General features: G+C 47.6%; 1 protein-coding gene across 2 annotated transcripts; it reads left to right on the forward strand.

The window, feature by feature from the left end:
* Positions 1-11,104: 11,104 nt before the first annotated feature.
* LOC133344669 (neuropilin-2-like) lies at positions 11,105-56,040 on the forward strand. Of its 2 annotated transcripts, XM_061554722.1 has the most exons (14): positions 11,543-12,542; positions 12,804-12,974; positions 16,027-16,255; positions 20,610-20,791; positions 23,616-23,861; positions 26,340-26,498; positions 28,456-28,640; positions 36,174-36,332; positions 38,497-38,641; positions 44,311-44,480; positions 46,586-46,783; positions 48,212-48,356; positions 51,708-51,782; positions 53,558-56,040. In XM_061554722.1, exons 2-14 carry the CDS (start codon positions 12,905-12,907, stop codon positions 54,190-54,192), a joined length of 2,598 nt encoding a protein of 865 aa, XP_061410706.1. In that variant the 5' UTR covers positions 11,543-12,542; positions 12,804-12,904; the 3' UTR covers positions 54,193-56,040. The 2 variants fall into 2 exon arrangements, with proteins under 2 accessions (XP_061410707.1, XP_061410706.1); XM_061554723.1 differs by lacking the exons at positions 11,543-12,542; positions 12,804-12,974 and adding an exon at positions 11,105-11,452.
* Positions 56,041-72,089: the final 16,049 nt, after the last annotated feature.

A 72,089-nucleotide genomic window follows, 5' to 3' on the forward strand; every position in this document is an offset into this window, starting at 1 on the left:
ACTGGTCAGTGCTGGTTCGTGAAAGGAGGGAGGCTATGATCGTTTCAAATATCACTCGCCATTGATTTATGTTATCAGACTCACGGCCAGGCTGGGCTAGGTCGCTAAGTTTATAGTGCAGTGCGTTACCCACCGTGCCACCCCTCCACCCTACAGCTTGGTATGTATACACCGCAATTTACGATCTCCAATCAAACCCAAGTACCTACCACATTTCAGATGCCTGCATGGAGATGTGAAATGACGACTGTAGTATCGATAGCGATAACTGATAAGACGTCACCTCCTGAAGATGAATGTGATATCCTTGCTATGGAATCCTATTCCCAAGTCACGCAACGCGTATTCGAAGTATGTAAACGCGTGAAAAATGCTTACTGTACTGATCCAATGCTAATTAACAATGGACACGAACATTAATTGTTTAATGAGATAATTAATCCGAGCGTGCGCGCGCGTGTGTGTGTGTTTTAATATATCTGCGTAATTACACGCTTCGCATGCGCGCGCGCGCGTGTATTTTGGCTACTGTAATCCGAGAGGTTTAGGTGGGGCAGGGCGGCAGTGAGTGAGTGGCTGGAACGCACGTGTGTGCCACGGCTTGCGGATGGGAGCGTTTTCGGAGTCGGAGGAGAAGGGCAATGCTCTCTGCATTCCCTTTGGCAGCCCTTCCACTTGCAGGGCGCAGGAAACGACTGTGGCGCATGCGCGCATGGCTTTCGTTAAAATGCGACGCAGACAAAACTTTACACAGATTTAAAAAAAAGAGAGAGAAAAAAACCCTGCCAAGATAATTTTGGAATTATTTTTGTTGCGATTATTTTATTCTCGTTTGGATTCGGAGCTTTATTCGCAAAGTATACATTATTAATTCCACAGACATTAGTTTATAATAATTTACAGCTTGTGTTTGCATTTTTGTTGTAAGCTATTGGGTGTTGTTTATAAAATTCCATAGTTTTTGTTTAGTTTGAGGTTTATTTTGAACAGAATATGTAAAACTGTCACCTGTCGGTGGTGGCTGGTACAAACATATTATTATTTTCATACGGCAAGTGCCAACATTAGCACCAAATGTGTTTAACGAATTCAAAAGTGGTTGCTTAAATACATCCGAATGCCCCCCCTCCCCTACAGCACCCTGAAAATGCACGATAGGGAGGGGGGTGTAGGGTTGCAATGTGGTGTGAGCACATTTAAGAGGCGGTGAGAACGTCCTAAGTGTTTGCTCCCCCGCGGTTTTATCACAGCACGCAAATAACAGCACACACACACACAACACGGCACGGCCATCACAGCACACACCACACACACACAGTACGCGCACGTGACAGCACGCGACATCACAGAAACACACATCACGGAAAATGTAGCACGGACGTGACTCATGGTGCGTGTGGATTCCTGCCACTTAAATGTGTCGTTTGCACCCTGCGAAAGTTGTTTACTTTCATTAATCTAGTCATTCATTAGCCTTAAGTGATACGGTATGCTTGCCAGAGTGTTATTTATAGATGCTATAGGCTTACAATGTGTACGGATGTACAGGCGTACAATATATGTGTGTGCAGTGGTTAGCGCACTGCGACCCTGAGCTTACAGTCGGAACATCCTTCAGTTTCACATCCACCGCAATGCTCTCCTCCTCTCTTGCCCACGCGTCCCACCCGTCCCAGCCTCCTCCGTCTGATAACATCAACAACCCTTTCCTGCCAGTGCCGCATAAAGCTAGTGCGGGGTCTGTAGCATACGTTATAAAGGGGCCCTAAATGAAAATAAAATAAAAACACAAATTTATAACTTGCAGAGTAAAGTGATTGTATTTTTTCATTTGCTATAAAGCCAGATAATACGAGACATCGCTAACTTTAAACACCCAGTCGTTCATAAAAGTGTAAGGCAGTATAGTACTATAGTAATAGAGCAAGTGCAGAATCACTGAACCGGAATTGATAGCTTGAAAGCATTTCACGCGGGGCCCTTGAAAGTGCGTGGCCCGTAGCTACATATGTAGCTACTTTTGCTACTAGGATCATCCGGCACTGATTCCTGCCACGTTCTTTTCCTAACCTCCAAGTTGCGTGCACGATGTCGCCATGCCATTCCTGGCCTCATTCACTTGCACCTACACGCACAGGCTATATGTGTGTATGTACCTGTGTACGCGTTTATTTTGCGAAACACTATATGGCATTTTTCGATTTAAAGCTTTCGTGACTGCAGGGATTCATCTTCTTGGTTCTTTCGGTAAAGTCACGTAGAAGGGAAGTAATAAAATAAAAATAATAATTATATTATATTATTATATTATATTATTTTATTATATACATATATTATAATATATTATTTTATTATATTATTATATTATATTACTTTATTATGTTTTATTTTTATTATTTTATTACTTCTCTTCTACGTGACTTTACCGAAAGAACCAAGAAGACTATATGGCATATTCTTGGTTCTTTCAGTAAAGTCACATAGATAGAAAAAAAATATATAAAAATAATAAATAAAACAATTTCAACAAAAAATAATGCATTGAAAATAATAAACGCAACTATAAAGCGATGGAGTGTCTCACACACTCCCACTTTCTACCCAATGACCTGAGTTGATTTCCCAGCCACAGCTACTAACGTGGGTGGCTAATGACATCTGAACAGCTCCTGGGCCCCGTTCCTACCTTCATTAGCCCGCGCTCACCAGCGTGGTGAAGTATGGTCAAACAACTCCCACGAGAAGTACAGCCTGAGGGTGGGAAGACAGTTTATTGACAACGGGCTGCCAATTATACGCTGAAATGTAGTGTATCGGCTTATTATAATTTTGTAGTCCGTAATCTATCGCAATGTGTTACTATGCAGAATGCATATTCTTGGAGTTAATCAATCATTTTAACTTTTGCATTTATAACTATTGATTTATCTGCTGCAGCTAATGACAGTCCCAATTCCCCGCTGTTACAAGGCAAATAACAGGCCCTGTGTGCATTTCAGCATTGGTATTTACCGTGTTGATTGTTTCACATTGAAGGGTTGCGCAATCGATTGTCGACAGAGGTTCACTTAGTCACTGCTTGGGAATCGCTTGCATCAATGACCAGTGCTCGCTGATGGTTGGGCTACTGATTAATTGCCACGGAAAACAATGCACGTTTCTACATGGGCTGGTAATTCATTAATTTCAGCAACGTGAGTGCACTTTCATTAAGCTCCGTGAGACGTGTAACTCTTGCGCTCAAGAATTATCCGTGCAGCTCAGAATATTTGTCTTGCAAATTCATATTCGTAGAAGGAAAGGACTATCCGGAGCTCTGGTCCCCATTACTCGCCACGCGATTCCTTGCCACGTTTACCAGTTATGTCCGTTAACATTCAAAGCCACATTGTTATACACTGCACCGATCTGAACAATAACTGAACGTGATGTATGTGACCCTACTTGAGTCCAGATTCAAATTAAGAGTGGGTCTCTGCGTGGCATTGGAGAAGATCTGACGGAAGGAGAGGTGTGGTGGATATTGGACGTGATGACCTCTTTAACTTGAACTTGAGTGGCTCTCCAGTAATGCTAAGTGATGTGTGGTCACTCAGTGGGAGGCCGGAGGGGGGGGGGGGTGGTGCCCTTCATTTGAGGGGTGGGGTGCAGGGCATGGCCCCATGTATATAATTGTCATTGATAGAGGTCGACAGTATGTGTACCAGCGCATGTTGCTCATCTGTGCATTCCTGTCCTATTACACAGCCAGCAAGCCCCTGCATATGCGTTTCAAAACTCGACCGGGCAGCACGGTGTCTCGACACCGAGGTTTACACGGGGATTGTTTACCGTGACCTCGCCGCAGCTCCCCCCTGCCTCTCCATCCATCCTTGCCCTCTCTATCTCGGCCACTGCACGTTACCCCGGGTTCCTCCCCTTCATTCTCACAAGCCGGGAAGACAGACGCGACCCGACACGGAGCTGCAGGAAGCAGCTGAAGAAACAGCCGCGAGAAGAGAATAAAACAGGCAGCGTGCCCCCTCCCTGCCCTCCCACGGCTCCCCTGGGACACCTTCCCCAGTCACCCCGTACTCCCAGGGGAAGTATCCTTCTCCTCCTTAAAAATCTTCCTACACCCCCCCCCCCAAACCCTTCTCTCTTCCATCACTCCCTCCCGTCTGAACAGACCAGGCATTTTCCATTCTCATTGTAGGCTCTCGTCCGTCAGGAAAATGCCCGAACGTGCCCTTCTGTGAATGTTTTAGTGTCACTGCAAGCTGTTTGCTTTGAGAGCCAAATAAACAACCATGCGCCTGAACACAACATTTAATATTTGGGTCGATAGTGAAGAGCTGAACTATAACCTCTTGCCCTTTTCATCACTGCCAAATCACCTTAAATACCCTCCAATTCTGCAGCTCTCAGAAGCTAAGCTAGGTGAGCCTGATTACTGCTTTGAATTCTGAAATGTAAGCTGCATATGACTCAATTTGGCTCAAATATAGCAAGCATTGCCTATTAAAGTGAAAGCTTATGAAGACCCTCTAAAAAAAGAGTTATTGATGCTTATTGCAGTTTCCTGCGTCAATAATGAACTGTAAATTTGATTTGATTTGAATAAATAAAATATAAGATCGTTTTGTAACCATCATTTCTTCAAAATCTCCAAGATCTGCATGCCACCCCTATTTTGTACCGCATGATGAGATGCAGTTACAACGTTATACACTACTAGTGGGAAGTCCATTGAGATGTAATGGCTTTCACTCAACAAGATATACTCATGATTTTATGTCAATGAATGAGGTGTAATTTGAATGCTGATGACATATACTGTAGTTTATTATTTTTTTCATGTCACCATTGATCTTAGAATTCAGAGAATTATTGGAATTACTCATTGAAAGTGGTGGAGCGCCATTGGAACCTCCTTTGCCAGTTACAAAATATGATAATTGATTTTTTACCCTTTTATCTGGCAACAAAACTGACACCTTTTTTATCAGTGGTAGCGTGGTTAAGATGTCCTCTGGACATGCATATATATTTTCTGCTTACGAATATATAAGTGAGACGAATATAAGTGAGACATTATTACGTAAGTTAGGGGTTGTTAAACAATAACCACTAAACGGGTAACCATTGTCATACTCCATTTCCGTTTCTAAAAGTTGGAGAACCGGAAACCGTTTCCAGTCGAACTTTTGAAACGAATCTGCTGATTTGGCGCCCAAATGTACTCACACAGCATGGCGGCTTAAGTCGCCGTGTCGTCCATGTGACTTCTCGTTTCTCGCTCGGGCGGCCACGTGGCCTCGTGATAGGACGTCACGGTTCTGATCCGGCGGCCGCGCTGAGCTATCGTTGGTGGTCACAGGTAGAGTCTAAAAAATAAGTTAATACCTCAATGGGATTTGCCCGGTAGGGTGGGGATGGTTTAGGTTTATTTGTGGGTTTTTGTTGGTGTGATTTGTTTTCCGTTCTTGTACTTTGCACGACTATCGTGTTTTTTTTATTGTTTGTTCTTGTAACGTTCGTTCCCGCCCCTACTGGTCATCTGTGAAAAGAGCTTTATAGCTCATCGGATTCCTCCAGTATGAACAAATATTCTGATTAGTGATGTGGGTATAATCACCTTCATGATTTGTGTTTCTATTTTATTTATACCTGATGATGATTGCTTGTGTTGCAATCGAAACGTCGTATGCTAGTATTTAATTTAATTTATTATTTTATCTTTATACGTGACTTTACCGAAAGAACCAAAGAATAATTCATGATATGTGCCGTCTTCTTCACAGTGGACGGTCAAGATCCCCTGACGTCATTCACAAAATGAGGCCATTGTGTTCCGGGCATAAGGATCCAAATTTGCCAAGTTTGTAAATTACCCGAAATTATTCAATTGAGATTATACACAGCAATATTCGCCCCTTTCTGACAGACTAATGCTCCAAGTCACTCTTGCAAATGAAAATAATAATAATACTAAACTAGTTTGTATTGTACTAGGTAAGGCTCACTTCGCTATATAGTTCTTTTCAGAAGGGAGTTGGCTACAAATGATAGTTCAACGAAGTGGCTTATCACGTGGAAATGTATAGCAGCCAAATACTCTAGACTCGTGTTTCTAAATGTGGAGGTGAAAAACCCTAAAGATCCGGAGAAAAATCCACACGGCCACGAGGAGAAAATACAATCTAAAAATGAGACTATGCTGGTCCCTTGAGTTCTCACCTGGTTACACAAGATGATACACTTGACATTTGCCAACTCGCTTGCTTGTTTCACACCAGAGGTAGCTCTATAGGGAGCTGTGAGAGGTGTGTGTACCCACACTTTACCCACCGCACACGACCTGCCCATTGACGATCGATCGAGGACCATTAATACTGCCGGGGGGACAGAAGCGGGGAAGGGAATTAAAAAAAAAAACCTCCACAATATTTTCTCAACTGCAATGCTGGGAGATGGAAAACAATTGTCAACCTCTGGATTGCAAGTCCATTGTGCTAGCGGTGACACCAGGCAAACATGTTAAGCACGTTACGTTTGTTACTATAGACATTATTACACGTGCGGCGAACTGGAGACCGTTTTCACCATTTTCTTTCAATTCGGTTAAGGAACCCACTATTAACCGTGATGCAAATTCCAGGTGTTTTCACTGCCAGTTGTTTGTGTGGCTAGCGCGGCCATGGTGGTGAATCACCAACTCGTCCCTTTGTGTGGCGCCCACGTTAAGCCTCCCCCGCCCCACCCCTCCTGAAGGATTTTTTTTATATTTTTTTTGCTGATGGAAGTTTCATGGGATGCTTGCCTCCAGCAAGGCAATCTATTTGCTGCGCGTTCTATAGCCCAGCGGCCAGCAATGTTTCTGAAGTGTTTTTTTTTTATAACCTGACCCCTGCTCTTTGTAGGGGTCATGTCATTGTTCGCTCGTTGTTTGTGGTGCCTTATTGACAATCACGGACATTGGAAACGCTTGGTAATTAAAGACATTTCGATTTAAAGCTTTCGTGACTGCAAGGATTCATCTTCTTGGTTCTTTCGGTAAAGTCACGTAGAATGGACAGACCTGTTCTCCACCTGAGGACGGCTACTTGCGTTGTGGCCGAAACGTCGTGAGAATTATTTTGTTATGTTTTATTTGTATTATTTTATTATTTCCATTCTACGTGGCTTTACCGAAAGAACCAAGAAAATTAAAGACATGGCAACTAAGCGCGTGTGGCAGTCGTCGATGGACATTCTGCATTTCCTCGACTGCACGGACGACGTTTAATGTGTGGCGTCAGTCGCGAGGTTTGGGCACTTATTCAAGGCAGGTGTCCATTTGTTCCGCCACGCCTGCAAGGAAATGTGGTTTATTAGGGCGATTTTTTTTTTGTATAAGCGATGTAGTTATTACCCCCCGGCGATTCCATCAATCGCCGCGCGTCCGTGTCAGGAAATGCAAACCTTGAAATGATCGTTAATGTAGCGGCCACCAGTGGCTGTGGCTGTAGGGGGGGGTGATGTGAACGCATCACAAACGACAATTACGAAGTTTAAAACATCGATTCTTACACGCGTGACTTATGTGGGCATATCGTGAGCTTGCTTAATCGATATTAATTTACGAATTAGTACGCCTCATTATGTATGTTTGGTATGCATTCTATGTGTGCTTTGCCTGTCGCAGAGGCGAAGCTATCGAGGGTGCAGGCGGTGCAACTGCGCTGGGGCCCATGGGCTGGAGAGGCCCATTTGCCGGGCTATGCAGATTGGGAGCGGCATTGAATCGGGGTCTCACATTGTATTCCTTGCACCAGGGCCAATGTCAATCATGCCACGCCAACTGTCCTGGAGTGCATATACACAAATCAAACATTACATACCGTGTATGCAAAATGTAGCGTGTTTGCTAAGATAGTGCAGACTGAAACTATATAAATTGACATTTCAAAGTAGAAATGACATAAACGGGGCTGTGTTATGTGTGCAGATTCTGGCTCATCCGGAAGGTCTGCTGCACAGATTTTTAATGTTTCCCGTTTGAGTTTCTTGGGAGAGAAAGGCAGTTTAAGTTGACGTTTGAGATCGCTCTCGTTGATGTGTGTCTGTGAAGCCCACTCCTGCCTCGCCACTCCTGGGATGCACCGCTATGAACTTTTATTTTTATCTTCAAGCCGGGCTGCATAACGCAAATCTGTGACTCGTTGGTAAGGATTCTCTCCAAGTGGTCCAGGATCATTTATCATCTGATGCATTGCGGGGTTTTATTTTACATATTATTCATTGTCTTTTGTGGTAAACAGTGCGTGTTGCATAATTGGCGTGGGCCCCGGTGCAATTAATTAGAAGGTCACACTCATTGCACACAAAGTGCTTGCCACAAATGAACCACAATGCCTTGTTGATCTCGTCAAGGAGCATAAACCATCACGCGAGCTCTGGTCATCTTCGCAGTGGCTTTTGGCGAACCATCTATCAAAGACGGTCACTGCATCGCGTGGCGCTTTCAGATGCGATTCTGCGGCCGTCTGGAACGCTCTTCCTGCCCATATTAGGAAGCCACTGGAGCTATGCACTTGTAAATCTGGATTGAAAACTAATTTCTTTGGAACAGGTTTTTTTTGTTTTGTTTGTTGTCCTTTCCCGTACCTCCAATTAGTTATGTTGAACCTGTGAAACAAGTTCAACGTGCATACATACAACATACATGCTAATTCCCCCCCCCCTCTCTCTTTGTATCCTGATGCCTGGGCCCCTTTGGCCCGTGAGCCCTGGTGCAGTGGAATCGACTGCACACTCGATAGCTACACCACTGATGCTAGAAAGCACCAAAGCGTGTCAAAAATGGTATCGTCCATTATTAAAACAATTACAGCGGTTTGAACTGTGTGGTTCAAATATTGGCAACGTATTTATTACACACTTGAGTTTTCTAAGTGGAAAATATTGAGTGGACTTTACAAGCACATCGCAGGAGCATTCAAAACAATCTCACCCAAGATGTTGGCAAAGACCTGGGTCTCGATGTGTGAAACCAACACTGCGGAGGAGACATGGAGATTTTCGAGGAATATTACTATCTTACGATAAAATCTTCACCCTACCAAGTGTATATATTTTGTATAGATCTGCCTCAAGCTGCTGTCTAACTGCAATTATTTAAGAGTCGATAATACCTTCATGTTGCACCCTGAATTCTACATTTATAATAAATAGCGTCTGAGATGGATGTGACAGTTGCAATATTTTAATTGAGTAAATCTTCGAATCATGTCTTTTTGTACTCAAAGCTTAACCTTAATTCCTGCATTAAATTGCTCGAGCATTAGCTGAAACACAAGATGGGGGTATGCCCACTTCACTTTTTTTCTACGTAGCAGATGTTGCAATGATGGAGCCTGCGCACAGCTCCACCGCAGATTGATGATGCTATTCTGTTCCATTACAGGACAGTAATGCGTTTCTTGCAGCAAAGTTTGAGACGGCCTTTGAGCTGAACAGCTAAGGTCTGGGTTAAGTGCTGCACAATGTGTTTTGTAAGCCTACATTTCTATGTGTGGTTATATATAGAACATATGTAATGCCTTTAGGTTGGTGAAGCGGTGGAGCGGTGGTGCGGTGATTAGCGCACTGCACTACGAACCGAGCGACCTGAGTTCGATTCCCAGCCACGGCTAACATTCATGGCGAGTGATATCTGAACTGATTTGGGGCTCCAACTTCACCAGCCTTGCACTAACCAGCATGGCAAAGTATGGTCTAACGAGGCACATTGCCGACACTGTGTGGGGAGGCTATCAAAAAGCTGCGGATTGACAAAGCCCTGAACTCGTAATCATAATGAGCATTACGCAACGCATTCGCCGTGTCAAACTTAAACCTAGAGAAAACTATACGTGCATATTGCTGCTCGTTTCACTGCAGCAGATATGCCCATTTTTGGATGTAAAAAAGTCCCAACATATCACCTATCGTCTGCACGATCCCTTTGGCATTTAAACAATGTCCTATCGGCTCACTCATCAATTTTAAAATTGTAATGAAAGCCCCTTCGGCATTCCTTCAGGGCAAGCTGTGTAAGACAAATTAAAAAGTGACCCCACACGCACACACCATATACACGAAACCTCGTGCATCCGCTTAGATGAATTTGACAGCTGTGAAGTGTATTTTCTGGTCAGTGTTGAGACTGCTGAGGCCACAGTCACGTTGCTGTCTGCTCGTTGTTGAGGCCTTGGCGTGGGGCTAATACTCGTGTCTGGTTGGCTAGCTGGTTAGATATTCTTAGGTTTTTTCGGTAAAGTCACGTAGGTAAAAAATAAAAATTAATAAAAGTAAAATAAAAATAAAATAAAAATCACGACGTTTCGGAGGCAACACAAGCTTCCGTCTTCAGGTGGCACTGTCACAGCACGATAGCTGTATCAAGTGAGAGCTCACTACGTGACTTTACCAAAAAAAACCCTAAGAATATGAATCATTGCAGTCACAAAAGCTTCAAATCTAGAATTCGCTGGTTAGAGTTGAACTCAGGTTAGGAATAGTGTCTGGTTGGGATGGGTTCAGGCTAGTACCAGGGGCTAGTTAGTTGGAGTTGGGGTAAGGCTCGTACTAGTGGCTAGTTGGTTAGCGTTGGTGTAGGGATAGTCTCGTGGCTGATTGGCTAGTTATGGTATTGGCTCGTACTAGTGGCTGGTTGGTTAGAGTTGGTGAAGGGCTAGTACTAGTGGCTGGTTGGTTTGCGTTGGTGAAGGGCTAGTACTAGTGGCTGTTTATCTTCTTGGTTCTTTCAGTAAAGTCACGTAGAATGGAAATAATACAATAATTCTCACGACGTTTCGGCCACAACGCAAGCAGCCGTCCTCAGGTGAAGAACAGGTCTGTCACCTGAGGACGGCTGCTTGTGTTGTGGCCGAAACGTCGTGAAAATTATTTTATTATGTTTTATTTTTATTATTTTATTATTTCCATTCTACGTGACTTTACCGAAAGAAACAAGAAGATGAATCCCTGCAGTCACGAAAGCTTTAAATCGAAATTTAGTGGCTGTTTGTTTAGCTGGTCAGGTTTAGAGCTCGTCCAAGTGGTTAGTTAGTTGGGGTCGGGCGAATACCGGTTGGATAGTCGGTTCGTGTGAGGGCTTGTACTTGTGTCTTTAGCTATTTGGCTCAGAATTGGGCCAGAGGTTGACTCGGGCTAGCGGAGAACGAGTGCTCGTGTCGTGTTTGTCTGCCCGGTCTGGCTGTGGGTACCGAGCGCGCACCACAACCTCGCACACTCCTATCGCCTCTCTCCCTCCCTCCCGTGTCTCTCTGTCCCTCTCTCTCTCTGCGCCCTTCCTGCACCGCGAGTCCAAAACGCAAAGGCGCCCGCCCGCCCACGTTCCGTTGGGCCGCTGGGCCGGCGGGAGGGGGCGCTCCAACGAAAGCTCCTCTCGGCACAGAGGAGGAAGAGGAGTAGGCGGCTATACAAGGTATGCCGGGGGGTGCCGGGGGGGGGGTGCGGAGGGAGGGGCCGAGGTGCTGCGCTGTAAAGGCGAGGAGGGTCTGCCAGGAGTGCCGAGTCTGAAGGAGGCAACGGGAACGCAGCGTGGGGCTGAGACAGCACGAGACGCGAGCGGAGGGTGGTGGATTTTTGTTCTTTCTTTTTCCGCGCGTTTGTTTTCAATGCGCGTTTGTTTTACATCGTGCAGATAACGAGACGGTGCCGTGCGAGTGGCACACGCGCCCGAGACGAGGAGGGCTGGAGTTGTGAGTAGTTTTAGTCGGGTTGCATGAATTAGCGCAGGCTGTTCAAGTGAGACGGGGGGGTGTGGGGTGGGAGGACCTTTTTGGAGGTCGTACGCGAAACGTCTCAGTCCCGTAACGCGGCACATCTTGTGAGCGACGTGGGACAAGCGACAACAAACAAACAAAAAACGCCAAAACCAGACACGATGATGTGTTCGCGATAAAACGTATCGGCAGTGGGGCTGTTCAAATCGAATACGCGTGTGTGTGTGTTTTAGTTGGGGCAATTCAGCCAGCAGCAGCAGGGGCACCATTTGGTCCCGGAGTCAACTGGAGTTGATTTTCTTTAAAGGAGGGGGGCAAAGACGGAGGGGAGAGACGTCGGCGACTTGAGAAACGCGAGTCAACACCGGCAGCGACAAACACAACACAGACGCGTAAATGTTTTGGTTTCCAGCCACACGGGAGTCGCTGGCGCGGCGGGAGGGTGCTCGCTTCGTGTCGCCTCTGCTGTTTGCTCGGGGAGGGTCCTTGTCGACCACTGGGATCCCAGACCCCACAGACGAATAGGAGAGAGAGAGGGAGAAGAGAACGAGCTCCCCCCCACAACCTCAGTTGCCAGCGGTGGCGGCAGCGACTGCAGTGCAACCACGGGATCGGCGTTCATGTTGCGTTGCATATCGTGCTGTGTCTAGAACAACAGCACAAGTTTGAAAAGCCCACGCGTTGAGACTTCCACACATCGGCAGCTCTTGATTGAAGCCACCAAGTTTGCTTCTTGAACCTACGAGAGCCTCCTCGACCGAGTCTACAAGCGGCCTCTTGATTGAACCTGTAAGTTCATCCTTGATCCCGACAAGCTGCTGCTTGAGTGCTCACAAGTGTTTTTTTTGGATTGAGCCTTCAAGTTCATCATTGACTGGATCTCCAGGCTCCACATTGAGCGAACCAACAAACTGCCTCTTGAACCTACCTACTAGTTCCTACGTGACTTGAGTCTCCAAGGTTACCCTTGACTGAACCTGCAAGTTCCTCTATCATTGCACCTACAAGCTGCTCATTTATTAAGCCTATAGTTACGCTGCTCTCCTACAGAACAACCTGGAGGAGAAGAACCTGAAGAACCTGCAGAACCTGTAGGAGAAGAACCAGTAGGATCTGCGAACCCAGCGAGTTCTTTGACCACGCTCTTTGAGATGATTGCGCGTGTTATCTTGCAAGCCATTGCGCTGGGCCACGTGCTCGCAGCGTTCGAACTCCTGGATGGTGAGTGCTCAAATAGTTGCATCACGGTACCATTTACTTTTTACAGTTCATTTTTCAATCCACTGTTTGAGAATGTGGGTTGTTTGACCATACTTCACCGAAGGGGTCTGGATACCACGACTAGTGCAGATGTAACTCGTCACTGATGTTAGCCGTGGCGGTGAATCGAACTCCGGTGTCTGGGTTTATAGCGTGGCACGCTAACCACTGTGTCACCGTTCCTCCATTCAGTAACGTTGTGCTTTTTCAACGCAGATCAATGTCTCGATCGTGTATTGTCGATAATTGCTGCGCTACTGTTTCAATTTCACGCCGCATTTTCAATGAATCAATGATGCAGTCTCATCATCAACCTTGATCCACTGCTGGATTAAGGCGTCGCGATCATGCTATGCAACAATCCATCTAGCTCGTGCACACTAGTCGATTTAATTTAATCGCTCCGTCTCCGCGATGGACGTACTTTTGTGCGTGTTCTATCCTTTGGCTGCTAGTCCATTGTGAGTCTCGACCACTGGCCATCATTCCATCGAGAAACGCGTCCAGTTCAAGCCCTGTCATGTTTCTTTACAGACCACATGATGCATCTCTCTCTCTCGATGTATACACATTTGGACGCCACGTGACAAAAGTGAAGAACGTTTTGTTATTACACACTTAAGATTAATAGTTGTGTTTTAAAAATAGGCCGAATAATGTACGGCTATTTGTCAGTCCATTACTGGATGAAAGCCTCCTCAAACCATGTCAGTCGATCCCTAGGTAATGTTTGAGCATACTTCACCGCGCTGGTCAATCATGGGTTGAAGTGGGAGGGACTCCGACTGATGTATCCAGTTTCAAAGTGCAGTGGTGATCCACCGATCCACCCCGGTTGTTATACTTTGTATAGATACAGCACGTCATTTGGTGTGTGTATGTTGAACTTCTCGCTGTGCTAATCGGAGGTGTTCATGTGAGGCTCTATGAATCTCTGCTTCTTTCTATAGTTGAGTGCAGCACGAGTGGCCCTACGAGAGCCCCCGGGCTTCGCCCGCTAAGTTATTCGGACAGGAAATCCCATACATCAAATGCCAAGATTTAAATTCGCCAGATCCCAGTGCTCGTTTACAGGAATTCCTGTCATATACGGAGACAACGACGGAAATAGGAGCGGGCGATGGGCAATATATTCCTCTGCTTGCGCATCCTTTTTCCTTATGTAAGCTGTCAAACACGGTGAGCCTGGGGATGCAGTATTCATGATGCGCATCGCAGTCTGGACTTGGGTAAAGGCTATGGAACACGGTATCTTGGAATATGTTAGACTTGGACGGGAGATGGAATGAATGCAATGGAATTGAACATTCATTTTACGGCTCTCCCCTGCCACTTGTCTGTTCAGGTTCACACCTGGTAAAATAAATGTGAACGAGTTCAAATTGGAATGTTCTAAGCCAAACAAAAATATCGGATGTGTTTTGAACTTTCATTCACGGGCTAGATGAATTAATGGTTATAGCGTCACTGAAATCAAAATAAAGGAAACTCAAAGCACAGAACCTTCATTCTGTGGCGCTGCAGGAATGTGGTAATTTAAAGAGAGGGAGTGCTGAAACGGTCTGTGGAAATATGAGGAACGTTTCGAGAGGTAGACAGGAAAAGTGTGTTTATGCAAGAGCAGAGCTTTGTATATGTGTGCAGTGCACGGCCACAGACTCGTGCTTTGAGTCCAGCGTGTGTCGGTGCTGGGTTCAATAAGCACGCGCAGTCGTCCACTGCAGCTGGCACACGTGCGGTTTAATCCGGACGGTGTGTATAGTTCTGTGCGTCCGCCAGCATCCTCATCATCATCGGCCGTGGTAATCCCACTGCTGGACGAAAGCCTCCCAAAGTCGCCGCCTATTTTCGTGATCCTGAGATCTAATAATGCAGCTTAATCCTTCTGCACACAAGCTAATTTCCATCTCCTCAGTGGGTTTCCTTTAAGATGCTTTCCGTTCCTCGGCTGCCACTTCGTGATTTCCCAAATCCCACTTACTTTCCTTACGGTTTAAATTGTGTCTTTCGTGTGGGTATGATTTTTTTTTAATCCATGCATTCCTCTATCTGCCTTAATGTAATTTCCAATCATGCACCTTACTACGTTAATATGAAGGACCTTGATTGAATGTGCAGGCATGAGCCGTGGCAGTCTGTCCCTGCGGACATACTCTTCCATATTCTAAATAGAATTACCCCATGCAGAGTTGGGGAATGCACAACGTGCAGCAAACATTTCTTGGTATTCTTATCGTTGGTGATCTATCCATAAACACACAGTGGTCTACGACTTTTAGATCATGAACTGGTTTTTCCTAACCTTAATCATACAAAAAATCACCATAACCTTGACTCTAACCCTAGCTCTGGTATGTCACCAGTAGATCTCTATCGAGATAGACCCTGTTCCTGCTACACATACAACTCGATAGCCGAGCTATTAACACTTGCTGTTCTAAGGATTTATTGACAGGAACGAGGGGTTTATTGTTTTCATCCTCATGCGAAATGATGGTAATTCATATTTTGTTGCCCATATTGAAGATGATATTTGAAGCAAACTAGCCACCTTCATCGTGAACACTGCCTTATAACAGAAATCAATTATGTAGCAGACTGATGTTTCAGGGAGTGGCACTTTTTTGAGAGCAGACCAAGAGTAGAGAGATTGGGCGACTGCCTTATAGTTGAGATCACACTTCACACTCTGGGATGCCCTGAAAGAAAGAAACATTTGATGAACATTGCCTTATGGACATTTAAGCATTTACAAAAACGCTTTTCATTCAGGTAATCGTTCGATGATGACTTGCGAAAACAATGATGACATAATCATGATTACCTCAACACACCCAACACTTTACATATAGATAAATACATCAATCTGCAGCAATGATAACAATGGCAGTGAGGACGACGATAATGATGGTAGCAACACAATACTATTCACTTGAACGTACCAAGGTGTTGCATTGCTACACGCTGGCCTCACCACCATCAGCTGACCTGTGCCCTCCCCTTCCTCCTGCAGGCCGCCACCCTCCACCGCCTGGCAGGGCGCAAGGCGAGGAGGCACAAGCGGGCCCGGCGTGCGGGGGCGAGCTGGTGGTGCAGGGACCCGGCTACCTGGCCTCCACCGGTTTCCCCGAGGACTACCCGCCCATGCAGCGCTGCGAGTGGCTGCTGCGGGCAGCCGGGCCCGGCCAGCGCCTCGCCCTGGCGTTCAACCCGCACTTCGACATCGAGAAGCACGACTGCAGGTGCAGGAACCTCCCCCCCCCCCCTCCTCTCACCCGCCGAAGGCGACAGTCGTTTAGAGGCATTACGGGGGGCTGCGCGTTGTTTGGGGCGTGTAATTGTTCATTTACCCAGCGGATCAATCAATTGCTGGGCAGGTACCGTTTTGTCCGAGGCGACGGGGAGAGATGTTGTGAAGCGCTCCTGGGGAACCGTGGTCGCGTGGAATTAGAGGCGGGGGCGATTTTATTGGGCCCATTAGTTCCTCTCGACGATTCGCTGAATTGATGGGCAGTGGCGCGCTCTTCAGAGTAGAGAGAGTGGATGTTGAGAAGCGTGACTGCAGGTGCAGAGCTTATGTCAGCGATGATGGTTGTTTAGCGAAATTGCAAGGGACTGCATTTTGTTGGAGCCTGTAATGATCTGTTCTCCCAGTCATTATATTTATTTCCAGGCCTCTCCACCGTCAGGGTCAAAATTCCATCAGAGAAATGCGTTCTTATTTTTTTGTCTCTCTTCATACCATCTGCTTTGTGACGTTTCCCATTTTTGCGTCTCATTTCTACATCTTGACGATTGCATATGATGTACACACATAGTAAATAATCGATTGGTCCACAGACACATTTTGTATTGTGAGTGCAAGTTTCGCTGCTAACCTCTGTCGTGACATGTGCTGTCAGTACTTCTTTTCCGTCGCCACTTCATGGCGATCACGAATGTGGATGTTTCCTGAATTTATAATGCAGGCAAACGGTCGTCACAGCAGGTGGCATTGTTAGGCCCCCTTTTTTACATGTATAAAATTTGAACAGTTTCATGTACTCTTCTTGGTTCTTTCGGTAAAGTCACGTAGAAGGGAAGTAATAAAATAATAAAAATAAAACATATTATTTTATTACTTCCCTTCTACGTAACTTTACCGAAAGAACCAAGAAGATGAATCCCTGCAGTCACGAAAGCTTTAAATCGAAGTTTCATGTAAGTTGAAATTATTATTGGTCAGAATATTTTCGGTAGCAGTGAATAATATCAAATTTTAAAATGGTCATAATGTATTTATTATTGTAGGTGGCATGGAGTAGACAGCTGGTGCGAAAACACTAAAACATTTCAAATTTATGTTAAAAGTATGGCTGTACCAGAGTTTTTAGGTTTTTGGACATATTCGTCAACAGTTTGTTGATTCGTTTGTGTTAAAGTTTTATTTTAATCTGTGCTCAGATATTTTTAGATATTTAGAACTTGCTTTGCATTCCACGTGTTCACTTTCCCTCGCCTCCGATTAGCGTGGTTGCCTACATATGGTACGAAAGAAGTTCAACATACATATGTACAAGTATAACCCGTAAAAACAAAGTTTTTCACTATAAATCCTTTATATGCGTGGCGGCTAGAGTCCTCTCGTCCTCAGGCTTGAGATGGCTGCCACCTATGGGTCAGATGATTGCATGGCAGCATTAAGCAATTGGTAATTAAATATAATATTTTTGTCCTAAAAAGTGTAAAATTTTGGAAAAAAATTTTCACGAACATTAATTGTCACGCACAACGAGTCTGTGTGGAAAATGTCAGCTCGATTGGATCACGGGAAGTGGGTTAAAAAACGACCGAAAGATTTGCACGGTCCTAAGCAAGCAAGTGAACTTAATATAAAGGATTAAAAAATACATGTATCTCATTGGACTCTCACCTGGTTTTAAAAGCGAGTTCATTGTGATGATGATGTTGATGATTAAACATTCATGCCCTCGTCACGAGAAATTCAACATTGTATAGACACGTGGACCCTTTAGTGGATCGTAAGAGGTCCCATTGCCTGAAACTTTACCGGATGATACCGACCAACGGGTCACCGTGCTGCCTGTCAGTGAGTCAGCTACGGAGGGCTCAACTTTTCAGTCCCTGGAACTTTCGTAAAAAAACGTCGGAGTGAGGATCGCAATCGCAGCTGTTACACTTGTGAATGGTACACAGCCTGAACCGTCGCTCATGATGGCACGTTAGTTGTACGCACAGATGCCAACTTTTAAATCTACGTTTTGAAATGTTGTGTCAAACCACTACTGGATGAGGGACACTCCCCACGCCGTGTGGGTCATGGCGGTTATTTTACCGTATTTCACCGTGCTCGTTCGTGCAGGTTACTGAGAACGGGGAGGATAGCCGTAGCACCATAGAAGTGCAGTACGTCAATGGATATTGGAAGATTGTGGGTAATGCATAAACAAACAGACTACGATCTGTTTTTCTGCGTGAAAACTAAATCATTTAATACATCAGTCCAAGCTCTATGACCCGATCCTTTCTTGCAGGATTTGTTTGAGCAGGCAACTCTGAACTGGTGTTGACTTTCAGCAGATTAGGGCGGGCCCATTAAACAAAGGCAGCTGCTGATGGACTGAATCGTTTCTGTTATTTTCACGTGGACAGACAGATGCTCGTGGGTTGTCAACATTTTAAAACCACCCACACGCCACTCAAAGCGCATGCCACATCAATAACCGTCCGCCATGTGACTGCAGTAAACGCATGTTCCCCTTGCGAAAGGGAGAATGCATCGGGACGCGGCTTGCACTCCGTTTCAACAACGGGGGTGCGCTCGACCGCGTAGCATCGGCCCCTTGTAAATAACTTCGCGCACACAGCTCGCTTCGCCGCCGCCACCGCCGCCGCTGCTGTTTAATACGCGCGGGGCAGCCGAGAGAGATTTGCGAAGCGGGGGGACACTTTGTTCCTGTGGGTCGCCTCGCTGGGGTTGAATAGGGGGGGTGGGGGGTTGCTGCGTCTTGGTGTGAAAAAGCAGTCGGGGCCACGCGTCAACATCTGGATTAGCCCCGTGCTGCGGGGCCCTTCCCACTCGCTCCCCGCAGCCCTGCTGCCCCCTCCCTCGCAGTTGTCCCACATGCGAGCGGTCGCTCAGAGAAAAGTTGATTTTTGTACCACCACCACCACTACTACTGTGGTTCTGTGTAGTTTTATAGACTTAGTCCAAAAACACATTTCGTCTTAATTCGATTAGTCGATTTTTTGTATCTGTGTGTGTTGTGTGTTCGAAACAATACGTTTGTTTAATTGATATCGTTATTATTATCGTCGGCAGCCGTGGTCTACCCACTGCTGGATGCAGGCGCTCCTTCCCCACATCTTTGCCATCGCTCACGATCGTGAGCTGCCAAAATCCATCCCACCCCTCCACTTGAGCTGATCTTAAATCTTCTCTTTCCACGGCAGTTGTCTCCTCCGGCACGTTCTCTCGTTTGGGCTCGACAATTTATTTCTTCCAATTCCGTCTCCTCTTCAACAAGCCTTCATTTGCCAAACGGAATCCAGAAGGCATCCTGATAGTAGCCAGTGATCTACCGCCCGTCATGGTGCTACTCGCTTGCAACATTCGTCACCCCAACAGGCTGAGCGCTACATCGGGGATCTTTATTTATTTTATATGTGTATGTGTGTACTATAAGTATATGTAGGGAGTTGGGGAGCAGTAGCGTAGTGGTTAACGCGCTGCGCTACGAACCCGGCGACCCGAGTTCGATTCTCACACGCAAGATTCGATGTCCGTGTGTGTCGTGATCTTAAAGCATCGATTTACGAATCGATGCGTCACCGCACTCGTACAAAATGAGCAGCTGCTATAGTTGTGGACACCAACACCATGGGAGCCTTGCTTGGCAGCTGGGCACGTGTGATGCTGGTCACGTATGCTGCCCTGTGCACCGAGCTGCCCTTAATAGGTGCTCACGAACAGCTTGCGACTCTATAGTCTATAGGGATAAACAGGATAGATCTTATTTCTTTCCATACCGATGTATATACAATGCTTGCCGTTCCAAGGAATTCAAAGCGCGAGCGCTTGCATGCACACTTGTATACCAGCCCCGGGGCCACGTGAATCTTCCAAGTACGCTGCACCCGGTCTCCGTTGCATGGTCGACGCTTGTGGGATAGCATTGGCACTCGCTTTATTGTGAGTTCCGCCAGGAGCATGTTCGTGAATCTGTGCGCGCAGAGTTGGCCGTTACTGCCCTTGGGTTCTCTCCAGGTGGCAATCAGCGCATGAAGGCATTGGCCAAATATCAGAGTCGATGGACACGGTTGAGGCCTTCCTGTGTAATCAGAGGGTATTTTTGCTTGGATATTACAGGTGCTATAGGCTGTGTTTGGGATATAATTACGGGCAGCAGAGGGCATTGCGTCAAAATCCATTGTTGTATTGGACTCGTATGCTCTCGTGTCTATGCTCTGGAAAGGTGGGGGTCAAAAAGCATGGCGAGGGGAGGCTGTCATGCAGCAGTGGATGGACAAATGGGCTATAAATGGGCACATGCACATCATTACTGATTACCACTGTGTGCGCGCGACCACGTACAGGTTTGACTACGTGGAGGTTCGGGACGGCGAGGGAGACGCGGCCGAAGCGATGGGCCGCTTCTGCGGCAGCGTGGCGCCCGCGCCCATTGTGTCGTCGGGGCCGACCCTGCTCATCCGCTTCGTCTCGGACTACACCAACCAGGGCGCCGGATTCTCCCTGCGCTACGAGATACACAAGTCGGGTGAGCAGTCTCGCTGTCTGTCTGTCTGTCTCTCTGTCTCTGTGGACTCAGCCCGCTTGCCTGACCCTAACGCTCTCATCCGACTGTACGACCCTCCATGCTCTCTCCTCCTACCTCTCGCATCTCATCTCATTCTGCTCTCGCGGTGAAATGTCGTCACGCAGCACCCACGGCGGCCGACGCGAGATGGGGAGGCCTTCATCGAGCAGTACATTGACAAAGGGCTGTTGTACATTGTTGATGTTATAAAAAAAAAACGAGCACGACGTACATTTAAAAAAAATACACACAGGACCACGTGGTGGTGCGGTGCAGTTGAATTGTTGTCTCTACTCAAAGCTGCACTGCTGGTAAAGTGGCTAAAATATGCGATCGCACGACCACCTATGAAGTCTGGCACCTTGCCCACGTCCACTTCCCAATTTTTGAGATTTCCCTGTGATCTCCGCATTCAAAGCTTGGAACAGCAGAGAGAACTGGGGACCAAAGGTCCTGCATCATCCGTCACCCCATCACACCGTGCCGTCAAACTGCCCAATATATATTTTGGCAGAGAATCACAAAGCGATGCTTACAGCAAGAGCAACTCACAGGATGCGTGTGTGTATGCGAGGAGCGGTGGCGCAGCGGTTAGCGTGCTGCGCTATAAACCTAGCGACCCAAGTTCGATTCCCGCTCACGGGCCAACACCAGTGATGTATATCTGAACCGGTCCTTGGCCTCCCCTAGGTTCACTCAGCCGCACATGAGTACCTGGTGCAGTGTGTAAATCATCGCCACTGGGGAGACAAAGGCGGCCGGGTATGGTTGCTGGCCACCCACCCCTCGTGTACCGCGCAGGCCTTCGTAGGTGCTCGCTTAACAGCACTTGGCCCAAAAGTCTGATGAGCCTTTAAGGGGGATCTTTGTCTTTGTATGTGCGCCGCACCGATTCGAAACGTGGAGCTCTCGACAGCTGCCGTTTGCAATCTTTCATTTTTAGATTGGGCAGTACAACTTTAATTGGCTCCCAGGATGTCGTCGTCGGCGGGTAAATGCAGGGTACTGGTAAATGTGTAATTAGCAGTGTTTCTTGCATCCTGCGAACAGCGTGGTACATCGACTGTGGCTGGGTTCATGCGCCGTGCCCAGCAGGTGTTTTTTTTACAGGTGTTAATGCTTTTTTGCGCGGCCGGTAACTCTGCGAAAAATACGAAAATATGTAAAAATAAAATGCCGATGTCCTTGGATTATGCGACACAAAAGTTTGGGGTGCGTCTTGCAATAAGGAAACGACGTTGTTTTCCGGAAGACTTATTTTTAATCTAGTCGTTGAGAATTAACTTTCGGAAGATGGTCTTCCACTGCAATGCTCGACCACCCAGAGGACGGAAGACACCAGCCATTCAAATTTATTTTCGTGAAGACATCTTTCGACAATTTAAAGCTGCATGTTTATATTTATTGTCTGGAAAACGACTCTCCATCGTACTGTTTTCTCCCAATTATAAGTTGCAATTTGTTAATATTACATCAGTTTGGAGTGCATCTCACTTTCCAAAGTATCTTATCTGTATTCTTTGGGTCTTTCGGTAAAGCCACGTAGATAGATCAAATATTAAAAAAGAATAAAAATAATAACAATATCACGACGTTTCGATCGCAACACAAGCAATCGTCATCAGGTGAGAAATATCGCGGGAGAGCTGCTGAGAATATATGGTGGGAGCGCTGCTAAGGCAGGAAGTTATAAAGGTATGAGATGGATGTAGCCCAAGGGTCCGTGGGAGGGGCTAGAGATGAAATTTGCATGTAAATGTAAGATCGGGTAAATCTTGACAAACGAAGCTGTGGGGGTGGCCATTGTATTGTGAGATATTAGTATGTCAATGTAAGAAGAACACAGCAAATCTGGACATTTCCAACTATAAAATACAGCACATGTGTTGTTCTAAATCTTAGCTTTAGCCTGTGAACAGTAAATTATTACGTATTCATGTCGGAAAAATAAGTGTAACACATTATAGGCAATGGGTTTTCAACAGAGTACATTAACACATGTATTCCGAATAAGGGACACTGTTTGAAATTTTCTGTAAGTGTGATTGTATTTTTTCCATGAAATGTAATATTACTATTGTTTAGTTTTAGAGTGGGTTCGTAATAAAGGCACGTGGGACTTGCACATCTTCCGCCATCGACCACTCTCATGGTGTCAGTGGCCACCCCTGGACATGAGCAAGTCATGAGCCTCAAGTCATGAGCCTCAAGTCATGAGCCTCAAGTCATGAGCCTCAAGTCATGAGCCTCAAGTCATGAGCCTCAAGTCATGAGCCTCAAGTCATGAGCCTCAAGTCATGAGATGTGAGGCGGTGGAACCAGGCTCCTGCTTTGACGTTTTATGTAATTCACAGTTTACGTCACGTTCTCACATGCCACATTCTCCAGAAAGCAAATGTTTGTCGGAATGTAGCAAGGAAAAAGTGAAAAGCGCAGTCGGTCTCCCGCCCAACTGCGAACTACGCCCCAAGCACCACTTAGCTTGCCAGCCGTGACGAGACCGGGTCACGTTCATTCACAATGGCGAGCCATCGAACAACAAAGACGGTCGCTCGCTGCACGGCACGCTTTCGGATACGCTTCTGCGGCCGTCTGGAACGCCCTTCCTGCTGATATTAGGAAGCCACTGGAGCTATGCACTTTTTAATCTAGATAGGAAACTAATTTCTTAAAAAAATATTTTTGTCTTTTAGTTTGTTGTCCCCCCCCCCCCTTCAATTAGCACAGTTGGTAACGTGTCTCGTTGTGCTCGGGGTTTTTTTTTACTTTTGTGAACCGGGCGCAGGCTCGGACGCGTGCTCGCGCAACCTGTCGGGCCCCGCGGGCGTCGTGTCGTCTCCCGGCTTCCCGGACAAGTACCCGCCGTTCCTGGCGTGCACCTACGTGATCCGCGCAGCTCGGGGCGGCGTGGAACTGTCGCTCCGCTTCACGCACTTCCACCTGGAGGGCGCGACGAGGGCCCCGGGGGCCGTGGAGCCCGCGTTGGCGTGCCAGTACGACCGGCTCGAGGTGTGGGACGGCCTGCCGCACGGTGAGGGGGCACGCGGCCGCTTCGCACATCGTCGTCGTGAAGTTCGCGGCGGAATTCTGTGTGTGTGTGCGTGCGTGCAGAAACTTGTGTGTGTGCGTGCGTGCGTGCAGAAGCTTGTGTGTGTGTGGGAAGCGGTAGTGTAACGGTTATCGCGCTGCGCTATAGAACCTGGTGAGTTCGATTCCCACTCACGGCCAACACCGGTGACAATTATCTAAACCGGTCCTGGGCCTCCCCTAGGTCGAGTCGGCCTCAAATGAGGACCTGGTGCGGTGTGTAAACATCATCACTGGGCAGACAAAGGCGGCCAGGCGTGGTGCTGGCCGCCCACCCCCGCGTGTGCCATGCCGGCTTTCATAGGTGCTCGCTAACAGCACTTGCCCCAACAGTCTGTTAAGGCTATATGGGGGATCTTTGTCTTTGTGTATGTGTATGTGTTGAACCTCTTTTGCACCGTACGTAGCCAGCCATGCTAATGAGAGGTGTGGGGGAAAGTGGATTGTACAGCTCCACATCTGTTAGTTAGATTATTGAGATTTTCTTTTGGCTCTCATAAATGTTCACGTGATGAGCCACTTCTTTGAGCTATCATTTGCTGCCAGGTCGCTTCTGAAAAAAAAAGCTCGTAGCTCAGTGGGCTTTTCCTGGTAAAATAAAAAAAACTGTTTAGCTTTTTTTGTGATTTTCTTACCTTTCCTGTTGTCTTTTTAGCGTAACTTTCTGACCCGCCCCGGTTGGACATCTGTGAAAAAGAGGTTTATAGCTCACCGGATTCCTCCACTATAAATACAGATTCTGTTTTGGTGGAACCCAAATGTCACGCTCTTTCTCTCTCTCTCTCCCTTCCTCCTCCCTCTCGTCCCCCACCTCCCATGTGTTTCTGCTATAACCACCCCACCCCCTCCCCATTGCATTCTGCTTCCCTAAAGTTGCCTCTCAATTAAGCCCGGCGCTTTGAGCTGCGGTTATTTAAATCGAGACATTTGTTGTCGTGATTGCTTGTAAATGTGTCGTTTAGCGTGATGTTCGCGTAGGCTTGAGTCTGTGCGGTCTCTAATGTGGGGATGGAATTTCATAGGACCGTAGATGTACTTCTGTTGAGCCACATGTTTTTAATTTGGCTGTATAGCAGCACATCTTGATATAGCCCGAGGGTCTGTACAGATATACAGCCCCACGTCGTATATCTTCTCACACACCTGTGCAGCTCCACATCTGTAATACCCCCACATCGTTATACTGTTGTAGGGGTGTTAAAGAGAGGGCCCGTTATGCATGGCAGCCTATGGAAAACAAACACAGTGGGCGGGGCTACATAAGTGCACGAGGAGGTGCCCTCTACGACGTCCGAGCCAGACACCCTGGGGGGGGCTGGTTCGAACGTTATGATCCCCTGGGGCCCCACCCCTCAGGGAGGGGTTGGGTATAAAAGGGGATGTTCAAAGGGCTCGAGGCAGTTATGTTTAAGCTAAGGGAAGAAGACTGAAGACGTCTTAGATAGAGCCCTGGACTCCCCTAGTTCGATGTCCTTTTCAGGGCCGGACAGGACTGAGCCAGCGGCGTGGTCCCGAAAGCCAGAGCCGGTGCTCTTGTAAGAGCTGGTCTGGAACTCCGGGTACCGGGCCCGACTTGCCAGTGTCGGGCCAGTTAGCCTCCCCTAGCCCATTAGTGGAGGATTCGGGGCTAGGACAGAGTTAGCTAGGGGTGTATCCCGAGTTATACGGGTGAGGGGGCCGATACCCCCTCGAGTGTGTATATGCCCACTGTCGTATTGTGAAATAAATATACGTGTGCCTCAACCTCGGCGTCAAGCGTCTTCACCGGTACTTCACTGTTATACCTGCACGACGCGACACCTCCTCTACAGGCCTGCAGCTTTACTTACGTCTGTACAGCCGTATACCTGTATGGAAAATCCAGTCCATGACGTTAAGCATGAGTCCTCGCAAAAATAATTGGAATTCAGCATGTGTTTGTTAGTAGGGATGCAGGGAGGGACATTGGTGTTTGTTTATGTGTCTCGCTGAGGAGCCCAGTCTTTAAATGCCCCTCCTATAACCCCACCCTGATCCCCCCCACCCTGATCCCCCCACCCTGATCCCCCATGTATGGTGTGGACCCTGGTGTAGCCGGTGGTGCTGCTGCTTGTGTGCCGAATGTTGTGGCCGGGGATGTGGTTGGGAGTTGTGGTTAATGGTGTGGCTGGTGGTGTGGCCGGTGGTGTGGCCGCTGGTGTGGTTAATGGTGTGGCTGGTAATGTGGCTAGAATGGTATTGTGGTTTGATGTTGTTGTGGTCTGATGTTGTGGCCAGTAGTGTGGCTGATGTTGTGGCCGGGGATGTGGTTGGGAGGTGTGGTTAATGGTGTAGATGGTAATGTGGCGAGAATGGTATTGTGGTCTGATGTTGTTGTAGTTGATGTTATGGCCAGTAGTGTGGCTGATGTTGTGGCCGGGGGGGCTGTGGTTGCGGCGTGCAGTGGGGCTGCTGGTGGGGCGCTTCTGTGGGACGCGCTCCCCGGGGCTCGTGCGCTCCTCCACGGGGATCCTCTCGCTCTCCTTCTACACGGACGCCGAGGTGGCGCGCGACGGCTTCTCCGCCTCCTACACCACCTCCCGCCGCAACGTCACCCGCCAGGGTATGGCGCGCGACGGGATCGAGCCGATGTAAAACCGAAACGCGTGCGCGCGCGCGCGACGGAAACGTGTCAACGAAACTCAAACTAAAAAAAGTGCCGTCCGCGGTATGGTAGGACCAGACGGGAAGACGCAGGACCAAGGACGCGCAATGTCACCCACGGCGGTACAGCGCTCAACGAGACAGGATGGCACGGCTGTAACGTACCACACCACTCCGCGAAGCGGCGGACAGGGAAACCGATCCGACACTAACCTAGAAACAAAGCGAGTGTGCGGCGCTATCATATTATTTTAAAGAACCACTATCAAACAGTTCAGCGGCTCACGATTTTTAATATTTCCCACCTAAAACAATGGTAAACACGTGTAGCAATAAAACAAAACAATGAAAACTAACACGATAAGAGTGCAAAGCGCTCGTCCCGGGGAATATTCAAATCTAAGATCTCTCACCCGGAAATCTCCGAAAAGCTGTGCTATCACTGCCCAAACATCTGCACAAATACACCTTTAACCCGTTTGCAGGGCTGTGAGGGGAGGGGCGATTCTTTGGAACGAGAGAAGAAAAAAAACAAATATCCCAGCCAAATTCAGGAGAGTTAAGGGGGGGTGGGGAAGGGTCACGATTAGCTGGGGGTGGGGGCTGGGGGGGTGGGGGGTTGAGGTGCGAATGCAGCGGTAAGCTCGGCCTCACCGCACCGTCCTCGGCAGCATTGAGGTTAGTCGGCACAATAACAAATCATCGTGCAGACACAGACGGAGCCGGGGTCGCCGCGTGCGCACGCGCGGTCTACCCACTCGAGCGCGGTCTCCAGCAGCCGCAGGCCAAGCACGCGCGAAACGCAGACGGTCAGATCCGCTCATTGATTCCATTTGGCTCACTCTGGGTCATTATTCACATCCCATTTGCCTCGATCCTTTGTTTTACCGAGTTTCCGAATTCACTTCTTTTTTTATTTTAAAAACGGTAGCCATTTGTTTGAATTAAAAATTACTTGCAAGATTGATGGGATGGATATCAATGTTTTATGTCTTTCCAAAATTTTTATTCTGCTCTCAAACAGGATGAAAATCCATGTACCCTTTATATTTTGTCAGATAAATGCATTTAGGACCCAGTGAATACGTTTCAAGGCTAAATAGGCTTACACTTGATGTTCCATATAATCACAGGCTGTTATGATCAGGATGCTACAGTAAAAACAATGTATAAACTACATCCCACAAAAGCCAGTTGTGACCGATAAAGAGCAACAAACAAATTCAGGGCAATTCTGTTTCAAATACGTTTCATTGTTGCTCCGACTTTTCAGTGTAAACGTAGCGGGGTTACAGTACAAAAAAGGCCTGTTATTACAATTGTAGAATTCCAGGTTAGGCCACATATTGAGAATATATCTTCTCACTATTGGATCCTCATTTGCCAGTAAAAAATATAATTGGTAAATACTCTGATGGTGCATTGTCTTTGAGTTGTGCGCCTTTTGGCGTCATCTGGTCCAACACCATGTGAGACTAGGCTCTAAGGAAAGCTGTCTCGCGTGTGGACCAATCAACTTCAAGGACAGTGCATACATTATCAGTTCTGTTTTTTGTTTGCATTATGACTGCAGGTATTGTGGTCTATGCAAACATGACTCCTTGTAAAAAAAGGTGTCAGTTTGGTTGCCAGATAAAAGGGTAAAAAACCAATAATAATTGATCATCTCTCAAGGTTTATCATGAACTCTTTTTCTTGATGCCAGCAGTAAAGCGTGGTGAAAGCTTGAGAGAAGAATCGCTCGACACGTGGCCTCAGACGGAAGACCACACTTGGGATTTGCATGCGGCTGCATAAGCCTTCGTGCCAAGAGCCTTCCATAGTTATGATTACGTTTAATGAGTGTTATATTTTCTTTACTCGCAAGTTCTTAGAAGCGTGTGGCTACTTCATTATCCTCCGTCGATCGCATCCAGGCCGCCACGGGGAGGAGGCGTGCATGCGGCCGCTGGGCATGGAGTCTGGCGAGATCCTCGACGAGCAGATTTCGGCGTCGCCGGGTTTCTACGGGGAGCGGTGGCGCGCCGAGCAAACGCGGCTGCACCACGCCGGTGCCGCGTGCTTCCACGCCCCCACGGAATCCGCGCGAGAGTGGCTCCAGGTAACGCGAACCGGGCTGCGTTGCAGATGTGTCCGTACGAGTTAACGACCCGGAAACTATTTTCGCTCCTGGCACACCGCGTCGGGGACACTCATGGCTGTGGCTACTAGGGGTGCCGCGGTAAGGCGAGATGTTAACTACCTCACCTGGTATGCAGGAGGTCGTAGGTTCAATCCAGAACCCGACGCCTGTATATATTTGGAGTTTGCATGTTCTCCCCGTGGTCATGTGGATCTTTCTCTGGGTCCTCCGGTTTTCCCCCTACACATTTAGAAACATGCGTTTAGAGTATTAGACTGCTGTAAATATCCACATGATCCACCACTTTGTTGAGCTATCATTTGTGGCCAGGTGGCTTCTGAAAAAGAGCTATATAGCTCAGTGGGCCTTGACCTTTTAAAGAAAAGAAATGTTTTATATATTTTTTTAGTTTAGTTCTTCACATGCCTACTTCAGCCGACTGATAATTTCCTCACCCGACACAACACACCAAAATTGATCTGAATGCATCCAATGCCATCTGATGTCAGAAGCTAAGCAGGATTGGGCGCAGTTAGTGCCGGTGATGGGAGACTGCCGCTGCATACTTGGGAGCAGGGCAGCCGATAGAATACGCGCTGTCTGCTTCACGGTAGACGGTAGAGATCCTGTGACGCCATTCGCAAGAGTAGGCCATTGTCTGTCTGCATTTTTTTGTTGCAAAGTTGGCAACAATGTAAAAATTGACCCGTAAATTATTCCATTGGAATATACATAGCCAATAATCGCCCCCTGCTGAGGAAAACTTGGCAGGACCCTCCTCACCGAGTCCTGAGACTCAGTGAGATTTTCCATGGGTTAATCAAGCGTGATAATAATGATAGATGGCAGTGCAGCAGTGGATTCTATATAACTCACCCGCATGTGCGGTGGGTTTTCTCAGGGTGCTCCAGTTTCCTTCCACTTGAAGCCAAATATCTACTCATTTCACTGGCCAAACATCCCAATGCAGGATCCTCCTGATAAAGTCATTAGGCTTTCCTTAGTAAATAAAGGCCATTGTTATTATTATTGACGACTTCCCTTTGCCATGTTTATCTTACGTGTATATAATTATATCATTGCTGACTGCTCTTTTCCCCATCTATATATTCCTCTCTTCTTTTTACCGCCATTAATTGGTGATGACACCTTCCCGCATCGTCGGTTGCACTTGGAGACAAATCATCGCTGTGGGTGATCTCGCGATACAAACAGATGCACAGACGTAACCCGGGCCTCTGGAGGCAGCAACACATTATTTCGTTGCTTGGTTTTTACTCAGGTTGTAAATAGAAGGGAAAAAATGGCGTTACCGGTAATTGCATGAAAGAAAACGGAAAAAATAACTGCTCACCGGTTTGTCGATCATCCACGAAATGTCTAGAAATGAACGTTACATGTTTATCTGCCATGGTGTAATGGTTGGCACACTTCTGGATTTCTGGACTTGTAATCCAGAAAGGCAGTTGAAACAATGGGGCGAGTTTCTTAATTCCGCACCCCCCCCCCCTTCTGTCCACCCACCCTTATAAATGGGCGCACCACATTTTTTGAGTTTCAGTTTTCAGTTTCCAGTTTCATTAGGTATAGCTCTGTGCAACCGCAATAAACAAAAACATGAACAAAGAACATCTTAAAGTGACTATGCGCAACAGAAAAATCCAGGAAAGAACAGCAAAGTCTTCCAGAAAAAAACACCGTATATCAACGCTGTGTGCAAAAATCCCAGTGGGATGCAAGCCAAACAATAACTGAGACAATTTTGAATTAAGTCATCACGCTGTACTTGAACAAACAAACACGGCTAAACCATACGTTTAGCCATGTTTAATCGTTAATTGATCGGCAGCCCGCGTGCGGTGGGGTAAAGTGTTGGGACCGCCGATCTCTTCCCAGACACCTGTTCCGTGTGGAAGAGTAGACACTGCCGGCAGTGGTTTGAGAAAAGCATTTTCAGCGTTGCGCCTTGACATTTTAACTGAGAATCGAGGGCAAACATATCACGCGGTGATCTTAGGCCGCCGTGCTGTTTGTACATTCGCGTGAGCCGATCGGTACATTTGTTACAAAAACTTCACTCAACACGATTACCGGTTCCTGCCTTTCGGAACTGGTAACTGATTCGGGAAACGGTTACTGTTTTACTCATTAACCAGTTTGTCATCAAACAAGCAAAGTGAATGAGGTGTGTATAGCATATTTACGAAAAATCTCTGAGAACAATGGAACATTCAGGGTCCACTAATCCCACGATCACACTCATGACTTTGTGTTTGAGCATTAGCTGCAGAGATTTTCTATTCTCTCCAGGGGTTGGAGATGAAAATGCTTGCTGCGCCGATTACTTTTTCCGTCCCTTTCATTGTAAAGCAGAACTATTTATACTTGGTATACATACTGTCCTAGTTGCATTGCATTGGGGGGGGGGGGGAACAGTGGCGCAGTGGGGAGTGCACGCCATTATAAACCTGGCGACATGAGTTTCATTTCCAGCCACGGTTATTAGCACCAGCGGCGAGTGATATGTCAACTGAACCTGGGCCGCCACCCCCTTCATCAACCACACTGACCAGAATGGTCAAATATGGTCAAACGACTCCCGTGACCAACGCGATGTGGGGTACTTTTCATCCACAGCGGACTGACAAAAAGTCTGCATGAAAATCTCATTTACCTAAATTTTTCTTCACATCGCCACGTACAAACAAACAGGGTAATCATTGCTTAATGCTCGGCACACTAACACAATTGCAATGGCAATTGGAAAGTTACTGTCATACATTTGGAGCCATTTCCTTCAGCCTAAAAGGCAGGCATTTTTTTTATTGAAGCATTTTTCGTTTCTTTAACGGGAATTTTTTTTTTTTGCCCACGTCTGTGTCAGATTGTGAATGGCAGCGTAAGCCCAAGGCACACACGTGTACGCTACTACACACACCGCAAGCCCCCTTCCAACAATCTGAACTTCACAAGAGAGGTGAAACCTGAGCCCGACTGCCGGGCGTGCGTGCGTGTGCCGTGACTCTCGGCCGTGACGGGAGCTCCGTGCTCGCTTACACAAGCGAAGGCGCCTCGCATGTGGAAAAGCCGAACTGGAGTGTCGAGTTTCTGTAAGAAAGTTTGCACGTTTTAAAAAAAATAATAGTTTTATTATTTGACAAATTTTTTTTCTCTCTTTTTTTTTTTGTACGGCACAATGCCAGACATGTAACAAAAGAGTCTCAAACGGCAAAGGGTTTTGATGCACGCATTCTGGGTTTATAAAATTAGCGTCGCCGACACCTGACGTAGAGAAATGAAAGGAATAAAAAAAATTGGGCCCTGCAAGGCCGGGCTTGGACAGCGCAACACGCGCTCCTGAAAATCACTCGTCAGCCAAAAGAATTGGACGTTCTGGTTTCGGCCAACAATATATTAATAATTAACATTACTGTATTACAACTTGGATAACATCATTATTACCGAGGGGTGGCGGGGAGGGAGAAATGAGGTTTAAACAAAAAAACTATAAAAACCTGCTGACCTCTGTCAAGAAACGGTCCGTTGTAATTCGAAGGGGGAGAAGCTTGGGGAACAAAAGGGCGACGAGTTAAGGGAGAGCAACGTTTATGCTGTTGAACTACGGAAACCCACGAGCCGTGCTGTAAACGTCCGGGGCAGAGGCGTCAAGCTTGGAATGAAATCCCTCAGTGGGTGAGGGCGGGGGGGGGGAGCATGGGCCGGGTGGAGCGGTGCTAAGTTTTCCAGCGAGTCCGAGAAAACGCGGCGTAAAACCAGAAAATGTGTCGGCGTGCCTCGCGCGTCCTCCTGGGAGGAGGTCTTATTTTTCTTGGGGTCTCAACGGAGCGGTCGTGATGGGACCTGAGCCCTCATTCCCGATTCTTTCCGCCGAGCTTGAGCAAATTCACAAAGCGCTTTTGTGCGCCACGGCGCCGCTTCTGAAGTCTGGCCGATCGGCGAGCGCACGCCGGTCGTGGTCGGTGGTGCCGGTTTCGGTGTCTGCATGGCGCTCGCGCATCCCCTGGCTTCACGTTCGCTATATTTTGAGCCTGAGGGCACGTCCAAATTTAAAATGATGCCGAGGAAGGGGAAAGGGAAGAAAAAAACACGGCCGAGTGTTGGCAGACAAGTGTAAACTGCGGTTAGTGTGAGCGTGTGATTAGAGTTATACTTGCCAGCGCCACTGCAAAGCATTTCAAATTGCTAGAGTTGCCCTAAAAAAAGAATTAACATTTGTATAACTTGCATATTTAAATTAGATTCTGGGTTAAGGTCTGCCCAAGCCGTAGCCATCGCTTACAGTTCTTAAGAAATAAAAGTGACCTGAATTAATTGTTCAGTCTCCGTGTGAGACTTGCTCTCAGGTGTGTTCCCTCCTTTGGCTACTACTGCATCATTAGTCTTGTCCACAGTCCTTCATCCGTTGGCCAAGGCCCTGCCCAACCCCACAACGACTTAAAAATCAATATCATGACTCTTTAATATTAATATAGTCGGGTTAGGGGAAAGTGATGGAACAGTGGTCAAGATACTATGTCACAAACCTGGCTACCAAAGTTTGTTTCCTGACCTATGGCTAACATCAATGACAAGCCCGCCTTCACCAACCTCCATTGACGAGCATTGCGAAGTATGGGGGAATGCCTGCATTGTTTTATTTTACTTTTATTAATTTAAATTTTTTACCTACGTGACTTTACCGAAAAAAACTAAGAATATGAATGCCTGCATCTCGCATGGAAATGCCTTAAACAAAGCGCAAAGTGTACACCACACCAAGAGAGAGCAGCACAGTTGACGTTTTACCTCGAGGGATACACCCGTGAGGCAATTCGTCCTCGTGTTGGTGTTTTTCTCCAGCGAATCGGAACTCAAAAAATGTAAACACCAGCAAGGATGTGAATGAGCAGAGCTTCAGGTCCCGCACACTGCGAGGGCACTAAGTGCGCTGAGCTTGCCAATGCGGAGCCGCGGACCCTCGTGGCCCCATGCTCAGATGATGAGCGACCGCAGACTATTTCTGTCTCCGCACAGCGTCCATTATTCTTTTATGGCCTTAACCCATTAACGAGCATTCGTAAGTCTTTCATTCTTAAGACTAAATACGACACTGTTTTAAAAGTACACAAGTCATTAAAGTGCATATTCTTATTATTATTTTTTTAGACCTCAGGTATGTAAAATAATTAAATGTCCTCTTAAAATTTAAATCGAAATACTTTTCAGCAATTCACGAAAAATGTCCATCTTTTTTCAATCTTGAGCGTGCTTGCTTTGGTAGTAAGTAGCCGCATCAAGGTGATCTTTGCACCGTGGCGCCACTTTGGAGAGGCTGCTACGAAGGACCACAGGGAGCATCGCCGCTTGATTTAGCCAATTATAATCAAGAAGCACTCATTGTTGTCAAACCCAGTTAAAGAAGAAACCGCCATCGGAGTCTCTAATTACCGGCATAGCTTTTCGCAGTTGTGCTGTACAGCTTCCTGATGTGTGTCGGGCCATAATGCGTGCTGTTCGGTACGATGTCCAACTTTTCGCTTCACGTGCCGGAAGCTTCTTCCATTCAGTTCCTGAAGAAGACCTTGGCACAGGGGCACCACGGTGGCAAGATGTTAACTCCCACGCCCGGTATACAGGAGGTTCGTGGGTTTGATCCCGACACCTGTATATGTGGAGTTCGCATGTTCTCCCCGTGGTCCTGTGGATTTTTCTCCGGGTCCTCCGGTTTTTCCCATCAACATTTAGAATCAACGTGCGTTTAGAGTATTTGGCTGCTTTAGATTTCCACGTGATAAGCCGTTTCGTGGAGCTGTCATTTGTGGCTAGGTCACTTATAAAATAATCTCTAGCTCAGTGGGCCTTTCCTGGTAAAATAAGCAATAATTTAGTTTCGGTTCACTTGGAATCAAACATCGGGCAATGCGCAGTACAACGCACGGTACGAGCAGAATGCACGTGGAGGCCACCGAGCTAAGAGTGCAACGATTCAACAAACGGATTGCAGCGTATCGCATTCGACCATCAATCATTCGCTTGCACCTGCTCAGAGCAAATCTGCAGTCTGCGATCGATTTTGAAGAAGCTCCCGGCATGTGGAGCGAAAAGTGTTGGGACGCCGTGCCGAGCCAGCGTGCGGTATGACCCGTAAGCACATCCAAAAGGAAGTCTCTGCTCAGGGAAAAAAGACGAACCGTTGCCAGAGCCCGCTTATGAAGGCATCGTTGTAGTAACCGGGGAATTCTGAGAGCCAGCTAAAACAACACCGGCGCACGTGATGTATTATTTTCATTCACAGCTCTCCGTCTTCCTCAGCATGATGGCAGAGTTGCAATATGGCCGGTGAATCGCTGCACCGCAAGCTCTGTAGCCTGCTCGTTTTAACCTAATTTCACAAGTGTTCGGCAAACTGTGTGTTTTCGGACCGGCCAATTCACCGGAAGAGAGTGTGTCTGTGGGTGCAGCAATGAACAGTGTCCTGGTGATTTGATGAGTAGGGGGGGCGGTGGTGGTATTTACAGATGTCAGCACCATTCTGAGACATGCATCATCTTCATTACCCATCTATTATTATTTATGTGGCAACACGGTGTTGCAGAATGTGCATTGTTTAGTATTGGAAATTGTAAAGTACTCAAATTAAACGCCTTTCTGTGCTGTGAAGAAGGCCATTGCTAAGCATCACTTGTTTTGCACATTTTCTTAATAAGGCAGTGTTATTGATGGATGTGTTGAGTTTTGTTGTTGTTATACTTGTACAGCTATTAGGCAGATTTTTTAAACTTATTTTTATGTGGTTACGTACACATGCGTCAATCGCCTGTGATTTTAACCAAATTTTATAGTGTATTATTTCATGGTCTCAAACTTGGTCACCAATGACTGCACAAATAACAGCATCACAATAATATGGGATTTTCTCTTAATTCGACAACATTACTCTTCAGCAAGGCAGGTTGGAAAGGGATGCCGCCGTAGTTTGTGACTGTGAGGTCACTCGAAGGGATCTCAAAGTAGTTCTGTGATACCCACTTCCTCGGACAGTTCATTAACACATGGTGCTGTGCCACTCCGCGGTAGTTATGGATTCTGCAGCTCGTGACGTGTCTCTAGTTGGCATATATATATATATATAGACTTGGCATACATTGGGGAAAAAAAGACACAAATAAAGACGAATACATCATTCCAGTGATAATCATTCCCTCCACTATGGGGACCTCATTTGCCAGTAAAAATATGATAATTATGATAATCATTCCATCAAGAAAACAAACTGATGAAAACAAAATCTCAATAGGTAAACTATTAAACAACTTGCACAAATACAACTCTCAAGAATGAATTTGAACACTTGTACAAAAACAACAACAACAATCACCATCATTATTAACCACAGCTCGGGTTGTTTGTCCGGCTCAGCGCGGTCGGCCCACGGTGGGATCCGGACAAGACGGCTCGTGCCCACGATGGCGGCCGGCTAAGCGGGCGCTGCTGTGTTGCCCTGCTGTGCAGGTCGACCTGCGCTTCGTGCGTCTGCTCGGTGCGGTGGCCACGCAGGGAGCGCTGGCGTCCAACTCGACGGGCGCGCCGTGCTTCGTCACGGCCTTCCGGCTCGAGTACAGCACCTCGGGGAGCGACTGGACCGTCTACCGTGACGTCGAGAAGAACAAGGTGGGAGTCAATTTTCACACCGCCTGAACCGAGGGGTTTATTTGCGGCGCCGCGTGCGTCGTCGACGCTGCCTCGTTTAAGAGGTGCCTGGGTGGCTCGGAGTCAAAGCGCTGAGCCAGCTCTACTGACAATCCTGGGCTTGAATTTGGGCTTCTGCCGCCTGTGATTACGCCAGGTTTTCTATCGAGTGTATGCTGAACATGTTTCGCACCGTACGTAGCCAACCGTGCTAATCGGAGGTGCGGGGTGAAGGACAACAAACTTAACGCGAAAAAGAAGTTCTAAAGAAATTAGTTTTCAATCTGGATTTAAAAGGGCATAGGTTCCGGAATCTTCCTAATATCAGAAGGAAGAGCGTTCCAGACGGCCGCAGAGGCGCATTTGAAACCGCGAGTTGAAAGCTTCAGCTTGGTCAACTATGACTGCACAAAACAAATATGTAAAATATATGTTAAATGTATGCCCCGAGGGTGGATGAAGAGGCTTATAGAACTGACTTGAGCTGTACTTGTTTTAACGTGTTCTGGGGCTATTCTCTGACACAGGGTGATGCACTATTAGCTGCAAGAGTCCCACTATATCCGGGAGGTAAAATTTTAGATTGCACAAAAAACGATAATTGAACTGGGATCCAATGAACGTTATTAGATGGAGCCAAGGGCTCTGAATTATTTCCAGAAGCAATCACATTTAGATTATACAGTCATCACACACACACACCATGTTACCCTAACGTTAAGTTACGTTCCACCGTGCTGGTTTGAACACGTTTCACCTGTCAAAGCACGTAACATTGACCCCGCCTAAAAATCCTGTGCGAAATCATCTTCCATTTCTCGCGGCTCGTGTCGGGTCATTGCCGGTGGCGCAGCGTGGGTTGGCATGGACCCTGGTGCAAGGAATGCAATAATGCCTCCCCCGTAGAATATATCTCCTCCTTCTTCATAGTCCCGTGCCCCGGGCCCCTTTTGGTCCGTGGCCCTCGGTGCAGTTGCGCCGTCTGCGAACTCGACAGCTACGCCATCAGCTGCGAGCACCAGCATTGGGAGGCGATGGCCCTCGGCCCTGCATTTCTCGGTCACGCAAACACCGTGCGGTCGGTGTGGTGAATTGAAATCAATAAGGAAAATCGACTGATCAATTGGAGTGAGATGGGTAAATGTCATCGCAGACAGTTCGACCAGACGTAGCTTTAATTGAAAGCCGGGCGGCTTGCACGTGAGAGGTCATTTCTGTTTGATAGCTCAGCCCTTGTGCACCACCAATCACTTCCTCGTGCCTTCGGTTAACCTTTCGTGCGCTAGCGTGCACGTTCCTGCGTGTGAAAATGGGAGAAAAACCTGACACTGGGCCCAGCGTCTCCTCTGTCTCTCCTCCCCATTTTCTTGCGACGCCTCCTGAAGCACAAGCACACGCCGCACTGCAACTTTTTTCTTATTTTACCCTCGCAGTAAATCACTGTGAGCTCCTGTTTAATTGATGCCAGGCGTTCTTATTGCCACTTTACGTTGAATGTTTTTTTCGTTAGGGGAAAATGGAATTTGATTTGTTTCATGAGGAAGGGGAGAACACATGCCACGAAGACTGTTTAGGTTAACCATTTCATTGTGTGCATATGTGTGTGTGTGTGTGTGAGAAATGGCGCAGTGGTTAATGAACTGCGGTATGAACCCAGAGCCTTGAATTTTATTCCCAGCCATGGCTAATAGCAGTGGAGAGCGATGTCTGAATCAGTCCTTGGCCTTCCCTAGGTTGTTGCAGGTAGTCCACCTAGCCAAGCTGGCATGTGCTGCTGGCTACACCTCCCCCTGCCCTTCTAAATAGGTGCTCGCTAACGACACTTGCCACCAACAGTCTGTTCAAGGCAACGTGGGGAGGTGGAATCATTGTCTCCGTGCAGACGAGAGTTACAGTGCAGACGGTGGCATCGCGCGGGGAAGGTCCAACCGTAAACAACTACCAAAAGGAAGGAAAAAAACCTGAACATTCCATAAATGACTTCACACTTTGTACGTCCTGCGACCGTGCATACGGGGGTGGGGGGGGGGTCTCTCTATGGGATGCCGCATTCTTATGCACCCCCACCCCTCGTGCCCCTCTATCGCCTGCTACTTCACCACAACCACAAACCGCCACCACACTCTGCCCCCCCCCCCCCCCGCAGGTGATTCAGGGTAACCGCGACGATGGTGGCGTGGCCCTGCACCGCTTTGCGGAGGCCGTAGTGGCGCGGTACGTGCGCGTTAAGCCCGTGCGGTGGCGTGGCGGCCTGGGTCTGCGGCTGGAGCTCTACGGCTGTCACATCTCCGGTGAGTGAGCGCCGAGCACTCGCTCGCTCCAACGCTCGCTCGCTCGTGCGCTCGCTCGTGCACTCGCTTGTGCGCTCGCTCGCTCGCTCGTGCACTCGCTCACTCGCTCCATCACTCACTCGCTCCCTTTCTCACTCGCTCACTCGCTCGCCCACTCACACACTCACATCTGCCGTGTATGTTTTTTTAATGAGTTTTTTTTTTTCCAAAAGAAAAATCCCTCGCCCTCCCTACGTCCCTCACTCTCGCTCTCTGTCATTTCCTCTGCTTCTCTGTGTTATTTTTGTATGCCCCTGTGTGTCTACTTGCACAGATTGTTTGGCTGTATGTCTGTCCATCTGTCTGTATTCCTCTGCTTCTCTCCTTTGTTTGTCTGTCTCTCCATCTGTGTGTCCGTGCCTGACGCTGCTCACGTTGGGATGGCCGCCTCCTCCTTGCGTGTTGCACGTTGCTCCGACGTGTTTTCTCCGAGCTCTCCGTATGTATCGACATGCACCCGCGTGCCCGAGTGCCAACACAAGCCTCATCCCATGCGTCCTCCCCCTCTCCCCCCTTTGTTATTTTTTTGTCAACAACCTCCGACGAGGCATGCCATCTGGACATTGGTAAATTATTGTGAAAAAAAAAGACCTTGCCCCAAACACACGAAGGGGGCATTCGTCCGGTTAATCCTCCTGACCTCTCCCCCTCCCCCTGTGCTCCAACCTCACCCTAGAGGCCCCCCCCATACCCCTCACCCCTAAATAAGTAAGTAAATATAAAAATAAATGTCCCTGAGGACTACCCCAGGTGGTTAAATGTTCACTGGTGGCTTTCCGGCGTGAAATTTATATCTCCGTGTCTAAATGTCTGGAATAGAAGCAGACCGGAGCAGAATGCACGTACACGCGCTCGCTCGCTCGCTCGTTCGTTTGCTCGCGCTCGTCTATCAGATTCCAGGATCCCCCTCGGGGAGACGTGGAGTGAATGGCGTCTGGGATAATCGGCCCGGACTGCACGCCATCCCGATAAGAGAGACTCGGAGTGACGATGTCTAATGAACCGTCACCGAACAATTGCCATCCAGGGTGCCAATTTAACTTTTTTTTATCAGCTATCAGTCAGCCCTTAATTGTTAGCTAAAATGGTTATCGTGAAAATATATGCGAGCAATTGTGCCCGTGCGATTACATTTTCGAACAAATGGCGACGTCAACCGGGAGGCTGATTAAAATTGCCCTTTCGCCGACTTTCTTGGGCTTTCATTTACCGATTGTTAACCCTTCACGAATCGAATTTTGTTTGGAGCAAGAACAATTTCACCAGCGAGTCGGCTCGCGCGTCGTTGTCTGACAACAAATAAGCACCGACGTCCCCGTGTGGCAACGTCCTCTTGCGAATCCCTTCGCGAAATTGGGGGGGGGGGGGGGGGGGGGGGGGGGGGATAGGTCTGTTAGAATTGTTTGTGGATGAACACATGTCAGAACCATTCACGAAGTCATAGAAGCGTGATGAATTGGCACTGAAACAGGTCATTTTCGTTTCCAGGCCTGAGAATATGAAGTTGTTTTTCCTCTTTTTCAAGCGTCGGAAAGTTTTGAAGTTGAAGCAGAGAAAAAGAAGGGTTAAGAGTGTTCAGTGCGACCAAAAATGTTGGGCATAAGCATCATCGGGATGGGTTTATTCAGACATTCTCTGACAATGTTATCATGTCGTCGCATGCAGCGTGACCTTTAAGTGATTAACTGTTGGCGAAGATGAAGGCTGCAGATGGAATCAATCATGAAGTCATGCATGCCATGCAAGCTTTGATAATGGCTGCCATGACTTGAGGTTGTAACGAAAAGATGGATTAAATCAACAGCCAAGCCCGGTAATTTAACATTAACAAAAACATTTCTCCCCAAACTACTCTTAAAAAGCAATTGAATGCGAAATATGTCTAACTTCGTACTGACATTGGTATAGCACTTAACTATAATTCTTTACAGAACTTTCGAAATCCACTATTTGGATTACAGCTTTCCAGCACCATAGTTGGTCGTGGGGATTGTTTGACCATACTTCACCGCGCTTGTCAATGCGGGTAGAAAGGAAGGGCTCGGGACCTATTATTACCGAAACACTTGAGCAAAAAGAAAGCATTGTCCTCACGGATGACCTGAAGTTGCCAGTGTGAAGCGCGTTAATTTTCCACAGCCTTGAGCTGTTTGCTGTATTATGTAGTGCACTTAGTACCCATGGCTAACAGGGCTTAGCACCCTCAAACCTATTCACCGGCTCTAGCGTTCAAGCATGGAGCAGGCAGGAGCTGTGCTCGTCCAGAGAGCACAAGGTCAACACTACGAGCAGAGCACACGGTCGACCGATTCAATCTTTGTGGCCGTACATTTAAGACTTTCTTTTGGGAGAGGGGGGGGTGACTTTCTGTCCAAAACAAGAGAGCACAAGGTCAATACAAGCAGAACACGTGGTGGACAGACGCAAATGACTAAACCCATGCGCTTGGGGCTTGTCGGTTGACCACGTGCTCTGCTAGTGGCAACCTTGTGCTATCACTTTTTAGGATATAAATTTTCACTCCGAAAATAAATTATTTTAAAAACATTTAATTTAGTAACAAATGTATTTCAGCCTCCCACCTAACCCCCCCTCCCCCTAATGAATGTTTTCACCCACCGGCTGTGGTGACATGTGGCTCGATTCTGTCACTGACCGCAGGCGATCATCTGGACAAAACACACACATTTCAGAATGAGTCACAGAGTCCAGTCGTGCTTTTGATTCAAGGGAAGATGCAAACCAAAAACACACAAAGAGGTCTTGCTTCAGAGATGAGTGTGTCCCAGCTTTATTTAGGGAGCGAGACTTTAGTACAGCTGTACATCATGATGCACTCGTGATGTCACTGCAATAACATAGTAAGCGGTATGGGAGCACAATATTCTATTTATGGCAATAACATCACCATAATAATATGCACGTTAAAGTATAATTTCCATGAAAACCTCAGACTAGTGTCACGCAGCAATGACTCACAGCCAAGGGTACATATTTACAAAACAAGGGCACTGTGAGGAGCATGCTTTGAATTGCACCGAGACAATGAAAAGAACGCATGTATCCCATAACAAATACAAAGACAAAGATCCCCATATAGCCTGGAACAGACTGTTGGGGCAAGTGCTGTTAGCGAGCACCTATGAAGGCCGGAACGGCACACGAGAGGGTGGGTGGCCAGCACCACGCCCGACGACCGCCTTTGTCTCCCTAGTGACGATGTTTACACACCGCACCAGGTACTCATTTGAGGCTGAGTCGACCTAGGGGAGGCCCGGGACCGGTTCAGATAATCGTCACTGGTGTTGGCTGTGAGCGGGAATCGAACCCGTGTCGCCTGGTTCATAGCGCAGCGCGCTAACCGCTACACTATCCCATAACATACACAATAACACACGCAAAGACCGTTCAGAAAAATAAGTGGACACATCGCTAGAAGGGATGATGGCCAGTGGTTGTGACAAATGACAAGAGTGGCAGCCCAAAGGTGACGAACATGCCCCGAGATCACGACCGCTGCGGAGATGCAGCGAAGGGATCGGCTCGTGCCCACGAGCAAGATGGATTGTTGCATCGCAGGACTGAGAGCGATGACGAGAATCTGTCGGGGAGGCCTTCATCCAGCAGTTGACAGATCATGGCTGACAATGATGAATTCCGGAAACTCTCTTAGTGCCGCCCTCTCCACACATCGTTCACTCCACCACGTGGAATTTACGGGTGTTTCCCCCCCCCTGCTTCGTTGCTGAACGCCGAGTGAGCGAGCGAGCGAGCGAGCGACGATGCTGCCTGTAATGGGATTCGCACGTGTTTGTCCCAGGCGTGTCTTCAGCGCTCGCAGCGCTGCACGGGCCGGCCTCTGTACACACTGGGGGCATTGCTGGCTCCCGAAATAAGCAATATCTTTAACCTTCGGTCAAAGGTTAAAACCACATCGCTAATCATCGAATCTACATCATAATGTAACGCGCCGACACTGTACTGGTATTCGCCGGAGCACCACATATAAATGTTTTTTTTGTTGGATAATTTTTGTTGCCGTATATGCACGTTTATGCATGTAGAATGTTGCGTTTTTTTGCCTTTTTTCACATTTAAAATTCTAACGACAGGTGATATCATCTTTACAAATATATATATATATATAATTGATGGCACCAGCTAAATAAGCAAACATATTATAAATCAGCAATTCGATTTAAAATAGTGTATTATCCATCATAGTATACTTTATCCTCTTGTTCACTTTATATTACCAGTTAATAGCCCATTGGGACAATGAGTGTCTTATAGGGGATGGCTGGTATAAACCTCTCCCTCTCTTAACTTCTGTGGCCACGAGCAGGTCCATGGCTCAAGCTCCTTCCATGGCATCTGATCCTACTCGATCCGTCTTCCCCCTCACTCCACCACACTCGGTGTTAGGGTTCTTGAGCCCTAATTAGCCAAGCATTTTGGAGGTGGTTTCCCCGATGGCTTCCTCAAAGAGTATTTTTCGGTGACACTGTCAACGAATGTAGTTGATTGCCATACTCATGATGCCTGGTGTGAATACGAAGACAAGAAAATCGAGGTGACAGGATTAACATGTTGGCTCTCAAGTGTGATCTATCGTGGCTCGAGTGATGATTTGTTCACTGTGGGAGGAACAGGCAAGAGGCGTTAAACTGGATTTGCTGCTCTTTGACTTCCTGTGGGTCGTAATGGAAACAAATGTGTTAATGTGATGGGGTTTTTTTATGCAGTCATTGGTGACCAACGGGGCTCACGTGATCAACTCGCTACACTTGAGAACCCACCTTATTTACACGTGGTTAAAACCACCGATTCAACCCCAGGATCTCAGCGGATGCCGACTCGGTGTTCTGACAAGGGATTAGCCCCTGGACTACCTGGCCACCTCGGCATGAGAAACCAAAATTCTAGTAATCCTCGTTATAAATATACTCAATTAATTGAAAAACCAAAGTTTAACACGTTGACTGCTACGCGACCCACCGTGGGTAGTATGGCAATCAAGTTAACGTCTCAAGGGGGTACGAGCTTCTGCGGTAGCACAGGGCTCAATCGGTGTGTGAGTGTGTGTATGCGCGCGTGTGTGCATGACGGCGAGCAGTAGTCTAGCGATTAGTACGCTGCTCTTCGAACCTGGCGACCCGCGTTTCATTTCCGCTCAGCGCCAGCACCAGTGACGATTTTCTGAACCGGTCATGGGCCTCCCCTAGGTCGACTGAGCCTCAAACGAGTACCTGGTGCGGTGTGTACACATTGCCAGTGGTTGAGACGAAGGCGGGCGGGCGTGGTGCTGGTGGCCACCCACCCCCTCGTGCGCCCTTGCCCGGCCTTCATAGGTGCTCATAATCAACTTTTTGGGTTTAGATCGCGTTATTTATAAATGTGTCGTAACCCTCCACCACCCGACACGGCCAATCAGCAAAAAAAGTGTCACGTTGACAAAAGACAAATAGTTCACTGCTTTAGCCCACCGGTGTGTTGAAGCGTGAAACCACAACATTTATATAGGTGCTAACAGCACTTGCCCCAACAGTTTGGCCCGGGCTATCCGGGGGAATTTTTGTCTTTGCTCGTAACGGCGCGCTGCGTGCGTACGTCGGCCCCGTCCACCGCAGACGCGCCGTGCTCCGAGATGCTGGGTCTGGTGTCGGGCGAGATCGGGGACCGGCAGCTCTCGGCCTCGTCGAGTCGCGACGTGCGCTGGGGGGCCCCGGCCGCTCGGCTGCTGAGCGCGCGATCCGGGTGGGTGCCCGCCAACGTCCAGGCGGGTGGGCAGTGGCTCCAGGTGGGTGCCGCGCTCGCAACCAAACCACGTGTCGGGAAACTCCACCGCTAGCCCCCCCCGCCGCCGGACACTCTCTCCCTCTTTTTCTTTGTCCATTCTATCTGAACAAGTTCTGGTAAATCGCATAACTGTGAACGGGTTATGTAAATGCGGCGTGCGTTTGGCTTTGCAAGTCTGGTATTAGCAGTTAGGAAGCCGATGGGTGCCTGTCGGGGCTTAACCTACTTGCATGTTTGCAAATAATCTTTTGGAATTCAACAGGGATGTGTCCCTAATAGCAACAAAGCACGCGACTAAAATGTTGTTCATATTTGATAAACACTTTCATTCTTATTTGTAGAGCATTCAAACCATCAACAATGATAACAGAGTCGTTAGTGAAGTTCTAAATACATCTAGAGGGTGGTACAATTCATCCACCTCACTCCCACCCGGTCGAATGAGAATCACAATTCAATCCAATAATCGATTTCTGTTTTTACCATTGCAGTGCATAGTAGCGCCTCTAGTGCCTGCAGGGGTGATGTGAACCCATTCCATTGAACGTTTACAAATCGAAAAGCATCGATGATATTACGTTCGCAGGCCGATGTGTGTATTGTGTGAGCTTAATTGAACTCGATTGACGAATTGATGCATAAAAACGTGCCAAAAGGCACAGAATGTGCCCATCCATAAGATCGAGTGAACACGTATTCTGAGCAAGGGGAAGAGCAATGCTGCGTGAATTATTAAAACCGACCCTAAAATCTTCGTAAAAAATTCAAAATTCTCATGATACTTCCAAAAAGCATGGGCATACGTTTGGGGAGTTCCTAGGCCGACAGCAGGGACACGCTAACAGCCGATCTTGACTAAACACATCCTAGCATCCCCCACTTTTCCCTTTCCTCACAAAACAACCAAGCTGTTCATGATACATTAATGTCGAGTTGTTGCTCTCTTTGCCCTTGGGAGACCCGTATATTGGAAGCCACATTCATTAGGATTAGCTTTGCCTTTGATTTGGACTGATTAGAGTTCAGTTCCGTTTGGAATTAATCTTTGTACAAAATAATTGTAGGGTGGCAGAACACGTGAAACCTGCGGCAGATACCAGGTTCCTTTGCCTGCACGACGTCGCTGTCTACCGGACATCAATTGAGCCTTTCTCATCTACAGCTGACGCAGGGTTTGTCCGCAAAAAATAAATAACAACATAAATAATTAGACTTTTAAACAACTTTTATTGCCGCCAGCAGCAACAGCAGCACTGGAGGCGATTCCGATATGAAATACACAAAGTCACCAGAAAACGAAAATAAACGCTACAAATCCACGTGCTGTGGCGCTAAAAGCACCGCACACGACACGAAAGAAACGTCACAATTAGAAACGCACTCATTGCTGTGGAATTTCTAAAATATCGCAATAAAGGACCACACTGAACAAGAATGATGTGGAGACGGTCACATTCTTTATAATTAATTATAGTTTTCAACCCTTTGTTACTCCACTGCTAGATGAAAGCCTGTCGATGTTGTATCGAGCATGGGGAGTTCTTTGACTAAACTTAGCGTAATTGGATACATAATTTACATATTTTTTCTCATAATATTTACACAATCAAGAAATAATACTGTCGGTTGAGTAAACGTACTAAATTAGTTCAATTTTCACAGTTTAACATGGTTTTGAATTGGGCCAGTACTTGGCATATACATAAATCGAGTTATTACGTGAAAATTATTCATGTTTTGCATACATGCATACATTGAATTCTGCACGAAAGAATCATTCATTTACGTTTCGTGTGCGAATTATACAATTTGTGACATGAGTAGCTGACAAATTGTACAAGCCAGAAATACAGTGAGAAGCAACACCAACGAAACGACAAACGCAAGCCCAACGAGCAATCCATGTTGTCATCGATTGGCAACCCCGTCCTGTGACAATCCATTCTGTCACCAGCGGCGGGGGGCGGTGACTGAATCGTCGCTGACATAGTCAACACGGTGGCAAACACGCTCGCAGGTCGCTTGACTCTCACGCGAGTCCCCTGGCCGACGAGTGTGTGTGTGCGTCTCGTGCCATGGCACCCCCCTCCCCCACCCCCCGTGCAGGTGGACCTGGGGACGACTCGCCAGGTGAGTGGCCTGCTGCTGCAGGGCGCCAAGATCGGGCCCACGAAGCGACGGCGGCCCCCGCTGCGGCTGCCGCTGGAGACCGAGAGGAAAGTGTTTGTGCGCAGCTTCCGCCTCCAGCTCAGCCTCGACGGGGAGAGCTGGGTCGGCGTGCAGGACCCGGCGGGCGCCGACAAGGTGACCTCGCCGTCATTGTCCGTGGCATCTTTGCAATCCTCTTCGTCGTCATCTTGGTTTTCGCCTCCGTCATCACTGATTATTATGATTGCCTTCATCATTAACATCTTGAACGTCTTCATTATTCTAGATTTGAAGCTTTCGTGACTGCAAGGATTCATATTCTTAGGGGTTTTTTCGGTAAAGTCACGTAGGTAAAAAAATAAAATTAATAAAAGTAAAATTAAAATAAAATAAAAATCACGCCTGGCCAGCGTAGGCCCAATATACGCTTTAGTGGCGTTCTTCGGAAGCTCTCTCTCATGGAAAGCCCTCTTCTGCCAGCAGTTCTGTGAGCGAGCAATTGCAGGGCTTGCACCTTCAGTGGGTAGGGAGGCACACGTCCCAGTTTTAATAATTCCACCCAACCCCCCCAGAACCTTGGGGCCGTGAGTTGTGGCTGTGCCCCCGACTCTGCCGGATAAAACCGCGAGTTGGCACCGACACCTAACACTGGTGGGGCGCTTCAACTCGGAGGCCTCTTGAGTGTAACACCTCGGCACGCGTTGCAGATTAACTCGCCGACAACGAAGATTAGGCTGAGCGTGGCCGTCCTTTTGCAGTGGGGTGTCCCCCCCTCACCCCCCCCTCCCCCCGTATGCCGACAAGTCGTGCGTTAGGCTGAGCAGGGGGCCCATTTAATGAGGGCGGCCGTGGCTCTAACGGCCTCTCAGGGGTGCAGGCAGCCAGCTCCGGGGAAACGTTGCGGAGAGATTCATTAATGTCGTGTTTTATTTATTTAATTCCGAAAACGTAAATAGAAATTATCACATTTGCACGGAGACAAGAAACGGAAAAGTATGCAAGGAAGCGGAGAGTAATGCATGCTTAGCATTTCATTGGGAGACAGAAAATAAAGAGGAAAGCGTGGATGAGAAACCATGCAGGTTTAAAGAATAGTTTTGACTGCTAAGAAAAGTCATTAGGACACTTAACTCGAAGGGACTATGGCCAGTGGTAATGAAGAGAGGAGATGGAGTGATGAAATCGGCTCGTATGCACGTGCTAGGTGGATTGCTTTACATCACAGCTTGGCGACAATTTGGGGAGGCCTTCATTTAGCATATAATGATGATGACCACATTCCGAGTTCATTCCGTCATCATGATTAATACGTACATAAAAATGTCTTACTTGGCCCAAGACTGCATTGCCAGCAGATATAAAATTACTGTTGGATAAAATGTACCACAGTCATCACTAACAATCATTGTCCTGTGACCGAATAATATATAGTGAGCCAATGTTTTGGGCAGTTGCCCAAACTCCAAGCAAAGTGTTATGCAACGGCACATTTTTTTAAAAATACCCTGACACATTATACTTTGCCTAGCAAATTGGTGCAAAATGTTTCTCGTCTCAAACTCGACACCTTTTGAACGTTCCCAGATCTTCCCAGGGAATTCCAATGCCGACAAGCCGGAGCTTCGCCGAATAAATGCCACGCTGGCCCGCTTCCTCCGCCTCTTACCCGAGAAGTGGTCGACCAACGGAATCGGCGTTCGGCTCGAGGTCCTGGGGTGCGACGCTCCCGGTAATGGCGAATGGCACCGCGAGTGATTTGTCGCTCGTTTTCCCGGTCGCTCGCGAGTAACCTGCTCGCCACTCATGGCCCAAACCTTAATGCAAACGGGGGCTCCCCGTTCGAACAAAGAGTATATCTTCGGAGCGCCAGACGTCATGCCAAACAAACACGTGGCGCAAACCTTGCACACGCATCGGAGAGCTGAAGAATCTATCGTCCCTTGAAAGTGATCCTCTGGTAATAACCGTTATTTGTCATCTGTCGTGTGACTCGGGTGCATAAGCAATCAGCTCATTATAATTACGCCTAATGATGCTTCCGTAAAATCGAGCGAAAACCATGAAGTTGTCTGCGTACTCACTTTCGGCTTTGTCACCTGAGCGCCCGTGCCGATTTCCCACCCCTGAGGCCGAGGCAGTTGGCGGTGTCATGTCAGGTCGCGCACATGCGGTGGGGGCGCGGTGAATGTGGCGCTGTTGTTGCGAGCGAGAGCTCACAGGCGAAGGCCAAGAGGGCACCACGCGGCACCGCAACCAGGCGGGGAAGGAAGGTTCCGAACGGAGGTGGAATTTGATCGCGCCTGACCCCTCTGCCACGACCACTGTGTGGGGGATTACTTCTCCCTTCCTTCCTACATCTATTAGCTCCTTCCTTTTAATTTCTCCCACCCCCTTCGCGTTCCTCTCACGCTGTTTATTCATTAGACGCCTTCCTTTCCTTGCCGGTACGTTCGCTCGTACTTACACACAGAAAGAACAACAACAAAAACGTCCTTCTCGACCTCCATTCGTATTTCCTTTCTTGGGGGCACCAGGGTTCAAGGGAGACGCAATCCACCAATGTTTCTAACCAGGATTGAGTTGCGTCGATTCCCATTTGCGGAGGCAGCCTCGAGGTAGAGGCGAGTGTTTTGGAGACTACCCTTGAGTGGTAAATATTAGCCGTGTTAACGACGCCATCCGTTCATCGATTCCCATTGTTCCCATACGCTCGTGGTACGTTGGGTCACGTGCCTGAATCAGCTGCTTTTGGATTCGTACATGTTATACGTATCGCAATTGGTTTACGTAGACCACTTGAGGTGCTGTATTCGCCACAATGGGTTCTTGAATTGAATCGTGAACTCAAATTATAATAGTTAATCAAATCGCCCAGGTTGGGTCAGAGGTAATGAACTGTTACATGGCTTGTCAATAATAATAACGTTTAGCCCTTCGTCAATCCACTGCTAGAAGAAGTCCTACCCACACATGTGTCTATTATAGTAGTCGTTTAACCATACTTCACCTTGCTTGTCAGTGCGAGTTCATGAAGAATGTGCCCAGAACACATTCAGATATCACAAGCCACAGTTGTTAGCCATGGCCGGACCACTCCAACATCGCTCTCTACCCGTTGCTTAGAAAATAGGATTCTGAAAATCACCAGTGTAAGAGCAGCACAGTTGGCTACGTACAATGTGAAAGAAGTTCCACATACATACATACATGCTGTACATACATGATGTCTTGTGGTAGTTAGGACTCACTGGATTCTTGCGCAGATGGCCCTTGCACCAACAAGACCTCTTGTTAAATGATTACACAGTGAAGGTTGACAACTCCACTACCTCGAAGGCTCATTACTCTGCAAGCAGACTGCAGTAACGAGTTCCACGTGCGGAACTTCTCTCATTATCCCCCCCGCCCCCTCATAAGGTGTGGCCATCAACAATGACTGTTACAACCGAATTGCCAAGTTTCCAGCTCGCTTCACGCGAGATAATTTAACTGTACCCAGTGTAGCCACTGGAACCCCAGGGCCAACTCGAGATTCGATCTAAATAACACGGCACTGCTTAAACCACCGCTTCTCATTCACGGGCCACCGTATACTGAGTCAGACCACCCAAGTAGTGACTGGTGCAGATGAGCTGAAAGATGTATTTTCATCTTCTTGATTCTTTCGGTAAAGTCACGTAGAAGGGAAATAATAAAATAATAAAATTATTCTCACGACGTTTCAGCCACAACGCAAGCAGCCGTCCTCAGGTGAAGAACAGGTCTGTCGGAAAGACAGCGTCTGATCTAAATAACACGGCACTGTTTGAGACGCTGTCTTTCCGACAGACCTGTTTTTCACCTGAGGACGGCTGCTTGCGTTGTGGCCGAAACGTCGTGAGAATTATTTTATTATGTTTTATTTTTATTATTTTATTATTTCCCTTCTTCGTGACTTTACCGAAAGAACCAAGAAGATGAATCCCTGCAGTCACGAAAGCTTTAAATCGAAATGTATTTTCATGTTTAATTCTGTCTTAACATGCCAATAATCTTCATGTTGCAGTTTTAGTTGACCGCGCTCGGTCTCTTTAGAGCACTTGCGATATGGTCTCAAGCTAGTTGTGTGTTTGATCAGTTTTACCGCAGGTAATTGACATATGGATTCAAGGTGAGAGACAGTGGTTAATGCACTGCGGTTTGAACCCAGAGACTTTAATTTGATTCCCAGCCATGGCTAACATCAGTGGCGAGTGATATATAATTGTCTATTGCAGTCCCCGGCCCCTCTGCCCTTCACAAACCCGCCCTGATCAGCGTGGTGAAGTATGGACAAATGTCCCCCTTCTAAAAAAGCATAAACATTGAACAAGCGTAACTTTTCCACGATCTTAGAATATGCCCAAGAGTGAAAATATCACCAGATTATAATTTTTTTTCTCAGGCTCTATTTTGGCCCAGTTCTCTCTTGCAAATGAGAATTGATGGCTGAATGGGCTCTCACCTGCTGATAAAGATAGCCTCTCCACCCACTATTCCAAGGTTTTATTTTTACCTGTGTGTTATAAGTAAACGTGTTGCATGTTGGCTGAGGCAAGCAACTAGGCATTTCGTGATGCATTGATTGAAATCCATCCTGCCACTCCCGATAAAGTCACTGAATTGTATAATAATAAATTAGTTAAGAATGAATTCGTTAATATTTGCAAACTACACTCGACTTGTTACATGTTTATGCTCATTCCCAGAACGAGACAGAGTAACGAAAAACAACACAAACGAGACATCTAAACGCAGGCCAAATCCAATACATTCTTGAATGCAATCGTGGCCCCTTCAACAGTGACAATTCTTCAAACCACGGGAGGGGGTAAATCATTACAATTGTATTGGAAGCAAGCCATACAAACGGAGAATCTGCCTGGAGAGAATTAGGGCATCGTCGGAAGCGCCTCCAAACTCGCACACATCCTCCATCTGTGCTTCACTCGGAGAGGACTCTTGACGTTGACACTGTGACCCCCCCATCCCCTACCCCCCCACACCCCTCCCTCTGTCTCTTTCATTTCCCCCGCCCCTCCCACCCCCACTGGGAGCACAGGCACCACTTCCAGTGCAATGGAGACAGACGACACGGAGGGGGATGATGACGAAGAGCAGGGCCGCACAATTACCGGTAACCTCGGAGCTGTGTTGCTTCTTCAGCAGTTTTGTGTCACTCGTTTTGCAAAGACAAAGGTGCCCCCCACCCCCGTATAGGCTTAACATACTTTTGGGGCAAGTGACATCGAGCACCTCTGAAGACCGGCACCGCACACAAGGGGGTGATTGGCCAACACTACGCGTGGCCGCCTTTGTCTCTCCAGTGGCGATGTTTGCAGACCACACCAGTTACTCATTTGAGGCTTGAGTCAACCTAGGGGAGACCCAGGACCAGTTCAGATATTCCTCACTGGTTGTTGGCCATGAGCGGGAATCGAACTCGGGTCTCCAGGTTCGTAGCACAGCGCACTAACCGCTACACACACTACTGCTACCCACGCTCTTTAGCGCACGCACGCGCACTGTTTCCAATAACGGTTAACAAAGCAAGCTGCTTATTTTGAATAATATTCAGCTGAATGTTAAGACGAGGGTGGATTGGTAGTGCAGTGGTTATTGCAATACGCTATGATCCTGGCGGCCTGAGTTCGAATCCCAGTCACAATTGGCTAACATCATTGGTGATATCTGAATCAATCTGGGATCGATATCAGTCCTTCACCAACCCATATTAACAAGTGCGGAGATGTCTGGTTAAACAAACCCCTTGATAGAAAGCCACGGGGAAGCGTTCACCCAGTATTGGTTTGATTAAATAACTGTAAATGAAATTATATTAGAATAACATTTCACATCCGACTCTGACATTTATTTTTGGCTGAATATGTACTTTTCTGCAGATGTTCATTTGTTTAGTGTTACTGTTAAATGAGTAAATCGTCATCCATTTTCTTCCCATGGAGATCTTCTGCTTGGTTTTTATTTGCCCCCCTGCCCCCCCCCCCACTCCCGCTGCTGGTGATGAAACCACCAAACAGGCGTGAAGCTCATCACAACGCCTGTGGGACGCCTGCTGTTTGAACAGCCCTGCAATGTGACACTTACATCTGCAGTGCCCCCCCCCCACCCCCCAGCAAAGTGTTAATTTCGGCGTAAACACAAACACAACTTAAGCAACATGTTCTCAAGACTGCTGTTTTCTACTTATATTTGTATTTTTTCCAAAAGTTATGTTTCCTCGATGTAATATAAATGGAATTATTACTTTTTTGCTCTTTATAAGTGGCGTAGCGTGGTTGGCATGTGCCCCGGTGCAAGTCGTGAAAATGGGCCCCCTATCCAATTTTTCCCTCTTCATTGTCCAGCGCCTGGACTCCCTCCTGGCCTACGCATCGTGGTGCAGTTGCATTGCCTGCACGCTCGTGAGCTAAGCCGCTGCTGTAGGGTGAGCACATGGAGGCTTCATACCAATACACATAATGTGACAATCCACCTAGCACCTGTCACATTATGCACGTTTGGTATGAATGCCATGCAAGCGTATCCTGTGACAGTGGTGTAGCGGTTGAGTGTGCTGGCAGTTGAGAGATGGCTGTGACTTGAGGCCTTCATCCAGCAGTGGATTGTCCGTTTCCTCCCCTCCTTTGTAGCCTGAGTCCTGAGTCCTTTCCGGCACGTGGGCCCCGTTGCAGTTGCACCGCCTGTACGCTCGATAGCTTCGCCACTGATGCTTCTGATTTTGAGATCGCAAACACGGTTGTTTGATAAATTCATGCGCTTAAAAACCCCACTAACCTAATATCTGTTTCATGCAACGTTGGAATAGGAAGGACTCGAACAGCACAGTAGACTTAAAATGAACCACAACTCGTTGTTGTTGTTGTCTTCTCTTTCCATCTCATCCCTCAGTCACCGGGCAGCGTTTGGGGCCGGGCAGCGGTGACGGCAGCTGGCGCGACACCGCAGCCGCGCGTTCCCCACCGCCGTGGAGCCTTTCTCACGTCGCAACGACCCCGCGCGCGCCCGCGGGTCGCGGTGCGACGGGGGACTCCGACGCCGGTGACCCCGGCAGCAGGGGCGGCAAGAACGCCGGTAGCAGCGGCGGCGGCCCTGCCGGCTTCGACCGTGCAGCCGGGCCAACCGGCTCCGAGTCAAACTCCCCCGACCCCACCGCGCAGGACGGGGCAGATGTTCTGGAGAACGGAGAGAATAACTCCGACTCGCAGGGCAAGGAGAAGGACTCTGAGCAGGCGCTCCGCAGCCTCGACTGGTTTCTGATCCCCGTGATCGCGCTGAGTGGCACGGGCGTGGCGCTCGGTGCCATATTCGCGACGGCGCTGCTCTGCCGCTCGCGTCGTAACTGCTGCCCCTTCTGCTGCGGAGGCGGCTGCTGCTGCGGACGAGCACGGGGGCACCCGGCCCAGACGGGGGCCGCCTCGTCCAACGGCAGAGCCAGCGGGCGCTGTCGCCCCAACCAGTACGTCGTGCACAAGAGCAGCGTCGTGTCACGGACTGCCTCCTCGGCCTCCTCCTCCATCGTGTGAAGGCGCGCCGCCCGCACCCGCGAGTCACGGAGGGGCATGGCCTACGGGGGACGGGGCCCGTCGTCGCAGCGTTACCCTTGGACTCGCGCACGTCGTGGATCTCCGCATTGCAGCGGTCCGCGTGAGATGCCCGTTAATTTAACTGTCAAACGCGTTGAAGACGAAGAGCATGACTGGCAGCAACTGAACTTGAACTGAATGGGAAAGGAACGTTGAAGCTTTATCTCGTCACACCATGCAACTTCCATGCTGTTTGCGTGGGTAATGGAAACGCGACAAAGACACGTTTCACGTGGAAGAACTTCAAAGCAGGATCTACTTGCAGTTTTAGTAGCAGCGTGAAACGTACGCGCAGGGGTTTTAAGCCCACTCATCTTCCTTTGAGATATTTCTCTGCCTCTTGTGCTGATATCAAATGACTTGAACCCCACTGCCTGCCCGAGGCTAATGAAAATAGAGGAATCACTTCATGTAAGGGGGACTCGATCAGATCAACACACTGCCACTGGCCACATCACACAAAAGCATATTTTACACAAATGTGTAGTTTTGCCAGTGCAGCATTTGTATTGGAATATTTAAACACGAAGGGAATAAATTAAATAATGTTACAGTTCCATTGCTGTGCAACAATGGAGTGAAATTTGAGGGCAAGTGTGAACGAAGCATCCTAAATCAAGAGCTTGTCGGAGGATGCCTGCAGAAGAGGCACACTTGCAGTCTTAATCTTCTGCCAGCAACACCTGAGGCACCGCAGTGTCGATAGACGCGGTCAGGTTTCCGGGACCTCACATGCCAGCGGGTTCAGTGCTGAGAATTGGAGTTTCTGGGGCGGGTGGCCCCTTGAGAGACGGTGAACTGCACTCCATCTCACACTCTGGATGTCTCCCGAAAAGCTCGTGAGCCAAAACCAAAAAACTCTCTCGGCAGCAGCACGAGAGTTTTCTTTCCGCCGTGGAAACTTTTCCTGCTTTCCTGCCCGAGTCTGTGCGTGCGAGCGAGCGGCTTTCGAGCAGCAAATGCATATTTCATTTGACACAGCGGCAAGCGTCTCCATCCAGCACGCCTCCACCTGTTATTATTTGCTTCTGCTCCGGCTTGCTCCTGCTGAGTCGCGTGATCAAGCCAGCCACACGGGCTAGAGGCTTAGTACCACAGTGAGGGTCCTGCCCGTCAAGCGTCTGCAGAGGCAAAGCGCGGTGGTGTGGAGTTTAATGAGCAGAGTATGCGTCAACATTTATTTCTCCATGAAGATTGTCGAAGTTCACAAGGCATGCATCTCTGCCACAGAGCCAATTCAGGATCTGCTTTGTAAAATTGGTCGGAATGCATCTTTTTTAATATACCACATTTTTAGGGCTGTTTGGTTTGTTTGAATGTTCTGTCCAAATAAAGCAGCACACTTTTGTGTCACACCAACAAAATACAATCCATTCCACCCTTTCCAAGCCCCCAGCCAATTTCATAAATGTTCCAGTACTCCACTGAGCATCACGGTTTTCAACATTGCTTAAATTCTCCGCTTAACAAATGAACAACTCTGCACATTGCAAGCAGGGTAATGAGCTGTGTTTTCTTGCCAGTGACGTGAGTCAAATCGCCAATCTTTCCTTTTGTTTTGTTTAAAATGCACTTTTTGAATGTTCTTTTTTTTCAGGATTTTGAAAATCCACACGAAAAAACTGACCCGCTAGTGATTGGTGATCATACAACCCAAGTGCAAAAATATATCCCGAATTATTACTTAAAACGTATGGTCATAGTGGCAGTTTTTGTATAATAATGATATTTTTTAAACCGTTTTTGTTATGTGCATTGATATTTTTAATAAAGTTGGCTGGGACAGCGTAGGCGTGTGTATATATTTACATGGGAGCATTATGGACGGCATGAAGTAGATTCTGGAAGGTCGTCCGCAGTGGGGAGGTGATTTGATTTGTGTGACACAGCCAGCAATTTGGGTCAGAGCTGGTCAGTCCACCAGCGGGGGCTGGTTTTCCAACATTGACCCCTTCGGCCCAGTTCTTGAGGCTCACCCGTTGGGGATGTGCGTATTATCCAGCAGGCTTCTCGCTTGGCCTTTAAGACCGGGCGTCAATTGACAAGTGACTTAGGCCTTATAAATAGATTGCGTACGTCTGTTAATTGGCAGACGAGGAAAGCTGAGCTCCCGGTGGGAGGCACAAGAACTGGAGTTGAACTGCTGACCTCATAGCGCGGGAAGGCCGGGGAACGCAAGCCAAAGTCGTTACCCTCCGCGTGCCCCAGTGTGGAAACGGCCATCATGCTGGAAGAGAAATTCCGAGGGAAGGAAGGGCACCCCACCACCACATCCCACCGCCACCTCCTCTCCCCCAGCTCCCCCCTAATCTCCTCCCTCCGCTACTTCAGCCATCAACGCTGCCCCTTGCTTTCACCCGACACCCCCTATACCTCCCTGCACCACCCCCCCACCTCAACTCTACATGAAAGCCACGTTGGCTGCACTTACGTGGAAACATTTACAGAGAAATTTAAGTTGAGTTGGCCAATTTTCTGCTTCGTGAACGGGCGTCTTTGTTGCCGTCACGGCATTTGTTTTTGTTTTCGCTTTCTTTTGAAATTGGTACCATAATATTTGGGGTTTAACAGCAACGTGAGGAAGACAATCAGCGTGTTTGTATATGTATATAGTACATACACACTGCCAAAGCTACAAATCATTCAATATGAGCTTCCCCAAGTTTCACTAGAAATTCCCAAGGCTCACAGAATAATCTTAAGACCACACGCCTATTGCAACGCAATAGAAGCAATCATCATGATCAGCACCAGCAGCAGCCATGATCAATCCTCTGTTGGATGAACGACTTCCCAAGCCTCTCACCATCTCTCATGGTACTCCACTCCAACAAACGCCAAAACTTGTGTAAATAATCGTGCTTCAAGATGTATACATCAATGTATACTTTTAAACATAAGTGAAATTGTAATCTTAATTAATTCCCTGATATTTGTGTTTGTTTTGGAGGTAAGCTACTTTTAGAATCCCCTTTTCTCTAAGGCCGACGATGCCAATGTGTGTTTTTTGGGATACGGTTGTTATGTAGGCTTCCTTATGTTGAGTGCTTCCTAAACACTTAAGTGCATTAAATGGGCTTTTAGGGCGGCACCACGGGATGCGAGAGAGGCACGCACTCCTGTCCCTCACGGCCAGAGCCTTCTGGTCGGAGTTTCCCATTACTTCCACGCCAGATAGAGCCGTCATTGAAGCGAAAGAAGTGGAAATGTAAAAAAAAATAGTCCACATTGTAATTAGCAGACACGATAGATAATTATGACCTTTATGCAGTAGAAACTGCATTGAATATCAAGACTTTTTTTATGAGAGGTTCCTGCATTGCCTATTTTGTCGGGTGCATTTCATGCGCGTTGGGCATGTGAAAGGAAAGTGGACGACTTGGAGAAGCGCCCCAAAAATATATGAATTCCAGAAGCCATTCTCTGTACCGCCATTTCCCAGCTATTTCAAGCAGACAGTCTCTTTCTCCAGCAATTTGACTCGTCGACCTCACAATTCCAATACGTACACGTGAATTAAAAAAAAACCGCTTCCGCGTATCTGCGACGTTAACTTTCACCTTGCTGCCTGCTGCATTTTGCAAGCCGCTTGCTCCCCATTGTTCCGAGGTCTCGGGCAGGGCCAAGTGCACTCCTCGGGCAGCGTGGGGAGGCCCTCGCCGCGTGTCGAACAATAGCAGGAAGCCACGATGCACCCTCGGAGCTCCCCCTGCTCGCCTCCCGAGAGAAGTAGAAACCTACTGGGTGGGGTGAGACCTTGTTCTCTCCCACCGTCCCTCTACCCGTCACCCCCCCCCCCCCCCCCGGACATATTGTTTAAAAATCAATTTCCCATGAAATCCTATCTGGAGTTACGCACGTTCAGATTGCTGGTCGTGCGTCATGCGACGCGTTGAAGACATTGACCTGGTGGGATGGACGTTGACTTGTGTATGTGTGTGTGTGCACTTGGGAAACAAAAGATGGGGCACCTGCGGAAGGGTTGTAGGAAAATTGTTTGGGACACAGAGGGCCAAGTGTTTAACACGTGGACATTTCATCATTGTCATCCTCAGTGCGATGCCAAGAATAATGCTTTGCAATGGATTTGGCCCAGAGACCTCTCTCAGCTCAGTGCAGTGGAAATGAGCATACAACACAATATGGGGGGGGGGGGGGAATGGTCTTGTAACTACCACCACAACAAATACAGCAACTTCACACATTTACAATGGCTTTTGTGAAACTTTTTAAGTTGTTAAATGTGTTTTTTTAATGTGTTCAGTCATAATTTGTCCTCGCAGCACTACACCTCAACTGCTATGCACGTTTTCATTTGACATGAAATCCGTTGAGGCGCATGCATTTGGTAATGACTCATAGGTATTGCAATGGAGAAGCTGTGCTGTGCATTTTCTTTTTATTAGAGACAAATGTGTGATTTCTGCAGCCAACTTTGGTAATCAAAGTTGGGGCAGTTCACACCGAACTTTCCCTTCGTGTTGCGTGCGAGTTCGAAAACAAACTCCTTAAAAAACGTTTTTTTTTATATAAACAACGGTTTTATTCACAACTTCGTTTAACTCGCGGTCGAGAAGTACGTCGATGATGCGGCGCCTGCTCCCACATCAACGCTTTTACTTGAATTAATTGGTTATTTTATAAATGAATCTTCAATGTACAACTTTTGTTTGTGTGGAGTGAGGGTGCCCGTGACACGTGGCGCATGAGAGAGACACGTGGCGCCTGCTTCTTGGGCGAGGCGATTGGAGAGTTTAGGGACCGCGGCGTTTTCGACGTACACAAAAATATATAATTAATAATGCGTTCATACAAAATTTCAATTCCTTTAAAACAGCCAATTAATTGATTCATTGGTGCCGATTTTGATACAGGCATGCATTGTCACCGGATCTGAGCACGTGTGCACAATTTTGAATTGATTGAACAACAGGAAGTAGATGAACTTTTGATTACAAGATTTGATCACGACAAACAATTACAAGTGCTGCGTAGACTTAGGTAGAGGGGGGAGAAAGGGGGAGGATGCTGGGGGGAGATAGAGAGGAGGAGGCTGATGAAAAGTGCTGCTACAAGCATTAGGTCGAGAGGGGGGAGGAGCAAGGGGGGAGAGATAGAGGGGGGGGGGGGATAGAGAGGGGGGGTCTGAAGTGGCAAGGCTGAACAGGAGGCTATATAGGTAAGAGAGGGGGGAGGAGCAAGGGGGGAGAGATAGAGAGGGGGGATAGAGAGGGGGGGGGCTGGAGTGAGCGGGGCTGGGAGTGGGAAGCTGAATAAGCTGGAGATGCGGGAAAATGAAGGCAACACCATGATGCAGTTCAGGTTTTACCTGGTTAATAACATCCTTCCGACCTATATAGCCTCCTATTACAGCAGTCCTTTTGCCCACTTCAGCAATTGTTTCTTGCTGTGGTTGTCCCACATGATTATGGACACTTGTGTTGCGCCCGAAACGTCGTGATTTAATTTATTTCATTGTAAAATGGCAACTGACAATTTCACGGTGACCTCCGACCACGTGGCTCGCGTTGCCAGCTGCGGCACGTGGGTTGCGCGTGGATGCGAGGCCGTCTGCTTCGTGCTGAAGGCGCTGGTTACATAACCAGCTGCTCGCTTCGATTAGGGTCACGCAAGAAGCCCTCCAATGCCAAAGTGTCACGGTTGCACGGGGGCTTGGCCGCTTAAGATGTTTCTGCACTTCTACACTTCTGCGCCTCCATAGACTTTGCATAGAGATCCATGGACTTGCATGGACACCCGTAGACGTACGTCCTACGAAGCTAGACGTCCCAACAATACATGGGGTTGGCTGCTCAGATTGGATTTTCTCCACGTACATTGATTCTGTGCAACTGTCGTCACATCCACTGTCTTCATCTCATGTCACCGCATCCTGATATCTTACCCGTCCGTCTGCGCCCACTCATTCTGTCCTGCACAGGCAACGGACATCGTGGTCCGAGCAATGCGCTACGATTCCATTGTCACGTGGTTTCAGTTCACGGTTAGGCATGACATCTGTGGTAATTGACACATACTGTATACCCCTTTAGGCCTGGGCCTCCACTAGGTTTGCTGAGACGTAACATAATTACACACGGTGTTCTTTGATGAACGTAAAGCACCACGGGTGGACGAGGGAAGCCGGTAGTGATGCTGAACATATCACCCGTTCAAGCCCTTCGCCTAGCCTCGGTATGGGTGCTTGTTCATAGCGCGTGGCTCTGAACTTCTGTTTACAACGCAAATACGCGCTCTGATTCTGCACAGATGCGGTCGCATTTCGGCACTATATTGTATTGTACTTGCCCTAATGGTATGTCAAGGCTTTACCTTACGTAGTTCTTTTAGCTTTACATTGCCACTCTTTAGGGTAAACAGAAAAAACTGCATTATTCTATATGTATATTTATAAACAGCAAGTATATCAAGACCCTTATTACACGAGGTGGATTACTCCCAATTAAAAAAATGTTCAGTTGAAGATGGCAAATCTCGTGCTTCTCTTCAGAACTCAACATATTCGTCAATAACACTGCCTTAATAGGGGGTATAATGGACACAATATTTAATTGGGTCTATTCCATCGCGCGTAATGAGGGTTCTTGATATAGGAATGCGAGTTTTTGTTTGTTATTTATGCTTGTGCACCACTGCCATCGGAGTGTCACGACTTTTTTATGTTGGGTTAATCTTAGATCGTTCCCCAGCATGCGGTAGGGGGGGGGGGCACAAGACGAATGACTTTCACTCACCCACTTTCCCCCCCTTCCCTCGCTAGGATATGGATGTGTTGAGGTCAATGCTTTTCATGTTTTTTAACCCTCATGAAAAAAAGTAATTACAAAAGTAATTAAGTAAATTAATTTAAAAATAGCAACAGCAAAAAACGGCGTGCATTTTCCAAAACACGTTGCTGGCCAGTTGTCAATATTCCAGAATGTAAAAATAAAATGATTTGTGGTCCAAAGTCAGCTACGTGGAAATAATCAATTATGCAATTAACTGGATAAACTGGACTTAGGGGTTCTCCTGTGATACTCAACGGGTATGAAGTCTCAACCGAATTCTTGTGCATGCGGCGTTGACAATATTGATTGACTTAGACAATATTGATAATCACAATCTCAGGTTTAGAAGAATCTGCGTCCAAATGGAATATCCTTGAAAGCGCTGGCGGTTGCTCAGAAGTTCATTTAAATTATAAATTCTCCTTTCAGCACAATATGAATCACCAATTAAACACAAAATATTCACACTCATTCAGTTGTGTGTATATACCGTGCAGTGCACACACCTCCCTTTGGTGAGCTCGATATGTGCAAATAATATTTGTGGGTTTAAAATGTATTTGGTGCACTTATCAAGGGAATGAGCCGACACGGAGATGAAGCAATTAAATCAGCTTGTGTGCAGGTGCTTGGGGGGTTATATTTAAGATGTAATTATTATTCTTGCAGGACATCCATGGATGTGGGGAGGTCTTCATCCAGCAGTAGATCGATCACGACCGATAATGATAATTAAGTGCGTGCATAAAATGCAATTAAGTGCATCGTAGCTGCCTACATCATTACAATTCTTCAGGTCAAGAATATATATTTCTAATTACAATTCTACAAGAGAGTTAATGAATCTCATCAATTATTTGGGAGCAACTGCTGTGGCCCCTTTCTGACCTGGTCCTGAACAACACAGGTACTTCACGTGTAGTAATATATAATGTAATTAAGAGCCTGCTGCTCCTACTTTATTTAATTACAGTTATAGTTTTACACCGTTACTGCATGTGTTATCACTAACGATCGCATGTAACTGCTGCCTGCTGAAGACAGAAACTGCGGGGATTTCTGGTGCCAGAGGTTTATTACAAAAATCTTAAAAACACTAAGCTGAGGGTTTTTTTTTATGTTGCCAGGTAAGGCCCACTGGGCTACATCACTCTTTCAGAAACAACCTGGCCACAAATGACAGCTTCAACGAAGTAGCTTATCATGTGGAAACTTACATCAGGCAAGTACTCTAAACGCATGTTTCTAAACGTGGAGGTTAAAACCGAAGAACCTGGAGAAAAATCCACGCGACCACGGAGAGAACATGCAAATACACAGTCGTCAGGGTCGGGATCGAACCCACAACCTCCTGTATACCAGGCGAAGTAGGTAACATCTCGGCACCGTGGCACTCCAAATCACAATGAACGTGCCAGTTCCTGTCCGTTCTCAGAAGCGTAGGTGCGTTAAGCGTCGCTATTGGATCGCAGACTACCTGGGAACACAAGTGTGTTGTCAACTTGAGCTGTGCGGTAGCCAGGAGATGGCAGTACAGCAATTGATTGAATGCATTTGTGCGGAGATTTTAGTGTTATCCTCTCATATGGGTGGGTTTTCTCTGGGCTCTCCAGTTACCTTTCACATGTCATAAACTTATCAATGGAATTGCCCAAACATCTTAATGCAGGACCCTCCTGAAAAAAAAAAAAAACATTTCAACACATATTGAGGTTTCCTGGATAAATGACAAAATATTTTTGTATTATTCCGTCTATAAAAGTTTCATCTGTAGATCGTCTTCGAAGGCAGCCAAGTATAGACTCCTGCGCTTTCCCTGGCTCTCACCATTCTCTACCCCTCCTCCAGGTATTTCCGTTCGCCAACGGAGAGGGCAACATGCATCAAGCTTTAAGAAGACATTTCTCAAAGCGCGGCGATTACCGCTGAATTGCACACAGGACCCAGCGAGCAGGAGCTCTCCGAACGGCTTGTCGCTCGCTCTGGATCATTTGTTTTTCTTTCCCCTTCTTATCTGAAGTTGCGCTAACTGGTGCGCTATTGACTGCCATGGTTAAGGGACGATGATTGATGCCGAGGATTTTAAATATAACATCTCACCATCAATCAGTGTGTTTTTTTTATATATGTGGCAAGCGTCGGCCAGATATGAGCCATACAAAGATTTATGAAATGGGATAGATACGCATTTGTGTCCCAATGAACGTGGGTAAATAATGCAGGGCAGTCAAAATGTTTTGCGAACAGCATGAGGCACATTGGTAAATAAAATAAAAATCATCTCACGAAAACATGAAACCATTTAGACGCATACATTTAGAGCTTCATGTAAAATTATACAATAATATAATTTACAGCCCTTTATAAATTCACTGCTGGATGAAGGCCTCACGCTTTTTCAGTCATTGGTGTTGTTTTGGACAGTGTGGGTTAGTGGTGGTGTCCAGGATTGGTTATGATATCACTCGCCACTGATGTTAGCCATGGCTGGGAATGAACCTCAGGATGCCGGATTCAAAGCACAATGGGCTCACCAATGCTCCACCACTCCACCCCTGTTCATGTGAAATGGTAAAAAAAAAAATATGGAGAGGGGTCCGACGTTATTAGATTAATAGCACTGCGGTGTTTTAATGCAGACATACATTTCAATGTGACAATAACTGTAGTACATTGGAGTACAGGTATGCCTCGATTTACGCATAAAACAATATTTCGTAAATCGGAATGGCTTTTCCCATTAATTTACAACTAAACATTTGCGATGTGTTTCGGACAGTCATTCCAACTATACCCCTATCCTAGAAAACATACACCGAAATAACTTTTCACAATACAATACTATAACAATAATAAAGAACACGCATATTAAAACGACCACGTGATAATTCATTTAAAACAAAGAGAACTGACCTTTTTCGGGAAATCGTAAAAAGATCTGCACGTTGGAATGACTGTAAAGGTGGCGTTGAAGTGTGACTGTAGCACTGGTAGTAATAGTGATACTATCGGGTGATTCGTGTTTGATCCCATGACACGTGCCGTGTGAAATTTCGTTACCGTGGAAATTCAATTTCGTTAATTGAAAAGTGTCCATAATTTGTGAATTGGGTTAGCGCAAAAATTTGAAAAACCGTACATTCCTAAATCGAGGGACACCTGTACTTTAAAAAAAAGTGTTGACTTGTCTGTCTACATGTCATGTGAGTCGCATGATAGGTATATTACCCATGTACAATATAGTCCTGTATGTGATATTGACCTGCATATGTACGTATGTTTTAATCGATTGTACTTTGGAGAAATTAACGCCCATCATAGGAATTTAGAATTTTCAACTTAACCATCACTTATTTAACTTATTACACCTTCATCACCCTCCAGTTCTCAGTCAAATACACGTCATTCATAGATTAAGCTTTTATACCATCATCCCTTACACCCCATAAGATACTCCATCATCAGAGGTGATTAAATAACCATTAGCTGAATCTCACAGCCAATATAGTATTATTATTATTTGACTGGGAACTAGGAGCGCTAACGATGCATCGATTCATCAATAAATATTGATTTGTAAGTTGTAAGTTCAGGATAGACTAATCGAATCTGACGTGTAAGAATTGAATTTCGATACGTTGTATTTAATGGGTTCACGTGACCTCTGTAGCCGCTAGAGGCCGCCACATTCACCACTTTGTAAAAAAAACAATTAACCGAATTGCAACAATTCGTCAAATCTGAATTACTGACTTTTCCTTGGAGCCAAACTCTCAGAAATTCCATTTCAGTTGGGAGAGGCACTTGGCCTTAATTGTGTTGGTAGTGTAGTTAATGTCATCCTGGTAAGACTTGAATCGGGTGTTGTGTGTAACCCAGCAGGCAGACTGCGATTGAGAGGTTCTGTTTCCTGGCAAAGCTGTGAACTCTGAACGCCATGTCACCTCCCATTGCGATCGGCCAGACGGTCTCGTTTCTGAAACCCGCATTAAGGAGAGGCACTACTGTACATTGCCACACAGCCCACAGTAGTCATTTCCTTTCCACTGATCGCTGCCAAGAGGTGAATCTGGATTGGTTCACACCTGCTCGTGACTGTCTCAACTCACAGGTGGCTTCAATTCAGAGCCAGAGACAATAATAATACGTAACGTAGACTACCTGTGAGACTGGAACAAAGGGAAATTTGGGTACATCTGTTCACGTTCGTGATATGTATGTACAGGGGCTTCGTTTTCTATGTCTTCTCGGTTGCTGGCCGACTGGGAGCCGCAGCTGTAGCGATATATACAGTATGCTGGACGTGGTGTCCCTTGTATGAAGATATTTTTCGCGTAGCCAACCCTAACTCGGCTGAAATTAAGCCCTGTGTATATATAAGCCAGCGTCCTTTTAGCAGCCCACCGATGCGTTTGCCGTATTGATTAGTTGCCAAAAACATCCATAAAATCTCGTTAGTAAATAACAACACTGCGGGCTAACAACTCAGCCTAGCACATGGGTAACAATACGACAGCTTCGTAACCAGGCCGCCACTGAAACCAAACTATGCTAAATTGCGTCGTGACAAGTTGAAGTAGATTATTAAAACGCCTCGTTGTGATCTAACGGTTTACTTTCTCCCACTGACTCTTTTGTGTAAAAAAAAAACCACATAAGCGTGATCCGACAGAGACGAAGAGCGAATCGTGACTCGTAAATAAAGGTTTCTTGTTTTCACCCGCTAAAGTAGCGAGACGCTCGGACGGAGGATGAGGGCTTTTCTTGGCACCAGAAATAGCAGCAGCTGCAAGACGCTTGGAGCTTCGGAAGGTTTGCCCTCGCAGCCAATTACGCATATGGGAGACTGATTAAAGTCAGGATCGCATGGGCCCCCGCTTTACACCCACGCGGAAGGACGTACCAAAAGGTGCCAAAGTTCACCACTGGCAACTGATCAGCTAGCGTGCTCTTTGCTGCGTTTTTGGGGCATGTCGCAGCTACCGACTGTTGCTCCTAGGGGTCACCCCCCCCCCCCCCCCCCTTCTACGTACAATACAAAAAAATCCCTAAAAATTTAACCCGTAAAAACAAAGTTTTTCACTATAAATCCTTTATATGCGTGGCGGCTAGAGTCCTCTCGTCCTCTGGCTTGAGATGGCTGCCACCTATGGGTCAGATGATTGTCTGCCACCATTAAGCAATTGGTAAATCAATATTTTTTTTCCCTAAACAGTGTAACATTTTGGGAAAAAAAATTCACGAAAATTAATTGTCACGCACAACGAGTCTGTGTGCAAAATGTCAGCTCGATTGGATCACGGGAAGTGGGTTAAAAAACGACCGAAAGATTTGCACGGTCATAAGCGCGCAAGCAAGCAAGCAAGTGAACTTAATATAAAGGATTTAATAAAGGATTTTTAAAAAAAGGGAAGTTCGCTCGCACTATAAAGAAGTCAGACTTGTCAACGCACGGTGGCTCGCCCTGCTGATGCACGGTGGAGGTGACATTTATCTTGGGCTCAATGAGCGAGTGCAGACGTCGAAGGCTTATTTCGGTAGGAGCGAGCTCAAACATCTGGTGTTTCTCTTAGAGGGCCTGCGTCAAGACCTGAGATTCCAGGAAGGAGGGGTGGGGGGGGATTCTGTTGATGGGAAGAGAGGGAAAGAAGGAGGGAGGGAAATTTGCTCATTCCTCGGCTGTTTCCATACTTCCTCTCAACCGCTCAACTGTTGCTCAATCCCCCCCCCTCTCCACGCACATTCGACACTCCCCCTCGCCTCCCAACCCACTGCATACCCTGCCACTGCCGAAGCGTAATATGATAAACAGGCGCACTTGCAATAAAATACAGCTGGAATGCCACTTATGAGAGCACAAACCACTTGCTTTAATTTACTGCCTAATGTGCATGCAATTTAGAGCGAGTATATATAACGCAAATGTGTATCGAATTTTGTTGTGGGGGAAAAAAAAAAAACCTTTGGAGAGTTTCATCTCAGCTCTTTCAATCAGCACCTACATAACAGTCAGAAATTGGCCTGTTGGGCCGACTCCATTTCTTTATTGGTAATCAACCTACAAGATGCTGCAGCTACAATGTTCAGCTTTGGTGTCGTTGTTGTGCATGCTAAAGAAATTAATGTTGTGTCACTGGTATTGGTTCATTACACTTAGCGTCTAGACACTGATCCTAGCATTTACAATTGTCTGCAGTATAAACGCACATAAACAACTCACACTATATATTTCTTTCGCTCAATCTCATAAAAAATGCAACGACACGTCTAAAAGCGATCCTGCAGAAATCTTATCAACTGCTGCGATGGCAATTTGAGTGGCTAAAGAATCCTTTCTCAACAGTCAACATGTTTGTAATATGTACTCTGATCCATGCGATCTTTATTTCAGTGTGATTCCCGACATGCATCTCTGCATGCGCGCTTCTTTGCATACCCTTCACCTTATGTTCCCATTTTTTTTGGACAGTGGCCATATCTCCAATCCATGTCCGATAAGTGCCCAGGGGGTAGCAAGGTGTGACGGCTGGTCGTCGAGACTTGATGACAGAGGGGCAGGCGAAGGAGGCAAAACACACGCTTGAGAAGACGACCAACACGCCCAAATGACAGCAGTTCGGAAGCATAATGTGTCGTAGAATCGCGAGACCTGAGTGACGGCAACGACTTTTGAGAAAATCACACATCAGTGGATAGATCCTGGCTAATGATGATGAAAAAATGCCTCGGTGTGTTTTTTTTTGTTTGGTTAAATTCCTGCAGTATTTTTGTTACAATTTTGACTTCCCATTTTTTTTCTAAAGGAATCTCGGGTGACCTCTGAAAGGCTAATGTGCATTAGGAGCCTGCCGCCACTGTGCCATTGCGTACACATACCACACACAGTGGCGAATCTATTGGGGAACATGGGGGTTTCCAGCTCTTAGTGATCCTTGAAGAAGGAAGAAAAAACACAAATCCAGATCACTCCCTTGTTAATTAGCACACATGTACGTGCCGTAACGGCGAAGTTACAGCAAAAAACCGGGTGTACGCACGCGTGTGCAACGCAAGACGCCAGTGCGTATAAACTCAACGCTCTCGCGGGACTTTGGTGACTGAGTCTATGGGAGTGAAGTCCTCTTAACACCTTCGTGTGCAAAAGGTGCTGGGGCACAGTTATAGCGAGCGTCGCATTTGGTGAAAAGTAACATTCCACACCGACAAAAAAACCCAACACGTATCCAAGGGGAAGATTTAGGTGTCTTTTTCCACCAGAGCAGAGAAGACAACCCTCCCACCTCTCCGCCCCAGCTCCCCTTGCCCACATACAAATATAAAAGTTCCCCATGTAGCCGACACAGGTTGTTGGGGTAAGTGCTGGTAAAGAGCACCTATGAAGGCCACAACGGTGCACTCTGGGTGTGGTGTGGCCCGTGCTGCGCCAGCCCACCATTGTCTTCCCAAGTACATTGTTTTAAGGCTAAGTCGACCTACAGACACCCATACAATATAACAGCAATTATGATGAGTAGTATTGCTTATGTAATAAAAAGGACTCGGACACTTCCTTCTGTCTTCGTGTCTTTTATTGGGTTCTCGTCTTCACCCACACGGCACTCTGTTATAACTCTGTATTTGTAGCCCCCGGCTATTCACTGCTATTATAGCTTCTTCTTCCCTCTGACTCTCTGCTTCATCTACTGTAACCTCCTCCCTGCAGACTCGCTGCTACCTCTATGCAGACTCCCGCTGCTACCCCTATGTGCAGACCCTCTGGCTGCTACCGTATGCAGACCCGCTGCTGACTCTGTATGCAGCCCCGCTGCTGACTCTCTGTGCAGCCCCGCTGCTGACTGCAGCCTCCTCGCTGCTTCGGGTCGGTCACCGCTGGCCAACGGTGCCGATCCTCGCTCCCCCGTGTTCGTGGCGATCTCGCCACCCTCCGCTTCGCCCTTCGTGGCCTCTCTCTGTTCCTGGTTCCCCGTCACTCCCGTCCTCTTCCGGTTCCCCTCCTTCTATAGCCTAACCCCTCACCCCCCCACGTGACCTAACTCCTCCCCTCCTGACGTCACCTCCGGAGGGCCGTTTACGCCCGCATTACATCACCCTCCCCCATAAAGAAAATCCAGCCGACCTCGGCTGAATTGCAACCTGACAAGAAATGCGGGTGTAAAGGGCCAACACGTAAAAAGACACGAAGCATGCAACAACAATATAACCAGAACACAACACAATACAATTTTAACGAAACGTGAGGGATTTCGAGCGAGTACGGGCAGCCGGGCCGTCCCGGACGGTCGGCAGACCACCCGCCGAGCGGGAACGTGGAAGGGTTTTAGGGGCGACGGGCGCAAGTTCTTCCGTCGCCATTGGAGGCCCGCCACTGTCCCGCTCGCGTCCAGAGACATCCCGTACTCGCGTCCGCGGAGGGATAGGAAGAGCTGCAGGTCCCGTGGGTTCTGCGGCTCCAGTCGACGTCCCACGAGCGGAACGTCCTCCTCCCTGCGCTGTCACGGCCGGCTTGTCTGTGAAGGGTACGACAGGCGCTCTCGCAAGGTCAGCAGACACAGGCAAGGGCGAGTCGGCAGCAACAGACCCCGGCAAGGCAACTTCGGGAGATGACGCATCCGGCCGCGGGGCAATGTATGGCTTCAACCGGGATGTATGCACGAACCAGCGCCGTGAACCAACCTGAACACGCGCCGACTGTGGGTTGGGAACCTCAATGAGGCGGACCGGACCCTGCCAAGGTCTATGTAATTTAGGAGAGGTACCTGGCCGCACCTGTGGGCAATGAAGCCAGGCCAGGTCCCCCTTTTTCCAGGGGCACTCCCCCTTTGATCGTCGGGCACACCGCTCATTCCTGGCCTGAGCCTTGGCAGTAGCCATGCGGGCACTTTCCCTCGCCTCAGCGACACGCCGAACGTTGTCCTTAATATACTCAGGAAGAGGCTTAACAGGCCCCCTCGCGCCGGTTCCCAACTGTTCATTAATCGGCGGCACATTCTCACGGCCGTACATAAGGAAGAACGGCGAGTATCCAGTAGCCGCGTGCGGCGTCATGCGATACGCCGAAAGCACCCCAGGGATATGCAAATCCCAATCAGATTGATTTTCCCCGACTGTATGGCACAGCATGGCGGACAGAGTCCGATTCAACCGTTCCACCATACCATCCGTTTGCGGGTGGTAGGGGGACGTCCGTATCTTTTTAGTTCCAAGAGCCGCACACACCTCCCCCAACAATTTGGACGAAAAGTTACGTCCTTGATCCGTAAGGAGCCTCTCCGGCGCCCCTTTGTCCATTACATACCCAAATAGAAAGGCGTCAGTGATAGACGCCGCTGACTGGTCAGGCAAAGGCCAGGCCATCGGCCAGCGAGAGAGGTACTCAACCCCCACCAGTAAATACTTATTTCCCTTAGCGGATGGCGGAAAGGGTCCCAAAATATCTAACGCCACCAGCTCATTAACCCGAGATACTTTAATCGATTGTATCGGCGGAACATATGGATGTTTAGGTGGTTTACGGCGGGCGCAATCGGGACACGCGCGAACGTGACCGACGACATCCGTCGTCATGCCGTGCCAATAATAGTCTCGTTGCAGCGTCAATAGGGTTTTCTGCACCCCCAGGTGTAAAAGTGTGTCACAGTGCAAAGATCTAATCAACTCATACCGCAATGACGCAGGCACAACGAGACGCCAGTGTTCCTGTATCCCTTCCCTCCACATCAGTAACCCATCTCGGAGAGCAGTTTCCGAAATACCACCCGCACCGACTTCCTTACCCGCCTTCTCCGTTCGTTTTCGCAACGACACCAAAGATTCGTCCAACATTTGCTCCCGAATCCACACAGACCTTGGAAGACGCAAAATCCCGTCAGCCGGTCCCCCATCAACCGGTCCCGGTGTAAGCGGAGTTTCGAGAACATCCACTGCCAGCGCGACAGGCTGAGGGGGGGGCTGAGTCGGTCCACACCTATGCGTCCCCGACGCACACGCACAAGGGGATCGTTGCGGCAACCTGGACAGTGCGTCCGCGTTAGCGTGACGCACACCCTTCCGATGGTGAATTTGGAAGGAGAATTCTTGAAACGTGTCCAGCCATCTCGCCAATTGTCCGGATGGCTGGTCCATCTTAAGAGCGTACTGCAAGGCCGCATGGTCCGTGCGGACAATAAACGACCGACCGTACAGATACGGTCGAAATTGTTGGAGAAAAAACACAATAGCCAAAAGTTCCCTGCGAGTGACGCAGTAACGGGTTTCCGCGAGAGATAAAACCCGACTCCCATACGCCACCACACGCTCAACACCACCTTTTGACTGGGACAACACCGCCCCAATACCAGTGTCACTCGCATCAGTATCCAGAATGAAGGGATGTTCAAAATCCGGATAATCCAACGTCGGCGCAGTAGCCAGTAAATCGCGCAGGCTCCGAAACGCCGCCTCCTCCGGCGGTCCCCACACAAATTTATGCCCCTTCCCAGTAAGGAGATGCAAAGGCCTGGCGATAGTAGCGAAATTCGGAACAAACCTCCGATAATATGAGGCGAACCCCAAAAACCGACGCACATCACCCACCGTGGCCGGGGTTGCCCAATCCCGGACACAAGCAGTTTTCTCTGGATCCGTGGCCACCCCGTCCGCACTAACAATATGTCCCAAGTATCGAACGGAGCGTTGCAGTAAATGACATTTCTTAGGCTTGAATTTCAAATTAGCAGAACGCATTCTGGCGAATACAGCCTCCAACCGCAGTAAATGCTCATCAAATGTGCGGCTGAAGACTATAATATCATCTAAATAAATGAGACATGTCTCCCACTGCAACCCCGTCAATACCAACTCCATCAACCTCTGAAAAGTGGCAGGGGCAGCATTCAACCCCATCGGAAGACAGTTAAATTGGAATAACCCCTGCGGCGTACGGAAAGCTGTCTTTTCTCGCGAGGGCTCGTCAAGGGGGAGCTGCCAGAAGCCCGAAGAGAGATCTAGCGTTGAAAAAAACTTAGCCCCTGACAAGGCGTCGAGAGAATCGTCCATACGCGGCAGGGG

The sequence above is a fragment of the Lethenteron reissneri genome, chromosome 20 (assembly GCF_015708825.2).
Source record: "Lethenteron reissneri isolate LAM-NWPU_2019-01 chromosome 20, ASM1570882v1, whole genome shotgun sequence".
In the NCBI taxonomy this organism is placed as follows: Eukaryota; Metazoa; Chordata; class Hyperoartia; order Petromyzontiformes; family Petromyzontidae; genus Lethenteron; species Lethenteron reissneri.

Coding starts and splice junctions, on each gene's coding strand:
- LOC133344669 (XM_061554722.1), top strand. CDS start 12,905: ATGATTGCGCGTGTTATCTTGCAAGCCATTGCGCTGGGCCACGTGCTC. Junction 23,862..26,339: donor GTGGGACGGCCTGCCGCACG/GTGAGGGGGCAC, acceptor TGCGGCGTGCAG/TGGGGCTGCTGGTGGGGCGC. Junction 38,642..44,310: donor CTACGGCTGTCACATCTCCG/GTGAGTGAGCGC, acceptor CGTCCACCGCAG/ACGCGCCGTGCTCCGAGATG.